The sequence below is a fragment of the Crinia signifera genome, chromosome 7 (genome assembly GCF_055691185.1).
Source record: "Crinia signifera chromosome 7, ASM5569118v1, whole genome shotgun sequence".
Taxonomy (NCBI): Eukaryota; Metazoa; Chordata; class Amphibia; order Anura; family Myobatrachidae; genus Crinia; species Crinia signifera.
Window position 1 is genome coordinate 162,459,104 of NC_139223.1, and position 72,089 is coordinate 162,531,192.

Here is a 72,089-nt window from a genome sequence, read left to right on the forward strand (position 1 = left end):
CTCCTGCCTGCACACCACCTCCTGCCTGCACACTACCCCCTGCCTGCACACTAACCCTGCCTGCACACCACCCCCTGCCTGCACACCACCCCTGCCTGCACACCTCCCCTGCCTGCATACCACCTCCTGCCTGCACACCACCTCCTGCCTGCACACCACCCCCTGCCTGCACACCACCCCCTGCCTGCATACCACCTTCTGCCTGCATCCCCCTCCTGCCTGAACACTATAAGTGGCAGGGATGGTGCGACACAGACACTATACATATACAGTAGATACTGCAGAACGTCTGTCCGCGTTGGAGCATCTGCATCACATCATGTGTCTGACGCAATATGGTGCATATATGGACAGTGAATGAGGACATATCTGTATAGTTCAGATCATACTTTCCTGTATAAAATACACTGGTTATTGATAATAGAAAGACACAAAACTCCAACAATAAGAACAATGCTCTGACGATGTTGCACAAAGCGCTGTTCCAGCTTAATGTTGAGTAGAAATCATGAAGTCTGGCTTCCGCCTTGTACAGAGCAGGGCAGATAAACACCTACAGTAACCGCTACGGTGAAGATAGAGGAAACAATTAGGGAGCCACATCTAAGTGACACTGGGGTCTGTCAGGGTAATGTTCTCTTCCTGCCAACATCAAGGCTGCTGTCTCTTCTGCACAAGTGATGAGCACATGAAGACTGGAGTCACATTTCGGCTCTTTCCATCATTGTCGCCGGAGCTGAGAGTCCCATCCTTGTGGCCGCCATGGTTCAGTGGGTGATCATGGCCGCAGGTCTCATCATGCTCGCGCAGCGCACAGGTGAGTGCCATATTACCTGAGGCTTGTTATGTAATTACCATCAAGATGTGACAACACAAAAGTATACACACGGTTCTTTCATATTTGGGTTGATAGCTACAGCTATTATTGTAATTTACTCAGTTCTGGTATTTGCCACCTAGCTCGTGCCATTGTGGTGCCTCCTGGCCAAGCTGGTGCCTTTGTGGTACCTCCCTACCGAGCTGATAGCTTTGTGGTGCCTCACTCCCTAGCTGCTGTTGGCTTATTAGTGCCGCATTTCCGAGCTGGTGACTTTGTGGTGCTGCCCTACATAGCTTGTGGTGGTGTGGTGCCTAACTACCTAGCTGCTGGTGTTGTGGTGTCTCTTTACCTAGCTGTTTACTTTTGTGGTGCTGCACTACAGAGCTGGGGGCTATGTGGTGCTGGTGCCTCCCTACCTAGTTACTGGAGGTGTGGAGCCTCCCACCCTATATGGTAGCCATGTAATGCCTCCCTAATTAGTGCTATGTGATGCCTCCCTACCTTTCTGGTGGTGTGGTGCCTCCCATCCTAGTTGGTGCTATGTGATGCCTCTCTACCTAGCTGCTGGTGGTGTGGTGCCTCATACTCTAGTTCAGGGGTGTCGAACTCAAATTCATCGGGGGCCGCATCAGCAGTTTGGTCACCCTCAAAGGGCCGGTTGTATCTGTAGGACTATGTGTCCACTCTTTATTATCATAAATTATTGTCACTGCATTCCATTATTGTATACTCAGCAGTAGCATTTCCCTCCTGCTATTGCTGTGAACTGCAGTGCATTAGGGCACACGCTGCCTGCACAGGGGGGGCAGCACTCAGTCTTAGGGCATATGTCCTGCTTATTATCATGGGACACAGCAATTAATGATGGGCTGCAATGTGCCACACACACATAGGCAGAGAGTTTGACACTTACCCGCTCTGATGCGTCCACTCCAGTCTGAGCTGCTCCACCACCAAGGACACAGCTGCGCTCTCACACAGGCACATTTCCCCCTCCCTCCTGTGAGTAGCGCTCCTCGCACTATCTATCCAGGAGTGGGGGGCAGCGTGCTCCTGGTCACTGTGCAGTGCACACTCAGCAGTAAGTGACCTGGAGAGCACAGCAGCAACAGCACCATTCACCACGACGGACCTGCTCTTTCCTCTCTCTGGCTCCTATACAGCAAGTGGGAGCCGGAGGAGGGGTTGACGACCGGCGGCACTGCGCTAGAGGGCAGACGTTCTCTGGCTTGTAGGCTGCCGCGCATTTGCTGAAGAGGCGGCTTTCTTGTTTAAAAAAAAAAAATCTAGAATAAAAGGTGAAGGCTGGCGGTGGCTGCATGGGCCACATGAAGAGGTCTGGCGGGCCAGATTTGGCCCGCGGGCCTTGTGTTTGACACCCCTGCTCTAGTTGGTGACTATGTAGTGCCTCCCTCCCTAATTGGTGGCTATGTGGTGATGGTGTGGTGCGTCCCTCTAGAGTTGGTGGCTATGTGGTGCCTCCCTTGCTAGGTGGTAAAGGTGTGGTGCCTCCCTCCAGAGTTAGTGGCTATGTGATGCCTCCCTCCCAAGCTGGTGGCAGTGTGGTGCCTCCGTGACACCATAGGTCACTTATACCCCTATACATCCTTTGTTGATACATAATATATACACACAGCATCGGTGTCTTCAGATGCAGGAAGAGGATCAGCCAGCAGCGGTGTATTTGGATGCAGGAAGCGGATCAGCCAGCAGCGGTGTCTTCGGATGCAGGAAGAGGATCAGCCAGCAGCTGTGTCTTTGGATGCAGGAAGAGGATCAGCCAGCAGCGGTGTCTTCAGATGCAGGAAGAGGATCAGCCAGCAGCGGTGTCTTCAGATGCAGGAAGAGGATCAGGCAGCTGTGGTGTCTTCAGATGCAGGAAGAGGATCAGGCAGCTGCGGTGTCTTCAGATGCAGGAAGAGGATCAGGCAGCAGCGGTGTCTTCAGATGCAGGAAGAGAATCAGCCAGCAGCGGTGTCTTCAGATGCAGGAAGAGGATCAGCCAGCAGCGGTGTATTCGGATGCAGGAAGCGAATCAGCCAGCAGCGGTGTCTTCGGATGCAGGAAGAGGATCAGCCAGCAGCTGTGTCTTCGGATGCAGGAAGAGGATCAGCCAGCAGCGGTGTCTTCAGATGCAGGAAGAGGATCAGCCAGCAGCGGTGTCTTCAGATGCAGGAAGAGGATCAGGCAGCTGTGGTGTCTTCAGATGCAGGAAGAGGATCAGGCAGCTGCGGTGTCTTCAGATGCAGGAAGAGGATCTGGCAGCAGCGGTGTCTTCAGATGCAGGAAGAGAATCAGCCAGCAGCGGTGTCTTCAGATGCAGGAAGAGGATCAGCCAGCAGCGGTGTCTTCAGATGCAGGAAGAGGATCAGCCAGCAGCGGTGTCTTCAGACGCAGGAAGAGGATCAGCCAGCAGCGGTGTCTTCAGACGCAGGAAGAGGATCAGCCAGCAGCGGTGTCTTCAGACGCAGGAAGCGGATCAGCCAGCAGCGGTGTCTTCAGACGCAGGAAGAGGATCAGCCAGCAGCTGTGTCTTCAGACGCAGGAAGAGGATCAGCCAGCAGCGGTGTCTTCAGATGCAGGAAGCGGATCAGCCAGCAGCGGTGTCTTCGGATGCAGGAAGATGATCAGCCAGCAGCGGTGTCTTCGGATGCAGGAATAGGATCAGCCAGCAGCGGTGTCTTCGGATGCAGAAAGGGGATCAGGCAGCAGCAGTGTCTTCGGATGCAGGAAGAGGATCAGCCAGCAGCGGTGTCTTCGGATGCAGGAAGAGAATCAGCCAGCTGATCCGGGCCGTTCCCCTTCTGCTACCCCCTGCCCCCCCCCCCTTCCCACCCCACCCCACCACTGGCGACTTCCGTTTGCCCCCAGGGTTTGCAGATGTTCACACTTGCCCATGCACAAACCTCCAACATCAGGGACAGGGCTGAATTTGGACCCAAAGATGCTGCCAGATTTACGAACGCCTTCTCGAGCTTGGCGCAACCTATGAGCCTGTAGTCCCCAGCGATGTGCCCGGTGCATGCCTCATACCTGTGGTTGTTGCGTCATATACAGATGTGTCATACGTTGTTGCAGCAGCGATGCGTACACACACAGCGGGCATACACTATGCGTACCCTCTGGCAATACACTGAATGGGAGCCGCCTAGCGTTGCGTAAGAAGTGGCATGCTGCAACTGGTATGCCTTTCGGTGCTGGTTCCCAAACTTTTTTGAATCACGGCACCCTAGAGCATCAAAATATTTTCAAGGCACCCCTAGGCCAAATGCTTCTTATCGAGAAATGCAGAAAAAATATAAAATTATGTACATTGTGTTTATATGTCACAGTTATGTGGTGAGGGGCAGGATTTACTCCTGTTTGTCCATATATATTATGGTTGGCAGCCACCAGCACTAGTTTTGCCTGTTACATTGACCATTAATAATATGAATTGATCCTGGTCTACCAACCCAAGGCACCCTGCAAGTTTCCTGAGGCACCCCAGGTTGCCTAGGCACACAGTTTGGGAACCACTGAACTAACTGTATTTCTAACAACAGAAACAGGAAGCCGCAGAGGAAGAGGCATGTGGCCAGGTGCCTGCGGCTGGGGCAGACAATACCCCCTTATCCAAAACACATTCTGTCATCTTCCATTCTGCTGTGGAACAGACTAAGGGGGTTATTCAGAGATGCAACAAAAATACTGTATGGATCTAAACGCAGGAAGCCGGCATTTGGGGAGTGTCAGGAAAAACGCAGGTGCGCCCAAGCGTTATCGGGGAGGGTGTGTGATCAGCCTTCCTCTGTCGCAGAGCTGTGGAAGGGACAGTGGGCCTTATTCTGATTTGGTCGGTGCAACGTACGTACGGTCCGTTTCACCGTACGTTTCCCGTAAGCGGACGGTGGGCGTAAGTCCGCCCACAAAACATCCGCATACGGACGGTCACAAACACCGACAAAGGGGAGTGGGGTACACTTGAGCGTACGCCACCGTACAGGGACGGATCCCCTCTTAGCCACCGATAACTGGCGTACAACCGAACGTACGCCATCGTATATGGACGGGTATCGTCCGTTTCCCCACCGACATCCTGCGTATATCTGAGCGTACACCACAGTGCACGGATGGGTCTCGCTTTTTTTCAATGGAAAACTCAGCGTGTGTCACCGATCGTGAGAGTGAGCATACGTCCGTGCAGGGTGGCATACCCTTCACATACATGCCACTGGAAATCTTGACTTTCAAATATAATTAAGACAATTAATTAATTATTCTAATTGTTATTCAATAATTGTTTGATATTAACTCAATTGTCTACCTTAATGAACACCCTAATAAAACAACATTTTAACCCTCATTTTTGTATATTTGTTATGTTATAATGTTGCATTTTAAGGTACTTATGTATTATCTGGACTCCCATGTTAAATGCACCCCATTTTTTCATACCCCTACTATCCAACTACGCATGGAGTTGATTTTATATAGTGTGGCGAGCGCAGCGAGCCACCGTGCCCGAAGCGTGGTGAGCGCAGCGAGCCCCGCGAGGGGACGCGGTCTCATAAGAAAAACGGGAGTCCAGATATTACATAAGTACCCATTTTAATCACTATCTACAGTATGTGTCCCCACATACTTAAAAAAAAGTTATGTTGGTGTTACAGTGAAAAAGTTGACACATGTCGACTTCTGTGAATTGAGTGTCCTGCTGTTTAAAGTATATAAAAACACTTACTGAATGGGTGTAGATGGTTATAAAATAACTACCTTGCCATATAGAAGCAGGTCGTGTCCCCCGTACACACGGGGGAGATATATTGCTCAGTTTCTCCTTTTCATCCACGACCAGAGATGGTAAAAACGGGAGCGCCCACCCGGTGATATATCGCCGGTGCACACTCCCATCGTGGGCAATATGGTCGTTTAGCGACCATATTTCCCACGATATTATACAAAATCGCCCCCATGTGTACGCACCTTTAGAATGAATGTTACCTACAATTAAACCAACCTTTACATGTAGAGAAGTGTAGAAAGATATGCTTCCAATGTGTTTGAGTGCTGTGTGTGGCTTGCAGGTAGTGAAATCATGGTTTTCACTTAATAGGCTGCAGCATTGCTTATTACATTCAGGTGTATGTGTTTGAGTAGTAATCAGCGTTAATTAGCAGACCCAGGCGTCCGCTCTCATGCGGTATCTCTAGGGGTGGTCTGGAGCTATCTTTGGCATCCGCCTGTTTTTGGCCCAAAATGCACGGTGTTTTCGCCGATCGAGCGGATGTAGCACCGTGCATTTTGTGTGCACACCCCCGTGTACGCCCATGTTTACGCCCCCATGCCGCCCACAATGACCGTGTTCTTGCGGACAGGTTTTTTCGCACAGAGAGACCTGTCCGTGAGCGGTGTGCGGTCGCCACACATGCGCATTGCGAAAGCTACGCAAACGCAGATGAAAAAAAACCCGATCCGCCCGTTTACGGTCCCACCGTAGCGAGCAGAATAAGGCCCAAAGTTACTCACATTTGCACAGACTGGGGAAACCATTGTGTTTGGATTTGCTGACAATTGCGAACAGCGATTCATGTGCAATTCTCTCGCAGACTTACACAGGCGGCTTTTCTTTCTGTTCTGTCAGTCACCTGCAAAGTTGCAGCTGGGCGATCAGATCTGATATATTCCAAACTATGGCCCTCCAGCTGTTGTGAAACTACAAGTCCCATCAGGCCTTGCCACCCTTTTGCTATTAGGGAATGCTTAAACTATGACAAGGCAAACGTATGATTTATAAAGGGGGGTTTCCAGGTATAAGGCCGTATGCACTAAGCTTCAACAGTGATACCATGGAGAGTGATAAGCAACCAGCCAATCAGCTCCTGCCTGACATTTTTCAAACACAGTCTGTGACTTGACAGGTGGGAGCTGATTGGCTGGCTGTTTATCACTCTCCATTGTACCACTTTTGAAGCTTAGTGCATCTGGCCCATAATCTTAAGGTGGCCATACACACGCAGGTTTATCTTCAGATCTGTCTGGTTTGAACAAAATCCTGGTTATGGATGAGAGCAAATGACAGTTGACCATTTGCTTGGTAATGCTGGAAAACTGCCAAAAACTGTCACTCAGATATTACCAGGTGTTTGTTCCAACCAGCCAGATCTGAAGCTAAATCTTACTAGTGTATGGGCACCTTAATTCATATATATCTAGTGTCCGTGTGTAACGGAAACACTACCATCTGCTGGCAGCGAGTGAAAGTACATCTCTCTTTCACACATACAGAAACACAGAGGCAATCACAAGGTAGCAGACTAGTTTTTGAAGCTTTTGTTTCGAGCAAGCTTAGCTAGTATATATGTATATATACAAACATCTTCTGGTGTGTACGTTCTCTTATGTTCCAGTGACACACGTACTATCAGTTATAAAGATATATAATACATTTTGCTTGGATGTGGGGGCACCGGACAAGGTCAATTCAATTGGAATAGTGCTGGATCATGTATGATATATGGATGGTGTAATGCAGGGGTGTCCAAACTTTTTGCAAAGAGGGCTAGATATGGTGACGTGAAATTGTGTGGGGGGCCGACCATTCAGCCTGACATTCTTTGAACCATTAATCACATCAGAATGGTCTCCCACTCTGCCTCCATTCACTGTATGTCCCCCAGCCTGCTCCCACTCACTGTATGTCCCCCAGCGTGCCCCTTTACTGTATATTCCCCACCTGACCCCACTTCTCCATATTTCCCCCACTCTGCCCCCATTCACTGTATGCCCCCACTCTGCCCCATTCACTGTATGCCCCCACTCTGCCCCATTCACTGTATGTCCCCCACTCTGCCCCATTCACTGTATGCCCCCCACTCTGCCCCATTCAGTGTATGCCCCCCACTCTGCCCCCATTCACTGTATGTCCCCCACTCTGCCCCATTCACTGTATGTCCCCCACTCTGCCCCATTCACTGTATGTCCCCCACTCTGCCCCATTCACTGTATGCCCCCCACTCTGCCCCATTCACTGTATGCCCCCCACTCTGCCCCATTCACTGTATGCCCCCCACTCTGCCCCCATTCACTGTATGCCCCCACTCTGCCCCCATTCACAGTATGTCCCCCAGCATGCCCCTCCTTCACTGTATATTTCCCTACCTGACCCCCTTTCTCTGTATTTCCCCCAGCCTGCCCCCATTCACTGTATGTCCCCCAGCGTGCCTCCCTTCATTGTATATTCCCCTGCAGGAGACAGATACTTGGGCTCCCGCTGCCGCCCTTCTCCACTCCGCATATTACGGGAGCAAGCTTCCCCTTTGCTGCTCCCCCCCCCCCCCGCACACTGCTGTTACTGTGATCGCGGTGGAGGGTGATATATAATTGCAGCAGCAGGAGTTGGACACATACTCATCTGAAAAACGGCAAACTCGTCTCACAGTGGCAAACAGGGCTGTGGTATGATTCACCGACAGTCGGGATCCCGACAGTCATTATCCCGACGTCGGGATCCCGACTGCCTGGTCTCAGACAGCGTGGCAAGCGCAACAAAGCCCCTTGCGGGCTTGCTGCGGGCACGGTGGCGAGCTACGCTCGCCACCTATTCTATTCTTCTCTATGGGGGTCGTGGACCCCCACGAGGAAAAATAGCCGACGGCCGTCGGGAACCCGGCCGTCAGTGTTTTAACAGTCGGGATCCCGACGTCGGGTTAATGACTGTTGGGATCCCGACTGTCGGGACCCCGTCCGGCAGCCGGCAAACAGCACCCCCTCACAAATGCAGACAGCAAGGTAAAGGCGCGCTCGCCGGGGTCCCACCTCTAGAGTCCTGTGCTGTGCGGCCCACGTCAGCCTCCAGCCACCTGCTTCTGGCTGGAGGCTGTGGGCCGCTTGAAGTGACATCACGGGCCACGATTGGCTCCCGGGCCGGACTTTGGACATGCCTGGTGTAATGGTTAGCATTACTGCCTCACAGCACTGAGGTCATGGGATCCATTCTTACCACAGCCCTAACTGTGTAGAGTTTGTATATTCTCCCCATATTCCCGTGGGTTTCCTCCGGGTACTCTGGTTTCCAATCCAATCCAAAAATATACTGGTAGGTTAATTGGCTTCTAACAAAATTAACCCTAGAATGTCTGTGTGTGTGTGTACACGTGGTAGATTGTAAGCTCCACTGGGGCAGGGACTGATGTGACTGTTCTAATATTCTCTGTAAAGCGCTGCGGAATATGTGTGCGCTATATATATTAATTGCATTGATCGGGACCTAAAAAATCGCGTCGACCCCGTATGGGTCAAATGCCCCCCCATTGTTAACGCAACCCCAGTATTGATGCCAACCCGAAGCGTGGCGAGCGCAGCGGTACGCGTCCTCCGACCTTTTCATACCACCACTATCCACGTCGTCGTGGACTGTATTTTATAAAGTGTGGCGAGCACAGCGAGCCACCGAGCCCGAAGCGTGGCAACGGACGCGCATTACTTCACAGGTATTACGCGTCCCCGCTCGCCACGCTTCGGGCCACACTTTATAAGTTCAACTCCACGCCGACGTGGGTAGTGGGGGTATGAAAAGGTCGGAGGACGCGTACCGCTGCCCCTCGCGGGCTCGCAGCGCTCGCCACGCTTCGGGTTGGCGTCAAAAGTGGGGTGGCGTTAACAATAATGGCATGCGATGGACGCGATCAACGCGATTTCATCCTTGCTGGCAATAAAGGCTCTTAATTGACAGGAAATCGCGTCCATCGTGTCCATCGCATACCTTAAGTTACCTTAACTTAAGGTATGCGATTAACCACGACGGGCGCCATGCGGCACTCTGGAACATAAGTGAACATAGAAACCAGTAGATGATTCAACATTTCATTTAATATATTGAAATCTTATCAGTATAGAAGAACACTTACAAAAACAAAATCACCTTATAACCACATCACCGTGAGAATGGCGCGAATCCTCCCTGCAGCAGGATGCCGGTCCTGTGGCGACACTCCATGTGCCGTAATGACGCATCCTTCCAGATGCCATATCTATCAGGTGTGAAGACACACCATTGGTTACCATAGTGATCATATATACATACAAATCATGGCAACCATATAAGCGAGTGACACTGAATTGATATTGAAAATAAAACTTCCGAATACATTAGGAGCAGGTAGCCGGATGTTTTTGCTTCTGCTGTTTCTAGAACCGTGCAGCCCGGTGCTTCCCCCTCCTGCTGCTTCTGGTTGCCTGTGGCTCCCCTCAGATTCTCACCAGTTCTGCCCTCCCTAGTCCCCACAGCCCTGCGAATCGCGGTAAAATTTAGTGAGTGGGTGGGGCCTAAACCTGAAGTGGGCGTAGTTACTCAGAACCCCCCCCCCCTGCGTGCGCTACTGTGCTGGGATGTGTAGTTTACCACAGCTGGGGGGTGACAGTTTGGCCATGTGGACAATACAGATGCAAGTATAAGTTCTTGTACAGAGAGACCCTTACCACCCTTACCACCAGAGCTTACACTTCACTATTGTTTTCTTGATGTTTCTATATTACTATATTACTTCTATTTTATTTAAAAAGTTGCAAATGTCTAATTGTTACTTTCCCATAACATCTAAATCTTTCTCTTATTTACATTTTAATTTCAGTAGTCACCACAAAACCACATAGTAAAAACTTGAACTTCCCTTTCAGATTGTTACTATTGTTTACTGCACCCAGGTTCCTGAATGGCGCATCCGTCTGATAATCTCTGCAGCGTGGGGGATAGAGGAGAACACAGCGCTGCCCCACTGACCACACATGCAGAAACCCAGGGCTTCCCAAACCAATTGCTGCCCCTCTGACAGGCCCAGAACAGGCTCCCGGGTGCATTGTCTCCATGGCTACCTCCAACAGGAAGTCACACCAGGAACCCAAGCACTCAGTTAGGCACCCAGACCATTTTTTATCCCTCTCTGGGGGTTATCATCCAAAGGTAGCCCTGAATATGCCCCCCATGCCCATGGTATGCCCAGCATATAGCGATCTGTGGTCGGCTCCCGGATCTGACCACGTTTTGCTTCTTAAACCCGTATCCTCTACCCCCTCTACCTTATGCACCTTTGCCATATCTTGCAATATCTTGTGTCTGGACCCCTTTTTGGGACCCTGGGAGCCCCACGGGGTTGGGATTCACTTCAGCTTTCTGTTAGGGGAGTAGAAGCCATGACAAATAGTTATATGGGATCCCCAGTGTGGAGTAAGCAGGGGCAAATTGGTCATAGCCTGGTAAGATTAGGCTAGCGCACCTGTCAGCCAGATGTGGCCCTGCCCAGAGCAGTGGCCCCACCCCTCGTGTCTCCCACACGAACAACTTTTTCTGGTCACAGAGTACCTGGAGCTGCAAATAGTCACCTAAGGGTGGGAAAAACTGGGAAGGAAAAGGCATGCGAGGCACAAACTGTGTGTGTGTGTGTGGGGGGGGGGAGGCATGGGAGGCACAGACAGGGGAGGAAAAGGCATGTGAGGCACAGACTGGGGAGGAAAGTGGCATGTGAGGCACAGACTGGGGAGGAAAGGGGCATGTGAGGCACAGACTGGGGAGGAAAGTGGCATGTGAGGCACAGACTCAGGAGGGAGAGGCATATGAGGCACAGACTGGGGAGGAAAGGGGTATGTGAGGCACAGAGTGGGAAGGAAAGGGGCATGTGAGGCACAGAGTGGGGAGGAAAGGGGTATGTGAGGCACAGAGTGGGGAGGAAAGGGGCATGTGAGGCACAGAGTGGGGAGGAAAGGGGCATGTGAGGCACAGACTAGGGAGGAAAGGGGCATGTGAGGCACAGACTGGGGAGGAAAGGGATATGTGAGGCACAGACTAGGGAGGAAAGTGACATGTGAGGCACAGACTAGGGAGGAAAGTGACATGTGAGGCACAGACTAGGGAGGAAAGTGGGTACTTGTTTCCTAGCACGGCCACACCGATTTACATCGGGGTGGTCGTGTCGGAAAAATCGGGTCGATCGCATCGCATGCGATTTGGTCGCATGCGATGCGATCGTCGCGACCGACCGATTTTGGACCCGATTTTTTTTTTTTAATTAAATGTAAATCGGGTCCCTGGGACCCGATTTTACATTGGATTCAATGTAAAATATTCCCAACCCCCCCAAATGTCACGGCGTACACCCCACCCCACGATAGACGCCAACCCGAAGCGTGGCGAGCGCAGCGAGCCCGCGAGGGGCGGCGGTGCGCGTCCTCCGACCTTTTCATTCCCCTACTATCCACGTCGGCGTGGAGTTGAGAATAGAATAGTGTGGCGAGCGCAGCGAGCCACCGAGCCCGAAGCGTGGCGAGCGCAGCGAGCCCCGCGAGGGGACGCGGATACCTTCACAGGTAAACGCGTCCCTTCGCAGACTTCACAGGTGTCCGCGTCGCCACGGACACCTGTGAAGCCCGCGAGGGGACGCGTATAACTGTGAAGGTATCCGCGTCCCCTCGCGGGGCTCGCTGCGCTCGCCACGCTTTGGGCTCGGTGGCTCGCTGCGCTCGCCACACTATTCTATTCTCAACTCCACGCCGACATGGATAGTAGGGGAATGAAAAGGTCGGAGGACGCGCACCGCCGCCCCTCGCGGGCTCGCTGCGCTCGCCACGCTTCGGGTTGGCGTCTATCGTGGGGTGACGACGGGGACATCTATAATGTGAAATGGGTCATATTGGCCCATTTCACATTTTTCACATTTTTTCACTATTTCAATGTCAAAAAATATTTTAACATTGAACCCGATGGAAAAATCGGGGGCATCGCGTCGTGACCATTGTTAATGGTCCCGACCGACGCGATGCCCCCGATATTTTACCTTTCCCGACACGATTTCAATGTTAAAATATTTTTTAACATTGAAGCCTATGGGGAAATCGCGGGCATCGCGTCGGTCGCGTCGGGACCATTGTTAACGGTCCCTGACCGACGCGATGCCCCCGATATTTTATCCTAGCCGGCTAAATGGACCTGATTTCAAAGGAAATCGGGTCCATCTTATGGATCGTGTACCTTAACTAAAGGTACATGATCCATAAGATATGTGGCCGTGCTAGGAAACAAGTACCGGAAAGTGACATGTGAGGCACATAGTGGGGAGGAAAGGGGCATGTGAGGCACAGACTAGGGAGGAAAGTGACATGTGAGGCACAGACTAGGGTGGAAAGGGGCATGTGAGGCACAGACTGGGGAGGAAAGGGATATGTGAGGCACAGACTGGGGAGGAAAGTGGCATGTGAGGCACAGACTAGGGAGGAAAGTGACATGTGAGGCACAGACTAGGGAGGAAAGTGACATGTGAGGCACAGACTAGGGAGGAAAGTGACATGTGAGGCACAGACTAGGGTGGAAAGGGATATGTGAGGCACAGAGTGGGGAGGAAAGGGGCATGTGAGGCACAGAATAGGGAGGAAAGTGACATGTGAGGCACAGACTAGGGTGGAAAGGGGCATGTGAGGCACAGACTGGGGAGGAAAGGGATATGTGAGGCACAGACTGGGGAGTAAAGTGGCATGTGAGGCACAGACTAGGGAGGAAAGTGACATGTGAGGCACAGACTAGGGAGGAAAGTGACATGTGAGGCACAGACTAGGGTGGAAAGGGATATGTGAGGCACAGAGTGGGGAGGAAAGGGGCATGTGAGGCACAGACTAGGGAGGAAAGTGACATGTGAGGCACAGACTAGGGTGGAAAGGGGCATGTGAGGCACAGACTGGGGAGGAAAGGGATATGTGAGGCACAGACTGGGGAGGAAAGTGGCATGTGAGGCACAGACTAGGGAGGAAAGTGACATGTGAGGCACAGACTAGGGACTAGGGAGGAAAGTGACATGTGAGGCACAGACTAGGGTGGAAAGGGATATGTGAGGCACAGAGTGGGGAGGAAAGAGTCATGTGAGGCACAGACTGTGGAGGAAAGGGATATGTGAGGCACAGAGTGGGGAGGAAAGGGGCATGTGAGGCACAGACTAGGGAGGAAAGGGGCATGTGAGGCACAGAGTGGGGAGGAAAGGGGCATGTGAGGCACAGAGTGGGGAGGAAAGTGGCATGTGAGGCACAGACTGGGGAGGAAAGGGGCATGTGAGGCACAGAGTGGGGAGGAAAGTGACATTTGAGGCACAGAGTGGGGAGGAAAGGGGTATGTGAGGCACAGAGTGGTGAGGAAAGGGCACGTGAGGCATAGACTGGGGAGGAAAGTGACATGTGAGGCACAGAGTGGGGAGGAAAAGGCACGTGAGGCACAGAGTGGGGAGGAAAGGGGCATGTGATGGCACAGAGTGGGGAGGAAAGCGGCATGTGAGGCACAGACTGGGGAGGAAAGTGACATGTGAGGCACAGACTAGGGAGGAAAGTGACATGTGAGGCACAGACTGGGGAGGAAAGGGGCATGTGAGGCACAGAGTGGGGAGGAAAGTGACATTTGAGGCACAGAGTGGGGAGGAAAGGGGTATGTGAGGCACAGAGTGGGGAGGAAAGCACACGTGAGGCATAGACTGGGGAGGAAAGTGACATGTGAGGCACAGAGTGGGGAGGAAAAGGCACGTGAGGCACAGACTGGGGAGGAAAGTGGGCTGTGAGACATAGACTGGAGGGGCAAAGGCATGTGAGGCACAGACTGGGAAGTGGGGTCGGAGCTTGGTTGAGACTATGGGGGCAGTTAGTGTGTGTGGGGGAGGGGGTGAATTCTCTCCCTGGGCTGCACTTGGACCTTATTCAGATCTGATCCTAGTACCAATTTGTTCTCAAAATGGCAGAAACCATGTGCACTGCAGGGGGGCAGATGTAACATGTGCAGAGAGAGTTAGATTTATTTTGTTTCTGTGCATGGTAAATACTGGCTGCATTATTTTTACACTGCAATTCAGATTTAAATTTCAACACACCCCACCCAAATGTAACACTCTCTGCACCTGTTACATCTGCCCCACCTGCAGTGCACATGGTTATGTGAACAAATTTGTACTGCGATCAGATCTGAATAAGGGCCTCAAACTAGAACCAGCCCTGTGTGACGTACACGTCCAGCATCGGCTACATTAGCATCGGCTATATTGTCTATATGTCGCTGTGATCGTTCTCCTCCCATGTGCTCATGTACTGTACACATCAGAGGGCTGCATACAACCATGTGTGTATACAATGTCACATCATACCCTATACATACTGGTGGTTATTCTGGTCCATTCGCACAGACCGTTTGTTTGCACGGGGAGCGATGTTTGATGTATGCGCAGCAGCATTTCCGCACATGTGCATACACTGGGTGAAGGCGGCCATGGCGAACAGACTGAGGATGGCGGCGGAGGATAGTCGCGCCCATGGGAACACCCAGTGTTTCCATGGAAATCAGCCTCTGACGTGGGTGCCGGAGGCGGGCAGCTGACATCACCGGATGTCAGGTGACCGCCCACTTCCTGCCGAATGTCCACGCAGATCTACGGTTACCTGAGAGCAACCTTACATGTGCGTCTGCCTTCCACATCATTTCGATGATCGGCGACCATCAAAGGATGGGGGTGTTCCCCCACAGCTTGCGAATGGATGTTTATGTAAAACATCCATTTGCAGCCCCTGCAAACGTACATGGCATGCGAGGGGGGGCGTACTGGCATTCGGCAGACGGTGTCTGGTGGACTTGCAAGGCTGCAAATATGTAGCCTTGCGAATCAACCAGAATAACTCCGACTGTGTACATATCATTACTGCCATAACCGGCCCAAACTCTCCTGTTCCAGATTCTTGGCCGGGGAGAACACGACTCCTATGCTTTACACACGACAGCATCAACTTAACGTTTTACCGAAACTTTGCTGACCCAAATAAGGAAGAATTCAAAGTGTCCTTGATCAGAGGGATGAATAAATCAGGGATTGTCTGTAACGGTTCCTTCAACCACACCCAGATTCCCGTTGAATACAAGAAGTGCAGAATGATTCCTAACGCCAGCAGCGTCACCTTCCACCTATGGGGCCTCACGGAGAGCAGCTCCGACATTTACTTCTTCCGCAAAGAGGACATGTATCCCCCTCCGTACTCACAGGAAGAGGATGAGGGGATGATCATTCAGAAAGGTAACAAAAGGAGCTATGGCAGATACCCAGCAGCTGTTCTGTAATAGAATATGTCTATGTTCCGCGCTAGCATGATATCAGAATCTCTTTTGGAGAAGGGGTTTTAAAATATACAAATATAAGAGCGCTGAATAGAGTAAAAAAATTATAGAAAAATAAGTTTCCCACAGCCCAATCCCGGGAATGTAAGAGAAAGACACCCATAACCCAATCCCGGGAATGTAAGAGAAAGCCACCCATAACCCAATCCCGGGAATGTAAGAGAAAGCCACCCATAACCCAACCCAAGGAATGTAAGAGAAAGTCACCCATAACCCAAACTGGGAATGTAAGAGAAAGCCACCCATAACCCAACCCAAGGAATGTAAGAGAAAGCCACCCATAACCCAACCCCAGGAATGTAAGAGAAAGCCACCCATAACCCAACCCCGGGAATGTAAGAGAAAGCCACCCATAACCCAATCCAAGGAATGTAAGAGAAAGCCACCCATAACCCAACCCCAGGAATGTAAGAGAAAGCCACCCATAACCCAACCCCAGGAATGTAAGAGAAAGCCACCGATAACCCAACCCCGAGAATGTAAGAGAAAGCCACCCATAACCCAAACTGGGAATGTAAGAGAAAGCCATCCATAACCCAACCCCAGGAATGTAAGAGAAAGCCACCCATAACCCAACCCCAGAAATGTAAGAGAAAGCCACCCATAACCCAACCCAAGGAATGTAAGAGAAAGCCATCCATAACCCAACCCAAGGAATGTAAGAGAAAGCCACCCATAACCCAACCCCGGGAATGTAAGAGAAAGCCACCCATAACCCAACCCAAGGAATGTAAGAGAAAGCCACCCATAACCCAACCCAAGGAATGTAAGAGAAAGCCACCCATAACCCAACCCAAGGAATGTAAAAGAAAGCCACCCATAATCCAACCCCGGGAATGTAAGAGAAAGCCACCCATAACCCAACCCCGAGAATGTAAGAGAAAGACACCCATAACCCAAACCCAGAATGTAAGAGAAAGACAACCATAACCCAACCCCGGGAATGTAAGAGAAAGCCACTCATAACCCAACCCCAGGAATGTAAGAGAAAGTCACCCATAACCCAATCCCGGGAATGTAAGAGAAAGCCACCCATAACCCAACCCCGAGAATGTAAGAGAAAGCCAACCACAACTTAACCCCGGGAATTTAAGAGAAAGTCACCCATAACCCAACCCCGGGAATGTAAGAGAAAGCCACCCATAACCCAACCCCGGGAATGTAAGAGAAAGCCACCCATAACCCAACCCCGGGAATGTAAGAGAAAGCCACCCATAACCCAACCCCAGGAATGTAAGAGAAAGCCACCCATAACCCAACCCCAGGAATGTAAGAGAAAGCCACCCATAACCCAACCCCGGGAATGTAAGAGAAAGCCACCCGTAACCCAACCCCAGGAATGTAAGAGAAAGCCACCCATAACCCAAACTAGGAATGTAAGAGAAAGCCACCCATAACCCAACCCCAGGAATGTAAGAGAAAGCCACCCATAACCCAACCCCAGGAATGTAAGAGAAAGCCACCCATAACCCAACCCAAGGAATGTAAGAGAAAGCCACCCATAACCCAACCCCGGGAATGTAAGAGAAAGCCACCCATAACCCAACCCAAGGAATGTAAAAGAAAGCCACCCATAACCCAACCCCGGGAATGTAAGAGAAAGCCACCCATAAACCAACCCAAGGAATGTAAGAGAAAGCCACCCATAACCCAACCCAAGGAATGTAAGAGAAAGCCACCCATAACCCAACCCCGGGAATGTAAGAGAAAGCCACCCATAACCCACTCCCGGGAATGTAAGAGAAAGCCACCCATATCCCAACCCAAGGAATGTAAGAGAAAGCCACCCATAACCCAACCCCAGGAATGTAAGAGAAAGCCACCCATAACCCAACCCCGAGAATGTAAGAGAAAGCCAACTACAAATTAACCCCGGGAATGTAAGAGAAAGCCAACCATAACCCAACCCCGGGAATGTAAGAGAAAGCCAACCATAACCCAACCCCAGGAATGTAAGAGAAAGCCACCCATAACCCAACCCAAGGAATGTAAAAGAAAGCCACCCATAACCCAACCCCGGGAATGTAAGAGAAAGCCACCCATAAACCAACCCAAGGAATGTAAGAGAAAGCCACCCATAACCCAACCCAAGGAATGTAAGAGAAAGCCACCCATAACCCAACCCCGGGAATGTAAGAGAAAGCCACCCATAATCCAACCCCGGGAATGTAAGAGAAAGCCACCCATAACCCAACCCCGAGAATGTAAGAGAAAGACACCCATAACCCAAACCCAGAATGTAAGAGAAAGACAACCATAACCCAACCCCGGGAATGTAAGAGAAAGCCACTCATAACCCAACCCCAGGAATGTAAGAGAAAGTCACCCATAACCCAACCCCGGGAATGTAAGAGAAAGCCACCCATAACCCAACCCCGGGAATGTAAGAGAAAGCCACCCATAACCCAACCCCGGGAATGTAAGAGAAAGCCACCCGTAACCCAACCCCAGGAATGTAAGAGAAAGCCACCCGTAACCCAACCCCAGGAATGTAAGAGAAAGCCACCCGTAACCCAAACTAGGAATGTAAGAGAAAGTCACCCATAACCCAACCCCGGGAATGTAAGAGAAAGCCACCCATAACCCAACCCCGGGAATGTAAGAGAAAGCCACCCATAATCCAACCCCGGGAATGTAAGAGAAAGCCACCCATAACCCAACCCCGGGAATGTAAGAGAAAGCCACCCATAACCCAAACCCAGAATGTAAGAGAAAGACAACCATAACCCAACCCCGGGAATGTAAGAGAAAGCCACTCATAACCCAACCCCAGGAATGTAAGAGAAAGTCACCCATAACCCAATCCCGGGAATGTAAGAGAAAGCCACCCATAACCCAACCCCGAGAATGTAAGAGAAAGCCAACCACAACTTAACCCCGGGAATTTAAGAGAAAGTCACCCATAACTTAACCCCGGGAATTTAAGAGAAAGTCACCCATAACCCAACCCCGGGAATGTAAGAGAAAGCCACCCATAACCCAACCCCGGGAATGTAAGAGAAAGCCACCCATAACCCAACCCCGGGAATGTAAGAGAAAGCCACCCATAACCCAACCCCGGGAATGTAAGAGAAAGCCACCCATAACCCAACCCCAGGAATGTAAGAGAAAGCCACCCATAACCCAACCCCGGGAATGTAAGAGAAAGCCACCCGTAACCCAACCCCAGGAATGTAAGAGAAAGCCACCCGTAACCCAACCCCAGGAATGTAAGAGAAAGCCACCCGTAACCCAAACTAGGAATGTAAGAGAAAGCCACCCATAACCCAACCCCAGGAATGTAAGAGAAAGCCACCCATAACCCAACCCCGGGAATGTAAGAGAAAGCCACCCATAACCCAACCCAAGGAATGTAAGAGAAAGCCACCCATAACCCAACCCCGGGAATGTAAGAGAAAGCCACCCATAACCCAACCCAAGGAATGTAAAAGAAAGCCACCCATAACCCAACCCCGGGAATGTAAGAGAAAGCCACCCATAAACCAACCCAAGGAATGTAAGAGAAAGCCACCCGTAACCCAACCCCAGGAATGTAAGAGAAAGCCACCCATAACCCAAACTAGGAATGTAAGAGAAAGCCACCCATAACCCAACCCCAGGAATGTAAGAGAAAGCCACCCATAACCCAACCCCAGGAATGTAAGAGAAAGCCACCCATAACCCAACCCAAGGAATGTAAGAGAAAGCCACCCATAACCCAACCCCGGGAATGTAAGAGAAAGCCACCCATAACCCAACCCAAGGAATGTAAAAGAAAGCCACCCATAACCCAACCCCGGGAATGTAAGAGAAAGCCACCCATAAACCAACCCAAGGAATGTAAGAGAAAGCCACCCATAACCCAACCCAAGGAATGTAAGAGAAAGCCACCCATAACCCAACCCCGGGAATGTAAGAGAAAGCCACCCATAACCCACTCCCGGGAATGTAAGAGAAAGCCACCCATATCCCAACCCAAGGAATGTAAGAGAAAGCCACCCATAACCCAACCCCAGGAATGTAAGAGAAAGCCACCCATAACCCAACCCCGAGAATGTAAGAGAAAGCCAACTACAAATTAACCCCGGGAATGTAAGAGAAAGCCAACCATAACCCAACCCCGGGAATGTAAGAGAAAGCCAACCATAACCCAACCCCAGGAATGTAAGAGAAAGCCACCCATAACCCAACCCCGAGAATGTAAGAGAAAGCCACCCATAACCCAACCCCGGGAATGTAAGAGAAAGCCACCTATAACCCAAACTGGGAATGTAAGAGAAAGCCACCCATAACCCAACCCAAGGAATGTAAGAGAAAGTCACCCATAACCCAACCCCGAGAATGTAAGAGAAAGCCAACCAAAACTTAACCCCGGAAATGTAAGAGAAAGCCACCCATAACCCAACCCCAGGAATGTAAGAGAAAGCCACCCATAACCCAACCCCAGGAATGTAAGAGAAAGCCACCCATAACCCAACCCCGAGAATGTAAGAGAAAGCCAACCACAACTTAACCCCGGGAATGTAAGAGAAAGTCACCCATAACCCAACCCCGGGAACGTAAGAGAAAGCCACCCATAACCCAACCCCGGGAATGTAAGAGAAAGCCACCCATAATCCAACCCCGGGAATGTAAGAGAAAGCCACCCATAACCCAACCCCGAGAATGTAAGAGAAAGACACCCATAACCCAAACCCAGAATGTAAGAGAAAGACAACCATAACCCAACCCCGGGAATGTAAGAGAAAGCCACTCATAACCCAACCCCAGGAATGTAAGAAAAAGTCACCCATAACCCAATCCCGGGAATGTAAGAGAAAGCCACCCATAACCCAACCCCGAGAATGTAAGAGAAAGCCAACCACAACTTAACCCCGGGAATTTAAGAGAAAGTCACCCATAACCCAACCCCGGGAATGTAAGAGAAAGCCACCCATAACCCAACCCTGGGAATGTAAGAGAATGCCACCCATAACCCAACCCCGGGAATGTAAGAGAAAGCCACCCATAACCCAACCCCAGGAATGTAAGAGAAAGCCACCCATAACCCAACCCCAGGAATGTAAGAGAAAGCCACCCATAACCCAACCCCGGGAATGTAAGAGAAAGCCACCCGTAACCCAACCCCAGGAATGTAAGAGAAAGCCACCCGTAACCCAACCCCAGGAATGTAAGAGAAAGCCACCCATAACCCAAACTAGGAATGTAAGAGAAAGCCACCCATAACCCAACCCCAGGAATGTAAGAGAAAGCCACCCATAACCCAACCCCAGGAATGTAAGAGAAAGCCACCCATAACCCAACCCAAGGAATGTAAGAGAAAGCCACCCATAACCCAACCCCGGGAATGTAAGAGAAAGCCACCCATAACCCAACCCAAGGAATGTAAAAGAAAGCCACCCATAACCCAACCCCGGGAATGTAAGAGAAAGCCACCCATAAACCAACCCAAGGAATGTAAGAGAAAGCCACCCATAACCCAACCCAAGGAATGTAAGAGAAAGCCACCCATAACCCAACCCCGGGAATGTAAGAGAAAGCCACCCATAACCCACTCCCGGGAATGTAAGAGAAAGCCACCCATATCCCAACCCAAGGAATGTAAGAGAAAGCCACCCATAACCCAACCCCAGGAATGTAAGAGAAAGCCACCCATAACCCAACCCCGAGAATGTAAGAGAAAGCCAGCTACAAATTAACCCCGGGAATGTAAGAGAAAGCCAACCATAACCCAACCCCGGGAATGTAAGAGAAAGCCAACCATAACCCAACCCCAGGAATGTAAGAGAAAGCCACCCATAACCCAACCCCGAGAATGTAAGAGAAAGCCACCCATAACCCAACCCCGGGAATGTAAGAGAAAGCCACCTATAACCCAAACTGGGAATGTAAGAGAAAGCCACCCATAACCCAACCCAAGGAATGTAAGAGAAAGTCACCCATAACCCAACCCCGAGAATGTAAGAGAAAGCCAACCAAAACTTAACCCCGGAAATGTAAGAGAAAGCCACCCATAACCCAACCCCAGGAATGTAAGAGAAAGCCACCCATAACCCAACCCCGAGAATGTAAGAGAAAGCCAACCACAACTTAACCCCGGGAATGTAAGAGAAAGTCACCCATAACCCAACCCCGGGAATGTAAGAGAAAGCCACCCATAACCCAACCCCGGGAATGTAAGAGAAAGCCACCCATAACCCAACCCCGGGAATGTAAGAGAAAGTCACCCATAACCCAACCCCAGGAGTGTAAGAGAAAGCCACCCATAACCCAACCCCAGGAGTGTAAGAGAAAGCCACCCATAACCCAACCCCGGGAATGTAAGAGGAAGCGACAAGGAATAGGTGAACACATGACAAAGGGCGTCATGGTGTAGGTTGACATCGACAAAATGTTGACACAAGCGAAAGTTTGAGGTGGGAATGGTTGACCCAGGAAAAGGTCAATAATGAGTTTTTCCATATTTTGGGTGTCCTTATGGAAATCTGCTGATATGGGCACTGTATCAGCGTAATGCGCCCCCACAAATGGCTTTCTGCGCTCGGCACACTATTATAATCTAACTTGGATCATGAAGTTGGAACAAGTCGGTTAAAAGAAATCATGAAAAACTCATGTCAACTTTTTCATGTGTAGACCATTAACCTGCCAACATTTTGCTTGTGTCGACCTTTTGTCAATGTTGACCTAGACCATGTCGAAATTTTTCATGTGTTGTCCTATCGCCTGTCGATTCAATAGTGGTCGACATAATTTGTGTCGAATAATCAACTGTATACCATATATCACAGAGGGGACCGGTATTATCATTCGGCTTCTAATCTGTTTTACATATCGCTCACAGGATATCCTGTATGCAAATCAGCAGAGAAAGAAGAGGTTCCGCCGAGGCTCCCCCTGTGCCAGACGTCCCCCCTCAGCCTGCAGGTGGCGCTGGGAGTTTGCGGATTGTACAGTGTCATAATCACTGTGGCGTTCTTCTATATATGGGTAAGAAAGTTCTGTCTCCATGGGGCAATCTGTGATGTGGGCGATGTACAGATAGTGCTTCTCCCCTCTAGGTCGTCCTAAATCCAGCCCTAGTCCCTAGATATGTGTGTCCACGAGTTCTGGATGTCAGGACCGAAACTAGGGTTTCCGGCGCCCGGGGCAAGGCGGTCATTTGGTCGCCCCCCCACTGACTGGGGGGGGGGGGCAAATGACTGCCTTGCCCCTGGCACCGGAGGCTGAGCAGACCCTGCGCCCACATACCGTTGTGCAGCGGGGTCCCGGGATGGGCAGCGGGGTCCAGGGACAGGCAGCAGGGGTTCCGGACCAGGCAGCAGGGGGACGGGCAGCGGGGTCCAGGGACAGGCAGCGGGGGTTCCGGACCAGGCAGCAGGGGGATGGGCAGCGGGGTCCAGGGACAGGCAGCAGGGGGTTCCGGACCAGGCAGCGGGGGTTCCGGACCAGGCAGCGTGGATTCCAGTCCAGGCAGCAGGGGGACGGGCAGCGGGGTCCAGGGACGGGCAGCGCCGCGGCGGCTTTATTCCTTGTAGTGAGCTACGCTTCTTGCCTGGCGGCGGGAAGCGCTGCTGATTTTGACTTGCCGGACGCTAATTGGCTGAGAGAATTCAGCCAATCAGCGTCCGGCAAGACTTTTCAAAATCTACTTCCTGCCGGGCAAATAGCGTAGCTTGCTTCCAGCTGCCGCTACGCCCGTCGCCCGGATGCCCGCTGCCTGTTCTCGAACCCCCGCTGCCAGGCTCGACAGCGCCCCCCACATGCAGTGCCCGGTGCGCATGATCCCCCAGCCCCCCCCCTAGTTACGGCCCTGTGGATGTGGTACCACATAGGAGAAGAAAAAAGATGGGACAGCGCTGTACTGAATAATCAAATATTTATTACAATTTATATAATATCGTGGCCAACGATAAGACAGACAAGACTCACAAACTTTAGCAGTTAGTGATTGCATGCAGAGATAGAACGGATTCTCCTCTGTGATAGTCTATTAGTATTGTTAGTTTGTAAATATCACAAGTTACAGTGGCGTAACTAGAAAAGTAGCTCCCCCCTGCCAAAAAAATTCTGCCGCCCCCCCCTGCGATAAATGCCCCCCCTGCGATAAATCCCCCCCCCCCCCACGGTACCTGCACTGCGCGGTTCAGGAACATGCCGGCATCTGCCGCCAGCTTCTCCACGTTGACCTCCATGTTGGCGGTGTGACTCACAGGCGGGTGATGGTGACTGCTCGGCAGGGCGGGGAGCTTGCCGCTTGTTTGTGTGGTCTTATCCGCAGGACGGATTCGGACGGAGCTTCCTGCCTGCCCTGCAGCTGTGCGGTGATCGGTGGGCGACTGCTCTCCCTTGGGCGCACACTCTCTGAGCGTACTGGAGGAGTTTGGAGCCGGGCAGCCACTGGAGATAGCAGGGTGTCTGTCTGGCGCACGGGCTGGGGAGAGACGGATCCCCACCTCCCCGCAGCTCCGGGCTGTCACACAGGCAGTGAGACTGGAGAACCGTGACCCTGCGCCCCGGAGGTGCCGGCTCCCCCCCGCCACCGCTAGGGCTGCGGAGCGGTAGCTACGCCACTGACAAGTTAGTATTTCCTATTAAATGTGCACATTTCCAGCTTGTTTGATCCTTAAGTGCATCCAGATATAACAGGTGGGATCCGGCTAACGGTCTCCAATGATGATCTCCGACCGCTGGTGCAGTCTTACTTTGCGGTCTTGTCAGAGAGCAATCAAATGGTCCTGTCTCATGCGCAGCCAGCCGTGCCCCATGTCCTGTACGCGTTTCTCCGCCTTTTACCAGTTCAGCAGCTTCCTCAGGAGGTGTGTGATCATTAGCAGCACTGTTCCGCTTTTTATCGTTGGCCACGATATTATATAAATTTTAATAAATATTTGATTATTCAGTACAGCGCTGTCCCATCTTTTTTCTTTTCTGCTTGGTTGGGTTAAAAAGGAAACAGCTGCAGTACAGAATATCATACAATCAGCGTTCAATATCATAGCAAGTTTTTGTTTGGTCTGTACCACATAGGAGACCAGGGTGCCACTAATATATATCAGGAACGTCCAAAAGGTGAATGTGCTACATTATACCAAGAAAGACACTAAGATACCATATCCCGCAGTCCCACAGCCCTGTCCTATAGCGTCCTGACAGTCCAGATACCATATCCCGCAGTCCCACAGCCCGGACCTATAGCGTCCTGACAGTCCAGATACCATATTCCTCAGTCCCACAGCCCAGTCCTATAGCGTCCTGACAGTCCAGATACCATATCCCGCAGTCCCACAGCCCGGTCCTATAGCGTCCTGACAGTCCAGATACCATATCCCGCAGTCCCACAGCCCGGACCTATAGCGTCCTGACAGTCCAGATACCATATTCCTCAGTCCCACAGCCCGGTCCTATAGCATCCTGACAGTCCAGATACCATATCCCGCAGTCCCACAGCCCGGTCCTATAGCATCCTGACAGTCCAGATACCATATCCCGCAGTCCCACAGCCCGGTCCTATAGCATCCTGACAGTCTAGATACCATATCCCGCAGTCTCACAGCCCAGTCCTATAGCGTCCTGACAGTCCAGATACATATCCCGCAGTCCCACAGCCCGGACCTATAGCGTCCTGACAGTCCTGACAGAGCAACATATGATGTAATGATAAATGTGAAACTAGAGGAGGAGGATGGAAACCTTGTATTTCAAGTTCTAGCTGCGTCTGCCCCGTCCAATGCCCAAATAATACAATATATTTATTATATACCAAAAAAAGCCAAATAAAAATAACACGTGGATTGAAAATGGAACAGTTACGCCCAAGATGCAGTCCAGAATGTTTAGTCCGGTCATGTGGGAAGAAATTCCTGCAGTGGTCAGCATTGGGTGGCACGCGGTAACCCACGGTGGAACTCTCATTAGGATTAGGAGGGGAGGCACTAGCAGGGAGGGTGAGGCTGCTGAGGGGGGATATTCCACTCCTTCGAGAGGCCTGTGTTGGTATTCTGACCACGGTATCCCCACCGACGGTCATCTGTATGGTAACAGCCATATGACATGAGGCTGTAAAGTGTATTCCATCCTTTCTCTTGGGTGTGAAAAAGCAATCCCGTATATTAGATAGAACGAGGGCTGCATAGGCTCGAGGGAATTTGTAGGTTGTAGATAAAGTTATTGAGGAAAGTAAGGTGCTGTGAGGAAAAACCTCAGGTAGTGAGTGGTAGGTGGATGGGCCAATCAGGTAGCTTAGGGGCGTCAGCTTAGAGAGGGGTATATTAGGGAACGTTAGGAGGAAGTACTTCCTCTTTGAGTCTGGATCCCCACCCTCCCTTCCCTTTCAATCTTGTGCTACCTGGCCTTCGGACCATTCACCCAATTTGCATCAATAGCTTTAATTATAAAATCAGCGAAAAGGCGCTCTCGACCAGCAGTCAGGTGAGGTGTCAGGCGGTCGCCTTGCGGTATTGCCTCCCTTTGCCAGGACGGTGGGCGAGTCCCGACTCAGCGGGGGGACGTTGGACACTTCCTGGAGGTGTCCGCACCATACCATAGAAGGGGCAGTAAGTCCGTCACGGCGCAGGCTGTACCTTATGTAAGAGGTGTTTTGTTGGATTGGGGCGTTTCAGTCGCTACCATTGACATACACCGTTGACTGGTCCTGGTCTCAAGTGCTTTATTGGCCATCCCTTTAGACAAATAAGGGTCATACAACTTCAATAAATATTATGACCAGTTTAAACTTATGCTGTTACATAGAAACATAGAAACATAGAATTTGACGGGCAGATAAGAACCATTTGGCCCATCTAGTCTGCCCTTTTTTTTACCCGCCAGGTAATCTCAACCCTTTTTAATCCTTATTTCTTTGTAAGGATATTCATATGCCTATCCCAAGCATGTTTCAATTGTACTACTGTCTTAGCCTCTACCACCTCTGATGAGAGGCTATTCCACTTATCCACTACCCTTTCTGTGAAGTAATTCTTTCTAACATTTCCCCTGAACCTACCTCCCTCCAGTTTCAGTGCATGTCCTCATATTCTATTACTTCTTTTCCTTTGAAGAAAATTTCCCTCCTGTACTATGTTAAAACCCTTGATATATTTGAAGATTTCTATCATGTCCCCCCTTTCCCTTCTCTGCTCCAAACTATACATGTTAAGATCTTTTAGTCTATCCAGGTAAGTTTTGTGATGTAGGCCATGCACCATTTTAGTTGCCCTTCTTTGTACACTCTCCAATGTATTTATATCCTTCTGAAGATATGGTCTCCAGAACTGGACACAGTATTCCAGATGAGGTCGTACCAATGACCTATAAAGTGGCATTATTACGTCTTTTTTTCTGCTACTGATTCCTCTCCCTATGCAACCAAGCATCTGACTAGCCTTCCTCATTGCTTTGCTACATTGCTTTCCTGCCTTTAAGTCACTTGAAATAGTGACTCCTAGATCTCTTTCCTCCTCAATAGTTTCCATTATAGTGACATTTATACTATATTTAGTCTTTGGGTTTTTGAGACCCAAGTGCATAATTTTGCATTTTTTAGCATTAAACTGTAGTTGCCATGCTCTTGACCAATTCTCAAGTTTACTTAGATCATCAGTCATTTGATTTACCCCTCCTGGTGTGTCTACTCTGTTGCATATATTTGTGTCATCTGCAAAAAGGCATACTTTCGCTTCAATACCATTTGCAATGTCATTAACAAAGATATTAAAGAGCACTGGTCCAAGTACAGATCCCTGGGGGTACTCCACTGGTAACATGTCCCTCCATAGAATGCACTCCATTTACTACAACTGTCTGTTTCCTATCCTGCAACCAGGTTCTTATCCATTTAATTGTTTTATAATCCAATCCCACACTGTCAAGTTTATTTAGCAGCCTGCGATGTGGGACAGTGTCAAAAGCCTTACTAAAGTCTAGATATGCCACATCTACAGCCCCCCTTCATCTAGTATTTTGGTCACGGAGTCAAAAAAGTAAATGAGACTTGTTTGGCATGATCTCCCTGCAGTAAAACCATGCTGTTTTGGATCCTGTAAGTTGTTTAATTTAAGATATTCCACTATTCTTTCTTTTAATAGTGTTTCCATTAATTTCCCTACTACTGATGTAAGGCTCACTGGTCTGTAGTTACCTGCTTCTTCTTTGCTTCCACTTTTGTGCAGTGGAACTACATTTGCTCTTCTCCAGTCCTCTGGAGCTGCACCTGTATCTAGTGACTGGTTGCTGTCCGAGTCGTTATTTTAAGTTAAGGTGTGAGTTATTTCTAGGCAGTTAAGTTAAGGTATAGGCCAAGCGACATAATTTGTTAGGCGCCCTATAGGAAAAGCCCCTCGTTATTATGGTCATTGGGGTATATAGACAATGTGACTCATATATTTCTAATGAGATTACCCAGGAAATGCAGGAATTCTAGGAACAATGTGAGTGAGTTGGAGCCAAATATCCGATGCTGTAGTACAGGGGTTACCCCCTGGGGTTCACAGCAGGTCCTGTACTGAGGGTGTCTGTCTGTGGGAGCAGGTGGGATAATTACTGACCCAGACATCCTGAAAACATGGCCTACCGTATGTTAGGAAGTACATGTATGACCAAGTGCTTGTTTCTCTAGCACACAGGAGCGAAACAGCCATTATCCATCTGTAACCACATGATACAGAATACTATGATGTTACTATGTTTCCACGCTGTATAATAGTAATGACGATGATGATGATGACTGTGCAATGATTTCACAGGGAGAGAGAAGAAGAATCCTGAGAATCCAACAGAGTGACTATATCAATGTCTCCCGGTGACCAGAATGTTACATCCCGTGTACGCCAGCACACACTGAGCGCTACCTGCGCACACCGCCTGCGCCATCGGCACGCTATGTTCGGAGCTACTGCAGCACAGCAGCTACTGGGATCTCTGGGTTTCTTCAGTGATTTACCATATATCGGATTGATGATTATTTCCTGTGTGTCATGTAGAGAAGACATTGTAGCAGCTTAGGGTTTCTGGCTTTTAATTTAATGGTTAAAATGAAATTGTTCTGACAAATGAAATAACAAGAATCCACATTCAGCGCCATCCACGTTCTGCAGTAATACAGAAATACAAGCACGTAACATGACCATTACATAACATGACCAGCACGTAACATGACCAGCACGTAACAGGACCATTACATAACGTGACCAGCACGTAACAGGACCATTACATAACAGGACCAGCACGTAACATGACCAGCACGTAACAGGACCAGCACGTAACAGGACCAGCACGTAACAGGACCAGCACGTAACAGGACCAGCACGTAACAGGACCAGCATGTAACATGACCAGCACGTAACAGGACCAGCACGTAACATGACCAGCACGTAACAGGACCAGCACGTAACAGGACCAGCACGTAACATGACCATTACATAACAGGACCAGCACGTAACATGACCATTACATAACATGACCAGCACGTAACATGACCAGCACGTAACATGACCAGCACATAACAGGACCATTACATAACATGACCAGCAAGTAACATGACCAGCACGTAACATGACCAGCACGTAACATGACCATTACATAATATGACCAGCACGTAACATGACCAGCACGTAACAGGACCAGCACGTAACAGGACCAGCACGTAACAGGACTAGCACGTAACAGGACCGTTACATAACATGACCAGCACGTAACATGACCTGCATGTAACATGACCAGCACGTAACATGACCAGCACGTAACAGGACCAGCACGTAACAGGACCAGCACGTAACAGGACCGTTACATAACATGACCAGCACGTAACATGACCAGCACGTAACATGACCAGCACGTAACATGACCATTACATAACATGACCAGCACGTAACATGACCAGCACATAACATGACCAGCACGTAACAGGACCATTACATAACATGACCAGCACGTAACATGACCAGCACGTAACATGACCAATACATAACATGACCAGCGCGTAACATGACCAGCACGTAACATGACCAGCACGTAACAGGACCATTACATAACATGACCAGCACGTAACATGACCAGCAAGTAACATGACCATTACATAATATGACCAGCACGTAACATGACCAGCACGTAACATGACCATTACATAATATGACCAGCACGTAACATGACCAGCACGTAACAGGACCGTTACATAACATGACCAGCACGTAACATGACCTGCACGTAACAGGACCAGCACGTAACATGACCAGCACGTAACATGACCATTACATAATATGACCAGCACGTAACATGACCAGCACGTAACATGACCATTACATAATATGACCAGCACGTAACATGACCAGCATGTAACAGGACCAGCACGTAACATCACCACTACATAACATCACCACTACATAACATGACCAGCACGTAACAGGACCAGCAAGTAACATGACCAGCACGTAACATGACCAGCACGTAACATGACCATTACATAATATGACCAGCACGTAACATGACCAGCACGTAACAGGACCAGCACGTAACAGGACCAGCACGTAACAGGACCAGCACGTAACAGGACCAGCACGTAACAGGACCAGCACGTAACATGACCATTACATAATATGACCAGCACGTAACATGACCAGCACGTAACAGGACCAGCACGTAACAGGACCAGCACGTAACAGGACCAGCACGTAACAGGACCAGCACGTAACAGGACCAGCACGTAACATGACCATTACATAATATGACCAGCACGTAACATGACCAGCACGTAACAGGACCAGCACATAACAGGACCAGCACGTAACAGGACCAGCACGTAACATGACCAGCGAATTCGCAGCCTTGCGAGTACCACCAAACCCCGCCAGAATGCCGGGCCGTCCGCCCCCCCCCACAGCGTGTGTTCACAGGCTGTGAATGGGTGTTTAACATAAGCACCCATTCCCATGCTGCGGGGAACACCCACATGTTTGTATGGTCGCCGACCATCGACAGATGTGGAAGGTGCGTGCATATAACAGTCACTTACATCTGCGTGCATGCTGGGACGGAAATGGGCGGGCAGCTAACATCCGGTGATGTCAGCTGACATGCCGCCCCCCCCCCCCCCCGCACTTGTGTCACGGCATGAAACGCCTGGAGATCCCCTAATGGTAATGGGGCTGCCCAGCGCCCCTCTCCGCCCCCTGCCCACAATGTTGGGTGCATGCACATGCGCAGAACGAAAACATCGGTCCCCGTGCAAACATCAGAAAGCCCCCATAGCCGCGCCACCTTAGGGCCATCTCATTCTATGGGCTTCGTGGACAGTTGCGCAAGGGTCCCATGATCCTATGGGGTCTGGCCTGCTCCGACTGGTAACCCCCCTTTCTAGCTGGCAGACATGAAATCTACTGTAGATATACAGTGTCTAGATAGACATAGAACCTGCACAAGGTAGACAATGACAAAAGGTCGACACGCACTGAAAACTAAATATACATTTAATAAATAATACTGACATACAACAATGAAAAGTAAAAAGAGAATTCTTTTGAATAAAAATTTTTTTAAAATTGGGGATGAGTTCCTGCTGGTATGATTGTTCCATGCCGAGGATTAATGCCAAACCCATTGTACTAATGATGTGTGTAATTACCAGGTAAGATGGAGGAAGTCTCCTTGCTGGAGAGTAAATGTACGGAATAGTCCCTGTGATTGGAGTGGAGGATCCAGGAAGTGTGGACAGGGGCATAACTATATGTTCGTAGGCCCCATAGCAAAAGTTTGTAAGGGCCCCCTATACATGTATGTAAAACGTATTACTTAGACGGTAAAGATGGGCCCCCTTCAGCTTTGGGCCCCATAGCAGCTGCACCCCTATGGTAGTTACGCCCTTGAGTGTGGATAACTGCAGACTTTGTGGTGTACTGAATACCTGGCTTGTCGCTGCAGAGTGCTGTGAGGTTGTAGGATCTAATTGATGGACGTGGAACTGGTCTGGATTGGAATGAATGGAAACCTGCTTCTCCTAAAGCTGCAGGCTGGAGCAATAAGGGGATGTGGCTCAATGCGTCTCTATCAGGAGCTGCTCTATATATCCCACTGGGTGCATCCCACAATCTATCCAACCGCACTGCATGCATCTCACAATCTATCCAACTGCACTGCATGCATCTCACAATCTATCCAACTGCACTGTATGCATCCCACAATCTATCCAACCGCACTGTATGCATTTCACAATCTATCCAACCGCACTGTATGCATCTCACAATCTATCCAACCGCACTGTATGCATTTCACAATCTATCCAACCGCACTGTATGCATCTCACAATCTATCCAACCGCACTGTATGCATCTCACAATCTATCCAACCAACCGCACTGTATGCATCCCACAATCTATCCATCCGCACTGTATGCAACCCACAATCTATCCAACCGCACTGTATGCATCTCACAATCTATCCAACCGCACTGTATGCATCCCACAATCTATCCAACCGCACTGTATGCATCTCACAATCTATACAACCGCACTGTATGCATCCCTCAATCTATCCAACCGCACTGTATGCATCCCACAATCTATCCAACCGCACTGTATGCAACCCACACTATATCCCGCACTGTATGCATCCCACAATCTATCCAACCGTACTGTATGCATCCCACAATCTATCCAACCGCACTGTATGCATCTCACAATCTATCCAACCGCACTGTATGCATCCCACAATCTATCCAACGGCACTGTATGCATCCCACAATCTATCCAACCGCACTGTATGCATCCCACAATCTATCCAACGGCACTGTATGCATCCCACAATCTATCCAACGGCACTGTATGCATCCCACAATCTATCCAACCGCACTGTATGCAACCCTCAATGATTGAGGGTTGCATACAGTGCGGTTGGATAGATTGTGGGATGCATACAGTGCGGTTGGATAGATTGAGTCAATCTATCCAACCGCACTGTATGCATCCCACAATCTATCCAACCGCACTGTATGCATCCCACAATCTATCCAACCGCACTGTATGAATCCCACAATCTATCCAACCGCACTGTGTGCATCTCACAATCTATCCAACCGCACTGTATGCATCTCACAATCTATCCAACCGCACTGTATGCATCTCACAATCTATCCAACCGCACTGTATGCATCCCACAATCTATCCAACCGCACTGTATGCATCTCACAATCTATCCAACCGCACTGCATGCATCCCACAATCTATCCAACCGCACTGTATGCAACCCACACTATATCCCGCACTGTATGCATCCCTCAATCTATCCAACCGCACTGTATGCATACCACAATCTATCCAACCGCACTGTATGCATCCCACAATCTATCCAACCGCACTGTATGCATCCCTCAATCTATCCAACCGCACTGTATACATCTCACAATCTATCCAACCGCACTGTATGATCCCACAATCTAGCCAACCGCACTGTATCTGACACACTGTATCCTGCACTGTATCTGACTCACACTGTATCCTTACTGCTGCAGTGCGGTGTAAACCTTTGTGCTGCTGAAGTGCCAGATTAAGTTATAAATGGGCCTGGAGCTGAATGATCAAGGGCCTATTATGCGCAATAATTGGGGTTGCAGCCAGCACCTAATAATGTGGGGGGCGTGACCAGTGTTCTGTTTGGGTGGTCTTCTCATGGGTGTGTCTCTATTTGTGGAAATACTTTCAACTTATTATATATGCCTGGAAAAGGCATGGGGCTGGCATAGGAAAAATGCAGGGAGATATATTGGCGGGTGCACTCCAAAGGTGCACCCGCAGGACGCCGATGTCCTAAGATACTTGCGAGGTGAGGCGGCACTCCAGTCATAAATAAAATACTGAAAGCCATACCCCTTATACAAATCATGCAACACAATAGTAACCCCCTTATACTGTACTTGCTTCTTACACATTATGCCACATGGCAGGGCTATAACTAGGGGGGGGCTAGGGGGTCACGCGCACCGGATGCTGGAGGGTGGGGGCGCTAGTGTGAGGTCCTGGGGATGGGCAGTGGGGGTCCAGGGACTGGTGGGTTAACACTGGCTCCTAGCCGGGTCCCGGGGACGGGCAGCGGGGGTCCGGGGACTGGTGGGTTAACTCCGGCTCCTACTAGCGCTGCCGGGCGGTGGGCGGGAAGCAGGTTTTGAAAAGAATTCAGCCAATCAGCGTCCGGCAAGTCTTTTCAAAGTCATCGGCGCTTCCTGCCGCCAGGCAGATAGCGCTAGGAGACGGAGTGAGTGAAGGCTGCTGCTACACCAGTCTCTGGACGCTGCCTACCCCTGCTGGCTGCACACAGGTATGTTGGCAGCAGGGGTCCAGGGACTGGTGTAGCGGCAGCTTTCACATACACAGCCGTGCGCTATTTGCCTGGCGGCTTTCACATACACAGCCGCTCGCCTGGCGGCGGGAAGCGCTGATGATTTTGAAAAGACTTGCCGGACGCTGATTGGTTGAAATCAGAAAATCAGCGTCCGGCAAGTCTTTTCAAAATCTGCTTCCCGCCCACCGTCCGGCAGCGCTAGGAGCCGGAGTTAACCTTCTCCAGTCCCCAGACCCCCACTGCCTGTCCCCAAGGCAGTAATTTGGTGTGTTTTTTTTTCGGGGGGGGGGGGGGGGGGGGGGGGACACACACCAAGTGACTGCCAGCCTGGGCGCCCAAACACCTAGTTTCGGCCCTGCACATGGAATGAGCAATAATTCACACTATGGCACACGGATTGAGTCAAAATTCACATTATGCCACACAGATTAAGGCAACATTCACATTTTGACACATGGATTGAGCCAAAATTCACACTATACAAAACAGATTGAGCAATAATGCACAATATGCTTCATAAACAGGGGCATTGCACACCAAAGGCTCGCATTAAAAATTACACCATAATGCCCATTACATGTTAAGCCACACACCATACGTATTATGCCAAACACCATAATGCCTATTAAAAATGAGGTACTTGTTTCCAAGCACGGCACCCATCACATACCATGCCATAAGGTATGCGATGATATGCAATGCGTTTTTCCCAGGGTGCCAAAAAATGCTGAACCGTGCGTTGCGGCACAATATTGTGGTGTCCTATGCGTGTAAGTATTAGCAGCCGGCAGCCACTGGCATTAGCAATAAAAACACATTTTTGTATAATATTCCTGTAGTCACAGCACAAAAAAAAAATATATATATATTTTTTTTTATTGTAAGCATTTGGGTTTAACCAGCGATCCCTGAGGCACCATACAGTATTTTACACCTTCTAAGAAAACATCTGGATGCAATATTTTTTTAGACAGGTCAAAACATGCAAATTTTACCACAATTTACATGTTAATACAAGTGTGATTTTTTTTGTCCCCCAAAAATCGCACATGTCTAAATGTCGCCCCCGTTTACATGTCGCCCCTGATGCTGATTCTAGTGTGCAGGAAATCTCGAACATGAGCCAACAGCACCACCTTGTGGCCAATGCAGCATACTGCTCAAGCAACGCACCTTCGGTATATCTGTTTAGACGTTAATAATACTGTACATTTTCTAAGGGACGAGTCTAAATGACTTGATTTTCATTGTTTTTATCAAATTTTAAAGATATCTAGAAACACTTAAGGATTTGTGCACAGCTCTAATAAGCAGGGACCCGATCACGGAGCTCACTGAGGCTGGAGGAATTATGGGCCTCATACAGAGATGGGCGCAGTGCACATCACTCCTGTGTTTTTGTATTACCTTTTCCAAGACGGTGACATGCTGCGGCTCAGGCGGCACCGCATATAATGACTGTGCCACCCATCTGTGGCATTACACTGCTCACCGTTGAAGCCTGGGGCTGGTTTTACTCGTGGGGGAGGGACCCTATGCTCATTTTTTAGGGTTGGGATCATTTGGTCTACAGCATTATGGTCGACAGTCAATGGGTCGACACCATTAGGTCGACATGGGAAAAGGTCGACATGGGAAAAGGTCAACATGGTTGTAGGTCGAAAGGTCATTAGTTTGACAGGTCATTAGTTCGACATTGTGTAGGTCGACAGTCAAAAGGTCGACATGGGGTTTTTCACTGTTTTTTTTACCTGAATGTCAACACAGTCAACATGGACACAGTTTAAAGTGCACCACATCCCCTCGCATCTCTTGCTGCGCTCGCTATGCGTCGGGCACGGTGCCTCCCTACACTCGGCACACTATTTTATTCTCCCACCACACCCTAGTAGATGGTAGGGCATGAAATACCGCCTGTCGGCACATGTCGGCTCAAAAAACAGTGAAAATCCCCATATCGACCTTTTGACTGTCGACCCAGATAATGTCGAACTAATGACCTGTCGAACTAATGACCTGTCGAACTAATGACCTTTCGACCTTTCCCATGTTGACCTTTCCCCATGTCAACCTTTCCCCATGTCGACCTAATGACTGTCGACCATAATGTTGTAGACCAAATGACCGCATCCCATTTTTTTAACTTTAAACCGCATCAGTGGCGTAAGTTCATCCCAGTTGCCCGGAGGCAAGATTAATATTAGTGCCCCCCAAATAGCTCAATCAGGACGGTGTCCATCGAATCCCATCGCATCTTAAGGTGCAAAACTTGCCCCCTTTCAGCAACCAATGTCGCATGACATCTTGAGATGGCACATCGGGTGCTGGAAGAGGGTGGGCAGAGGGCGGCAGAGTAGCGCAGTGCTAGAAGTAGCGCTAGTGGGTGGCGGGGGTCATCGGTGGCGGCAGATTTGTTTACAACACTGGGCAGCCCTCTGATTGGCTAAGCTCTCAGCTTGTATAATCAGAGCTATAGTACTGATCCGCAGAGCCCCTATTTAGGATAAATGGTCCGGGATGCCGAACTGTTTGGGGTCCTGGTGTGACTTCTACCAAATTACAAAATGCTACAGATACAGAAAAAAGGCAAAGCCCCCCCCCCCCCCCCCCCCAAAGATTGCTTTTCAGAGAAAGTCTGAGGATTACGGCTACAGGGAAACTCCCCAACACAGGACACCAGGCAGCCTCCTCCTGGGTCTGTTGGAAGGGGTATGACGCTCCGACAGTTGGGATCTGACGGTTAGTATACTAACATCGGAGTACCGACTGCTGGTACTCCGACAGGGGGGTACAGGTTCTATTCTCTCCCTATGGGGGTCGTAGACCCCAGGAACGAGAATAGCCCGTCAGTTGGGATTCTGATGTTGGCACCCATTAAAAGAATTGTCACAAAAACCGCCATTTATACCATCTATATGTAAGCACCCACCCCTGTACAAATGTGGTACCCTGCAATTGGGGTACCCCACTTTTGGGCCACAGAATCATTGGTGGCCAATGCTGCCCTTTTTCAATTGTTTGTGGCCTGCAGCACGGACCACGGGGGTTGCTAGGCAACCACCCCGCAGCAGCTTTGACAAGCAAGTAACATATAGGGCCGTAGGACCCAGCAGGATTACCTGCCCTCTGGAGGGTGGTAACAGAGGAGCCCTGCACTGATTGGTGTCCCAAGGGCTCCAAGAAAGGAAGGAGGAGTTTTCTGCTGTGCGCGAAGGTTGGCGTGGAGAGTGAGCAGCGTGCCGGGAGAGAGAGGGAGACGGCTGCTGTGCAGGAGGCAGGCACATGGCGGCAGTGAATAGGAGAGCCCGGCGCCGAGTAAGCAGCACGTGGACCAGGGCCTGGTGTGTGAGGGGGCGAGACGCAGGCTAAACTGAGCGGAGCTGAGAGGTAGATCCCCAAAGCGGAAGTGGGTGCAGCGCTGCAACGGAGCAGCCAGAAGTGCGGCCCTGACCAGGCAGTGCAGGCGAGAGGGAGGTCAAGCGGGTCACCTGTACCGGGCCCCAAGCTTGTGAGGGGCCCCACGGTTCTGAGGGCCTCAGGTACTGTAAGCGTGGCAGTGCAGTGCCTAGCAATGGTTTATAAAGGCACCCGCCTGGATTCCTGTAGGGTACTTGCCTGGAAGCCCCCTCCGGTATTAGTGAATGTTAATTATGTTTCTGACTCCGCCCAGCGTAATAGACACACTCACAGATTGAGTGACAGATGTAGCTAAATATATAAGAGATGGTATACAGTATTCGCTCCTAGGACAAAACCGGAACACAATTGATTCCATACGTACAGTATATGTCCCCCGTATTCTGCCTCGCTGTCACCAGCTGTTTGGGTGACTGAATACATATATATATATATATATATATTATTTGTTCCTTTGCCAGACATTTCCCTTTCTGTTCAGGTTACAATGTGAGCATATAAAGGTTGTGCTGAGTTACACAGATCTGTAAACCCTACATGAATAGCCAGCAATAAAAGTACAGTCATACGGTGGCACACAATAATGCCCCCGGCACTCATTGGGTAGGCACATTTCATTGTATGGGGTATGCGGATATATAAGAGGCTCAGTCAGACCACGGGAATCCTGGACATTTCCAATCGCTGGCTGTAACCATGGGCAAGGTAACAGGAGCCTTCACTCTGTATTACACTTACTCTGTATATTAGTTACACTCTGTATTACACTTACTCTGTATATTAGTTACTCTGTGTATTACACTTACTCTGTATTACACTTACTCTGTATATTAGTTACTCTGTATATTAGTTACTCTGTATTACACTTACTCTGTATATTAGTTACTCTGTATATTAGTTACTCTGTGTATTACACTTACTGTGTATTACACTTACTCTGAATATTAGTTACTCTGTATATTAGTTACTCTGTGTATTACACTTACTCTGTATATTAGTTACTCTGTATTACACTTACTCTGTATATTAGTTACTCTGTATATTACACTTACTCTGTATATTAGTTACTCTGTATATTACACTTACTCTGTATATTAGTTACTCTGTATATTAGTTACTCTGTATTACACTTACTCTGTATATCAGTTACACTGTCTATTACACTTACTCTGTATATTAGTTACTCTGTATATTAGTTACACTGTATATTAGTTACTCTGTATATTAGTTACTCTGTATATTAGTTACTCTGTATATTACACTTACTCTGTATATTAGTTACACTCTGTATTACACTTACTCTGTATTACACTTACTCTGTATATTAGTTACTCTGTATATTAGTTACTCTGTATTACACTTACTCTGTATTACACTTACTCTGTATATTAGTCACTCTGTATATTAGTTACTCTGTATATTAGTTACTCTGTATTACACTTACTCTGTATATTAGTTACTCTGTATATTAGTTACTCTGTATTACACTTACTCTGTATATTAGTTACTCTGTATATTAGTTACTCTGTATTACAATTACTCTGTATTACACTTACTCTGTATATTAGTTACTCTGTATATTAGTTACTCTGTATATTAGTTACTCTGTATTACACTTACTCTGTATATTAGTTACTCTGTATATTAGTTACTCTGTATATTAGTTACTCTGTATTACACTTACTCTGTATATTAGTTACTCTGTATTACACTTACTCTGTATATTAGTTACTCTGTATATTAGTTACTCTGTATTACACTTACTCTGTATATTAGTTACTCTGTATATTAGTTACTCTGTATTACACTTACTCTGTATTACACTTACTCTGTATATCAGTTACACTGTCTATTACACTTACTCTGTATATTAGTTACTCTGTATATTAGTTACACTGTATATTAGTTACTCTGTATATTAGTTACTCTGTATATTAGTTACTCTGTATATTACACTTACTCTGTATATTAGTTACACTCTGTATATTAGTTACTCTGTATTACACTTACTCTGTATTACACTTACTCTGTATATTAGTTACTCTGTATATTAGTTACTCTGTATTACACTTACTCTGTATTACACTTACTCTGTATATTAGTCACTCTGTATATTAGTTACTCTGTATATTAGTTACTCTGTATTACACTTACTCTGTATATTAGTTACTCTGTATATTAGTTACTCTGTATTACACTTACTCTGTATATTAGTTACTCTGTATATTAGTTACTCTGTATTACAATTACTCTGTATTACACTTACTCTGTATATTAGTTACTCTGTATATTAGTTACTCTGTATATTAGTTACTCTGTATTACACTTACTCTGTATATTAGTTACTCTGTATATTAGTTACTCTGTATATTAGTTACTCTGTATTACACTTACTCTGTATATTAGTTACTCTGTATTACACTTACTCTGTATATTAGTTACTCTGTATATTAGTTACTCTGTATTACACTTACTCTGTATATTAGTTACTCTGTATATTAGTTACTCTGTATTACAATTACTCTGTATTACACTTACTCTGTATATTAGTTACTATGTATATTAGTTACTCTGTATATTAGTTACTCTGTATTACACTTACTCTGTATATTAGTTACTCTGTATAATAGTTACTCTTTATTACACTTACTCTGTATATTAGTTACTCTGTATATTAGTTACTCTGTATTACACTTACTCTGTATATTAGTTACATTGTGTATTACACTTACTCTGTATATTAGTTACACTCTGTATACAGGTTGAATATCCCTTATCCAAAATGCTCGGCACCAGAAGAATTTTGGATAACAGATTAGTATTTTGGAATATTTTTATATTTAAATGAGGTATCTTGTATTTATGTTGTAGAAACGAACACATCAAACACATGAAGTACACACAAATATAACATCATACATTAGAGTACACTCTACAGTATATTACGGTACATTAATATTCTATATGTACTGGATGGCATAGATACAGTATATAGGGTTTGTGACACCGCATAGCGCTACCCTTGCACGTTTACACAATATATATCTTTCACTTGCCCAATTGAGTGTTGTATTGACGTAACACTTGGGGACTCTTACCAGCTGCTGAACCTTGTCATCTTGTGCTGTTTTTGGATACACCCATCTTTTTGCATGTGCTGGATGGGAGCAAATGTAATTTGTAATTCAGTAAATTTGCTCCGAAAATCCGGAAACAGACAAAACCTGTCGCTCAGACAAAGTAACGCAGTTGTATCTGTTTGATGTAAATCATTTCACTGAATGTTTTTGACCATTTTCCTGGGTTTGTGAGCAAATTGATCATTGTCCTCTGCTCCCATCCAGAACCAGATTTGTATTCCATCCAACCAACTAGTTGGATGGTTGGAGGAAAGTTGGTCTGATGTGTGGCCAGAATTACTCTGTATATTACACTTACACTCTGTACATTAAAATTGGAAAGTTGTCACAGCGCTAACAATTACACTTTAATACTAACAATCTCCCTCGGGTCCACTTTTTCAATAATGATGCAAGACTCAAATATAGAATTACTACCGTGTTTCCCCGATAACAAGACCTACCTCGATAATTCTACAGAACGGTTCCTACCCTAAAAATAAGACCTACAGTAGCTAATCCCCATTTGCCCGGTTCCTGCACTACACTACAATGTTCCCAGCTCCGCCCACACCAACTGAAGTGGATGCCGCTGTTAAAGATTCGGAAGCTAGTCTGCTACCTTGTGATTGCCTATGTGTTTGTGCATGTGTAAGAGAGAAAGAGATGTAGTTTGACTCGCTGCCAACAGATGGGTGTTTCGGAGACACATTATCAGACACTAGACATATATATATATATATTCCTCTTGCAGCCGGTAGAGAGATCGTAGATCAGAGGTATGGTTAGTAACCGCCCGGACATACGCTGCATAATACAGTTATTCATTATATTATATAAGTTAGCGCACCCATCCCCTTGCATGGTACCGAGGGGATTTGGCGCTGAGGGGCGGGCGTATGGCGTTTCAGCGCTCAGTGAGCAGTGATTTTCGCTGGTTAGCGAACCAACATGAATTACTCCCAATGTTTTGTTTAATGACAAATGAGTGAGAACTGAAATAACCAATGCCTGATTTATGTCTGTTCTTTACTAGATCACATCTCTCTCTCCCTCTGTGTATACACTCTCAGTGCACCCACATTACCTGCCTGCGCAATACAGCGTCATCCCACCATGCATTGGGGTTTATTTACTAAGATGTTAGTAACCAAACAGATTCCACTTGCTATGGGCAACATCCCAAATATAACTCGCTGCACATGTTACATCTGCCCCACCTGCAGTGCAGCACGGTTTTGTCCAATAAAGAAGGTGTTTGCTTTTGCAAACCAACCTGAATCACCCCCATAGTTTCAAACTGTTGTTTTCTTTCTTTCTTTCTTTCTTTCTTTCTTACTTTCTTTCTTGATACAAAAATGCAGTTTCCAATTAGTTATTTAATGAACAGCTAATGGTCATTTCATTTATATAATTACAGATAATTTTTTACGAAGACCGGAACTTCCAAGGAAAGTCCCACGAATGTTCTGGGGACAGCGCGGATATACATTCATTCCTGGCCCGCTGCAACTCCATCCGGGTACTGAGCGGCTGCTGGGTGATATATGAACGCTCCAACTACATGGGGCACCAGTATTACCTGAAGCGGGGAGAGTACCCGGACTACCAGAGCTGGCTGGGGCTCAATGACTCCGTTAGATCTTGTCATTCAATTCCACAAGTAAGTTCTCCTGTAACTGATTTAATGAGCCATTCGCAGTTTCACTGTACCTACACACTGTACCTACACTCTGTACCTACACTCTGTACCTACTGTACACTCTGTACCTACACTCTGTACCTACACACTGTACCTACACTCTGTACCTACACACTGTACCTACACACTGTACCTACACACTGTACCTACACACTGCTCCTTATTCTGGTTGTCTCGCAAAGCTGCAAATTTCTCAGCCTTACGAATCCCCCAGACGCCACCAGTTCATCCTATATTATGTATTAGAGTACCACCCTACATTAAATATTACGGTATATTATATGTTACAGTACATCACACATTATATATTACTGTACACTAAATATTACAGTACATCATACATTATATATTATGGTAGATAATACATTATATATTATTGTACATTATATACCTGTATTACAGTACATCCTACATTATACATTGCAGTACACCCTACATTATATATTACTGTACATTATATTACATTATATATATTACAGTACATCATACTAAATTAATTACAGCACATCATAATTATATTTTACAGTACATCATTCATTATATATTACAGTGCATCATACATTAAATATTACAGTACATCATACATTGTATATTATGGTACATAAGATATTATATTTTACCGTACATTATATACCTGTATTACAGTACACCCTACATTATATATTACTGTACATTAAATATTACAGTACAGCATACCACATTAAATATTACAGCATATCATACATGATTTGTTACAGTACATCATTCATTATATATTACAGTGCATCATACATTATATATCATACATTATATATTATAGTACACTCTACATTATATATTATGGTACATTATATGTTACAGTACGCCACACATTATATATTACAGTACGTTACAAATTACAGATTACAGTATATCCTACTTATATTATATTATATATATATTATGGTACATTAAATATTGCAGAACATCATACATTATACAGTACGTTACAGTACATCATACATTCTATATTACAGTACATCCTACGTTATATATTATGTTACATCCTACATTATATATTACGGTACATTATATGTTACAGTACAGTACAGTACATCCTACATTATATATTACAGTACATTATATATTACAGTATTTCCTGCTTTGTGATACAATGCTCCCTTTGCAGCACCACGGCACATATAGGATCAGACTGTACATTATATATTACAGTACAGTATATATTACAGTACAGTATATATATATATATATATATATATATATATATAACAGTACATTGTATATAACAGTACATTGTACAATATATATTACAGTACATTATATATTACAGTACATCGTACATTATATATTACAATACAGTATATATTACAGTACATTATATATTACAGTACATCGTACATTATATATTACAGTACATTATATATAACAGTATTTCATGCTTTGTGATACAATGCTCCCTTTGCAGCACCACGGCACGTATAGGATCAGACTGTACATTAGTATATTACAGTACATCGTACATTATATATTACAATACAGTATATATTACAGTACATTATATATTACAGTACATCATACATTATATATTACAGTACATTATATATTACAGTACTTCCTGCTTGGTGATATAATGCTCCCTTTGCAGCACCACAGCACCTATAGGATCAGACTGTACATAATATATTACAGTACAGTATATATTACAGTACATCCTACATTATATATTACAGTACAGTATATATAACAGTACATCGTACATTATATATTACAGTACATTATATATTACAGTACATCCTACATTCTATATTACAGTACAGTATATATTACAGTACATCCTACATTATATATTACAGTACATTATAGTATATATTCCAGTATTTCCTGCTTGGTGATACAATGCTCCCTTTGCAGCATCACAGCACATATAGGATCAGACTGTACATTATATATTACAGTACAGTATATATTACAGTACATTATATATCATAGTACATTATATATTACAGTACAGTATATATTACAGTATATATTCCAGTATTTCCTGCTTGGTGATACAATGCTCCCTTTGCAGCATCACGGCACATATAGGATCAGACTGTACATTATATATTACAGTACAGTATATATTACAGTACAGTTAATATTACAGTACAGTATTTATTACAGTACAGTATATATTACAGTACATCCTACATTATATATTACAGTACATTATATATTACAGTACATCCTACATTATATATTACAATACAGTATATATTACAGTACATTATATATTACAGTACATTATATATTACAGTACAGTATATATTACAGTATTTCCTGCTTGGTGATACAATGCTTGCAGCATCATGGCACATATAGGATCAGACTGTACAGTATATTTTACAGTACAGCATATGTTACAGTACAGTACATATTACAGTATATATTACAGTACAGTATATATTACAGTACATCCTACATTATATATTACAGTACATTATATATTACAGTACATCCTACATTATATATTACAATACAGTATATATTACAGTACATTATATATCATAGTACATTATATATTACAGTACAGTATATATTACAGTATTTCCTGCTTGGTGATACAATGCTCCCTTTGCAGCATCACGGCACATATAGGATGAGACTGTACATTATATATTACAGTACAGTATATATTACAGTACAGAGATAAGTTGCAGAAAAACTGCTTAGAGCGCTGACCAAGGCTGTTCTCTCAGGGTGAGCAGCTGCAATGAGGGACTAGTCAGGTCCCCACATGAAAATATGAAGAAAAAGAGATATTGCAGCGCTCATAAATTTTAATGAGTCAACCAATACATATAAGGAAAAATTTAATAGGCAAATATTACATACTAGGTGATTCATCGCGCCCTACGGGCGCTCTTCACACCGTCGTAAGGGGCTGCGCCCCCTTAATTTGTGAACGTTTGTATATGAGAAATATGGTTAGAATTGTATGAAAGATGCCCTGTATTGCAACTTAGGTGTCCGCGAATCGCGGGAGGGGGGGTCGCGGAGGGTGCCGCGAATTGCAGGAGGGGGGTCACGGGGGGTGCCGCGAATTGCAGGAGGGGGGGTTGTGGGGGGGTGGATGCTGCGAATCGCGGGAGGGGAGGGATTGCAGAGAATCGCGGGAGGGGGGTCGCGGGGTGGGTTGCCGCAAATCGCGGGAGGGGGGTTACGGGGGCGGGGGTTGCGGCGAATCATGGTAGGGGGTGTCGCGGGGGGTGTGCCGTGAATCACGGGAGGGGGGGTCACGGGGTGGGGTGCCGAGAATCGCGGGGGGGTGGGTGTGTGCCGTGAATCGTGGGAGTGGGGGTTGCGGGGGGGGGGGGTGGGGGGGGTGTGACGCGAATCGCCACAAGAAAAAATCAACACAGAAAGGTCAACACATGTAAATGTTGACATAAGTGTGGCACTTCATTGGTGTCCATGTCGACACATGAGAATGAATATGAAAACATTCAAAAAATGAAAAAAAAACTTCAAAAACTCATGTCAACCTTTTTCATTGTCGACCATAGCCATGTCAGTGTTTTCCATGTGCAATTTAATTCTGGAGCTGCCGCGAATCGCGGGGGGGTGCCGCGAATTGCGGGAGGGGGGGTCGCGGGGGTGGGTGCCGCGAATTGCGGGAGGGGGGGGTTACGGGGCGGGGGTTGCGGCGAATCACGGGAGGGGGGGTCACGGGGTGGGGTGCAGAGAATCGCGTGGGAGGTGTGTGTGTGTGTGCCGTGAATCGCGGGAGTGGGGGTTGTGGGGGGGGGGGGGTGACGCAAATCGCCACAAGAAAAAATCAACACAGAAAGGTCAACACATGTAAATGTTGACATAAGTGTGGCACTTCATTGGTGTCCATGTCGACACATGAGAATGAATATGAAAATATTCCAAAAAAAACCTTCAAAAACTCATGTCAACCTTTTTCATTGTCGACCATAGCCATGTCAGTGTTTTCCATGTGCAATTTAATTCTGGAGCTGCCGCGAATCACGGGGGGTGCCGCGAATTGCGGGAGGGGGGGGGGGTCGCGGGGTTGGGTGCCGCGAATCGCGGGAGGGCGGGGTTCACAGGGGTTCCGGTGGGGGGTTGCCGCGAATTGCGGGAGGTGGGGGGTCACGGGGGGTGCCACGAATCGCGGGAGGGGGGGTTGCTGGGGGGTGTGACGCGAATCGCCACAAGAAAAAATCAACACAGAAAGGTCAACACATGTAAATGTTGACATAAGTGTGCCACTTCATTGGTGTCCATGTTGACACATGACAATGAATATGAAAACATTCAAAAAATGAAATAAATCTTCAAAAACTCATGTCAACCTTTTTCATTGTCGACCATAGCCGTGCCAGTGTTTTGCATGTGCCATTTAATCCTGGGGCTGCCGCGAATCGCGGGGGGGTGCCGCGATTTGCGGGAGGGGGGGGGGTTGCGGGGGGTGGGTGCCGCGAAACGCGGGAGAGCGGGGTTCATGGGGGTTCCGGTGGGGGGTTGCCGCGAATTGCGGGAGGGGGGGGGTCGCGGGGGGGTGCCGCGAATCGCCGGAGGGGGGGTTGCGGGGGGTGTGACGCGAATCGCCACAAGAAAAAAATCAACACAGAAAGGTGAACACATGTAAATGTTGACATAAGTGTGGCACTTCATTGGTGTCCATGACGACACATGAGAATGAATATGAAAATATTCAAAAAATTACAAAAAAACTTCAAAAACTCATGTCAACCTCTTTCATTGTCGACCATAGCCATGTCAGTGTTTTCCATGTGCAATTTAATTCTGGAGCTGCCGCGAATCACGGGGGGGTGCCGCGAATTGCAGGAGGGGGGGTCGCGGGGGTGGGTGCCGCGAATCGCGGGAGGGCGGGGTTCACAGGGGTTCCGGTGGGGGGTTGCCGCGAATTGCGGGAGGTGGGGGGTCACGGGGGGTGCCGCGAATCGCGGGAGGGGGGTTGCGGGGGGGGTGACGCGAATCGCCACAAGAAAAAATCAACACAGAAAGGTCAACACATGTAAATGTTGACATAAGTGTGCCACTTCATTGGTGTCCATGTCGACACATGACAATGAATATGAAAAATTAAAAATAAATCTTCAAAAACTCATGTCAACCTTTTTCATTGTCGACCATAGCCATGTCAGTGTTTTGCATGTGCCATTTAATCCTGGGGCTGCTGCGAATTGCGGGGGGGGGGGGGGGTGCCGCGAATCGCGGAAGGGGGGTCGCAGGGGGGGTGCCGCCAATCGTGCAAGGGGGGGTCGCGGAAGGGTTCTTTTTGCCGCGAATCGTGGGAGGGAGGTCGCGGGGGGGGTGTTTTTTTTCGCGAATCGGGGGGGGGGGGGCACACGGGGGAGGGTTTGCCGCGATTCGCGGGAGGGGGGGGTCGCGGGGTGGTGGTTATGCTGCGAATTGCGGGAGGGGTCGTGGGGGGGTTCTTTTTGCAGCGAATCGCGGGAGGAGGGGTCGCGGGGGTGTTTTTGCTGCGAATCGCGGTAGGGGGGGTTGCGGGGGAGCGGGTGTTTTTGCCGCGAATCGCGGGAGGGGGGGCGCGCGGGGGGGAGGTTTTGCTGCAAATCGCGGGAGGGGGGCGCTCATCTGGTGGCTGTGGAGTAGCAGTGCTGGGCAACATGGGAAGGCAGTGGGTGTCTGGCACTGTCTGTGGGCTCACTGGTAAGGTTCTCTGTCACATACCTCCCAACATGACCCTCTCCAGGAGGGACACAATGCTCTGTTTCTAGACTTCCCCTTAATGTATGATTGCCATCACCTGTTTTAAACAGGTTAATTTCTCAGAAAGGTGTTCAGCACAGATGAAGGCAATCACACATTAAGAGGAAAGTCCAGGAACAGAGCGTTATAGACACAGACACCCACTTTGAGTGACAGATGTAGCCAAATATATAGGAGATAATACATATAATAAAAATATATAAAAAATAGTTTGATAAAAACAAAATAGATTGCTTGATATCAAAAGGACCAATAGTATAACCTGCTCTGGTGTATCTCAACCTGGGTGGAATAGGGGGATGTAGGGTAGCTGGAGTCCAATAAGGGTTCCCGATGGATCGCTGGAGGTGTCCCAGTCTACGAGAGACTTTGCTGTTGTTAAGGATCCTCTCCAAAAGTGCGTATTCCTTAAGCGTGGGGTAGGTACTCCAATTGATAACGCCAGTTTGTAAATCCCAGTCCAAGAGCTTTTTAAAGTGCACTGTGCCAGGTATTCAAGTATTCCAGGAGATTTTAAAGTCCAGAAGATTAAGCAGGTGGTGGATGGAATGTCCACTGCAGGTCCTATTAGATCTCCAACGCGTTTCGCTGTCACTAGGGGCAGCTTTTTCAAGGTGTACAGTACAGTATTACAGTACAGTATATATTACAGTACATCCTACATTATATATTACAGTACAGTATATATTACAGTATTTCCTGCTTAGTGATACAATACTCCCTTTGCAGCACCACGGCACGTATAGGATCAGACTGTACATTAGTATATATTACCGTACATCCTACATTATATATTACAGTACAGTATATGTTACATTACATCATATATTACAGTACAGTATATATTACAGTATTTCCTGTTTTGTGATACAATACTCCCTTTGCAGCACCACGGCACGTATAGGATCAGACTGTACATTAGTATATATTACAGTACATCCTACATTATATATTACAGTACAGTATATATTACATTACAGTATATATTACAGTACAGTATATATTACAGTATTTCCTGCTTTGTGATACAATACTCCCTTTGCAGCACCACGGCACCTATAGGATCAGACTGTACGAGAGAGAAGACTTCCGCGGTCAGATGAAGGAGTACGTGAGCGACTGCTCTAACATCCATGAAAGCTTTGGCGTACATGACGTTCTGTCCTGCAACGTGCTGGAGGGATACTGGATCCTCTATGAGCAGCCCGGCTTCCGGGGAAACCAGTACTTCCTGCGACCCGACGAGTACAGGAGATACAGCAACTGGGGAGCCTCCAATTCCAGAGTGGGGTCACTGAAGAGAATCATGGATTTCTATTAGGTGGAACCTTCTGCAACAAGGGAAATACATTGTTATTTACATACAATAAATGGTACCTGTGAGTTCCCCGCGCCTCTGCTTTTATTACTGACGGGTTCATTTATTAAGATGGGAGTTCTATTGAAGATGGTAATTGGTCTCATTATGAATAACGCGATTAGATTATAGCCATAACATTATACACTATTACACAGCATACTCGTTAAACGCTGTCAAAATGACGGCTTCAGCAATGTACTTTCACTTTGAGCTGTGACCGTTTTCTTTCACTTTGAGCTGTGACAGTTTTTAGACCACGAACTCTCCGTCCCACCCCCAGTCCCTATCTGCTCCTACCTCCAGTCCTTGTCTTCACAGCTCCCTCTCTCCATATGCAGCAAGTTTGAAACAGATCGGTGTCCCGACAAAAATTGCTTTCACTTTCTCTTATGACATTTTAGCACACAAAGGAGTAATAAGCACTACCGGCATCTAATCTTATATTGCTCTGGAAAGCCACCATTTCTAACCCTGGTTGGTAGAGTCATCTAGAAATATTCCTCTTAAACATTCCAGTATACATCAGATGACGATATAATTCAATAACTGTATAATGAGAGGCTGATAAACACTGTTATATCGTCCCCTGGCCGGATTAGGGTTTCCTGCCTCCCATATGAACAGAAGGTTGGTGCTCCACAGTCCCATTGCCTTGACAAAGACTGATCCTGGTGAAACGCGTTGGTTACAGGGGAGCATTTGGCTGTAAATCTGACTTTGGATAGGGAATGCGAGTTGGGACTTCCATCCAGGTTCATCACAAGGATCCTGTAGTATTACTAAGGTTCCATCTGGTAGGAGACCATGTGTAACAATATGTTGGGATACTTTATGACGTATGTCTAATCCCATAATATTTTATAATATATTTTAAGTGAAGTTGCAATAAATAAATGTGATCACCCACATATTGTGCAGTGTGGGGGTATCTGCACCCCTGGGTCTGTCCTGAGATCAGGTAGCATTAGGTCTATGTATGTACAGTGCGTTATTGCTGTTCTATGTACAAATGGCGTCAGACCTGCAATATGTATATCACAGTCTGACCGATACTTATGTATTACATTGTAGCACAGATATCATTGTACGTTACTGTCCGATACATTATTCCTTTCACAGCGAACAAAGAAATGGGCTCCGTAACTCACAGACGCCGACATAGTGACGCAATGACCGTCACGCAGAGAGATGCCGACATAGGACCTTATTCTGGTCCGTTAGCAGCTGGCGTTCGTTCGCATGGGGACTGATGTTATGCAAACAGACTTTGCCGGGTGCACGCACCCAAGATTGCGGGCAGTAGATAGTGTTCCCATGGAAATCGCCCTGTGAGGTGGGCACCGGGGATGGGCAGCTGACATCACCGGATGTCAGCTGCCCACCCACTTCCTTCCGATTGACAACGCAGATAAGGTTACCTCAGATGTGCGTGTGCCTTCGACATCATTCCATGGTCGGCGACCATCGAATGATGTGGGTGTTCCCCCACTGCCTGCAATGGATGTCTATGTAAAACATCCAGAGAGAGAGACGCCATGTGGGACCCCTACAAAACCACATGACCATTCCGAGGTCCCAGCAAGGCGTGAGCCTATCAAATCCTGTCTATCATTTCTACGAGACAATGATAGATAGAATCTTAATGGTTGCTATCGGCAACATACCCTCTATTCAATTTTAGAAGCTTTGACCCCTGGAAGTCTTGTCCGACATGGCGACCTGACTGGTACTCAGTGCGTTACCTCATAGATGAACATGGGGCAGGCAGACGGGGTAAATGTACTAAGGACGGAGTTCTATTGAAGACGTGATGTTGCCCGTAGCAACCAATGAGAAACTACTTCTTATTTATGTAGCACCTGCTAGAAGATAATAGATACAATCTGATTGGTTGCTATGAGAAACATCCCATCTTCAACAGAACTCCCATCTTAGTAAATGCAGGAGGGCATCAGTTGGCACCCCTAACCCTGTCTGGCCATGTTTGCTAGCGGGCAGCTGGAAGGCGATGGGCGATACCAATGACGAATGACACAACGCAGCTGCTGAAATGCACAAAGCTGGACAAGGGTTTAACAAAGGTCATTTATAATTCGTTATATGGGTGACATTATAACGATAACAATTCCAGAGCAGGAGGTTCTGTATCAAACACCATAGACGCTGCTTCACCGAGGAAACAAAAAGGTCATAGGTCATAGGGAACGGCGCATTGTGCGGCTTACACAATGTAACGACGCAATAGGTATATATGGCAGTGTGTCTGCTGATAAAGTCTCCGCGACAGTTATTGTGCTATTAAAAATATATATTTTGTGAATGATGGTTCTTCCATTGGACCCGGAACTATTCATTGTCCAGTTAATAGTCACGTGTGATTGTTTGGGCCACGTTTCAGTAGCTGAGCCGTGTCCTGTCCAAACGTGGCGAAGTCCTGCGCCCTCACACCTCCACCAGCAGCGCCAGGGCCGGGACGGCGTACAGGAGGAGAGCAGCTGGCTGAGGCGTTGCTGTATTTGGGAAATACTTGTCACTGACGTACTCTATGATCGTCATGACGGCGACCATGGTCTCCTCGCACGTTGGCTGGATCTGGTCCTCCGGCAGCACGAATTTGTACGTGCCATTGTCTCGGAGCTCCATTGTGAAGGAGAAGTTGATGCCCAGATCATGGACCCAGTCCTGGGAGGTTCCGGAGGCTTCGTCTGAAGGATGAGATACAGATCATCACCACCGGTGTTACTTGAACCATTATTTCTCAATATATAACGTTTTCTAATGATAAGAAATAACTATTGTTAAATGAATATTTCTAAATCTAAATTTTTAACTATAAAAACATCACAACAGCCCGGGTATGGGTGAAAACCGGACCAGGACAAAACCCCCGGACCGCCGGACCGGACATCAAACTCTGCATTTTGTAGCTTGTAGCCTCCGGTCCGGGGGGTGTCCTGTCCGGGGTTGTCCTGTACGGGGGGGCTGCCTGTCACCAGGTAGAGGAGGAGGGGTAGAATAAAGCCTCCCTGTTTGGTCCGAGCATGTAGCAAAACCGGACGGTCCGGACCACATAGGGAGGCTGTAATCTCCCCTTCCCCATATCCCTGGTGATAGCTATCACAGGGACCCCCCGGACAAGACACCCCCGGACAGGACACCCCCGGACCGGACTCTACAAGCTCCGGACTGCAGATTTTGATGTCCTGTCCGTAGGTCCGGAGTGCAGTCCGGTCCGGTTTTTACATAGTCCCCAACAGCCCAGTGCATACGGCCACGGTATCTGTCATTAGCAGTGTGGCTTTCTGATCGCAGGGATCTGCAAATAAAACCGCGCAGCAGTCTGAATAACCCCCTATGTCCCAAGATTAGCTGACCAGAAGTAGCGCCATCTTTCCTGCAAAACATTTCCATGCGATACAAGATGGCAAATGTTTAAACTTACACAGGAGGTTGGCGAAGCTGCCCGCTTTATAGACTGTGCCGTGCGTCTTCTTCATCTCTGCCGCCGCCTTCTGAGCAACTCTGATCTGTGACAGAAACATATATATTGTATAACCGACCCAGGCAGGAGGACTGAATGGTGTTCTGGGGTCATAGAGCCTGATACACACGTGGGAGGAGCGGCACCAATGCAGTAGTCCAGGAGGGTACGGCTGCCTCTTAGGACCCAGCAGCGGGTCAACTGCGACACCATTGGTCGGCTATGTGTGGAGTGTATAATATATACAGTACGCATGGCCTGGTGCAAGTAGTGTATAATATATACAGCATGCCTGGCCTGGTGCAGGGAGCGTATAATATATACAGCATGCATGGCCTGGTGCAAGTAGTGTATAATATATACAGTATGCATGGCCTGGTGCAAGTAGTGTATAATATATACAGTACGCATGGCCTGGTGCAAGTAGTGTATAATATATACAGTATGCATGGCCTGGTGCAAGTAGCGTATAATATATACAGTGTGCAAGTAGTGCATAATATATACAGTATGCATGGCCTGGTGCAAGTAGCGTATAATATATACAGCATGCATGGTCTGGTGCAAGTAGTATATAATATATACAGTACGCATTGGCCCGGTGCAAGAAGGGTATAATATATACAGTGTGCAAGTAGTGTATAATATATATAGTATGCATGGCCTGGTGCAAGTAGCGTATAATATATACAGTGTGCAAGTAGTGTATAATATATACAGTATGCATGGCCTGGTGCATGTAGTGTATAATATATACAGTATGCATGGCCTGGTGCAAGTAGTGTATAATATATACAGCATGCCTGGCCTGGTGCAAGTAGTCTATACTATATACAGCATGCCTGGCCTGGTGCAAGTAGTGTATAATATATACAGCATGCCTGGCCTGGTGCAAGTAGCGTATAATATATACAGCATGCATGGCCTGGTGCAAGTAGCGTAAAATATATACAGCATGCATGGTCTGGTGCAAGTAGTGTATAATATATACAGTATGCATGGCCTGGTGCAAGTAGCGTATAATATATACAGTACGCATGGCCTGGTGCAAGTAGCATATAATATATACAGTATGCATGGCCTGGTGCAAGGAGCGTATAATATATACAGTATGCATGGCCTGGTGCAAGGAGCGTATAATATACACAGTATGCATGGCCTGGTGCAAGTAGCGTATAATATATACAGCATGCATGGCCTGGTGCAAGTAGCGTAAAATATATACAGTATGCATGGCCTGGTGCAAGTAGTGTATAATATATACAGTATGCATGGCCTGGTGCAAGTAGCGTATAATATATACAGTACGCATGGCCTGGTGCAAGTAGCATATAATATATACAGTATGCATGGCCTGGTGCAAGGAGCGTATAATATATACAGCATGCATGGCCTGGTGCAAGTAGCGTATAATATACAGTATGCATGGCCTGGTGCAAGTAGCGTATAATATACAGTATGCATGGCCTGGTGCAAGTAGCGTATAATATATACAGTATGCATGGCCTGGTGCAAGTAGTGTATAATATATACAGTATGCATGGCCTGGTGCAAGGAGCGTATAATATATACAGTATGCATGGCCTGGTGCAAGGAGCGTATAATATATACAGTATGCATGGCCTGGTGCAAGGAGCGTATAATATACACAGTATGCATGGCCTGGTGCAAGTAGTGTATAATATATACAGCATGCCTGGCCTGGTGCAAGTAGAGTATAATATATACAGTATGCATGGCCTGGTGCAAGTAGTGTATAATATATACAGTATGCATGGCCTGGTGCAAGGAGCGTATAATATATACAGTATGCATGGCCTGGTGCAAGGAGCGTATAATATACACAGTATGCATGGCCTGGTGCAAGTAGTGTATAATATATACAGCATGCCTGGCCTGCTGCAAGTAGCGTATAATATACAGTATGCATGGCCTGGTGCAAGTAGCGTATAATATACAGTATGCATGGCCTGGTGCAAGTAGCGTATAATATATACAGTATGCATGGCCTGGTGCAAGTAGCGTATAATATACAGTATGCATGGCCTGGTGCAAGTAGTGTATAATATATACAGCATGCCTGGCCTGGTGCAATTACCGTCTCATTGTAGCTCTTGGGTAGTTCATGTGTGTAACCATATGCCGTCAGGATGTACTGACTATACGAGTGCATTGTCAGATAGCAAATTATATCCGATTTCCTGCTCGCCACAAAGTCCACCACTGCCCTCGTCTCCGGTTCTGACACGGGGGAAATTCCACAGTATAAGTTACTGGTGCAGTTGGTGGAAGATCCTGAAGCTGCAGATATAAAAGTGACGGAGACAGAATGAGGGAGAATTGTAACCACAGCAGCAGCCATGCACACCTAGTGTAAAGCTGGCCATACATCTACAGAATTATTGTCAGATCTGGCTGGTTGGAACAAAAACCTGGTAATGGATGAGAGCAAATGACAGTTGACCATTTGCTTTGAAATGCTGGAAAACTGCCAAAACCTGGCAGTATAGTGTGGCGAGTGCAGCGAGCCACCGAGCCACCGAGCCTGAAGCGTGGCGAGCGCAGCGAGCCCTGTGAGGGGACGCGTAATACATGTAAAGTCTTACGTGTCCCCTCGCTGCGCTCGCCACGCTTTGGGCTCGGTGGCTCGCTGCGCTCGACACACTATATAAAATCAACTCCACACCGACATGGATAGTGGGGGTATGAAAAGGTCAGAGGACGCGTACCGCCGCCCCATGCGGGCTCGCTGCGCTCGCCACGCTTCGGGTTGGCGTTGATAGTGGGGGTGAGGTGGGGGTGCATTTAACATTGTAAGCACCCATTAGGGTGCTTATACAATTAAAAATCTTATAGGGGGGCCAATTGACCTTGAAAGCACCCATATACAATTTAAAATCTCATCTCATCGTATGCCTCAAGGTGCCCACACACGCACCGTTCCCGGCGTGTGCGTTGTGGGCTTAACTAGCACACATAGCATCGCATCGTGTGCCTTGTGCATACGATGTGCATGCGATGCTATGCTAGAAAAAGCTAGTACAAAAAGTATGTGCAGCACATACTTTTTGTACTGTACGATGAGGTGTCGCGGGAGCGCGCACCCCATCGTACAGCATCGCACCGCCGGGATCGGTGCGTGTGTGGGCACCTATATACAATGGTATACAATTTTAAATTGTATAAGATCCCATAAGATGGAAATCGTGGGAGCCGTGATAATACACAAGTACCAAATATAGTATGTGGTGTGCCATGCGAACGTAAAAAACTTATGTAGACCCTTTCAGCCATGTCAATTTTGACCTTTTGCTTGTGTCGACCGTCTGTCAATGTTGACCATTTAAAGGTGTCGACCTAGCAACTGTCAACCATAAGTGGTCAACCTAGAGACCCATTTTAAAGGGTGTAAATATCAAGCAGTGTTAAGAGAAGGAGACTGTAGCCATTATTGGGGAAAGATAAAGTAGCAGCTCCTAAATGCCATGTTACAAGCTGTGTATGAAAAATGAGAGGAGCTTATTGGCTGCTGCGTTATCACCGCTCACTTTATCTCTCCCAAGGCTTAGTACATTGGGCCTGATTGACAGTTTATCACTGATGTGGATTGTAGCGTACATGGGCAAGGTCAAACAGCGACAGAAATTGTACGTGTATTGTAATCGCAACCCCCTCGCAATATATTCTTGTACACTGTCAGGCACTGCGAGAGGCTCATGCTGACGGTGCGTATGTCTAAGGCAACAGCGAACAGGAAAAGTAACTATCAACAAACGGCGCTCCAACCAATCAGCTCCCAACGGTCACTTTTCAGACACATGACACATTACGCAGCTAATAAATAGATAAAACTCAGTTATGAACGTGCCCTGTACTATTACATATTAGCATACTTACTGCACCATTTAGTGTCAAAGTTGCGGTTAAGGTCCACCCCATAACACGTGTCATTTTGGTGCCTAGAGCGGGATTTTCTCCACAGCCGATCCTAATCGGGAAGAATGAATGTTATTACCAGATACAGCGATTATAGAGCGTTTGTGTCATGTGACCTGGACCTTTGTCTACAGTATCTGTACATTTATTGGAAGCAGTCAAAATGGCGGCTTAGTCCCTATCTGCTCCTACTTCCAATCACAGCCACCTCTCTCCATATCCAAGTACAGTATGAAACATTTAATTTCGGTTGAATGGCTTCTCGTGGTTACTGGCGGTACTTCACCTCAGAAAGGTGAAGAGAATTTAGATTTTATATATATATATATATATATATATATATATATATACACACACATATATATATATATATATATATATATATATATATATATACACACACACACACACACACACACACACATATACCGGTATATGTATATACACACACACACACACACACACATATATATAATACCAATAACCAAGTCTTTTTCAATTCATGTGAGTGGTCACTTTGAATACACCTTTCTGCGGCGCAGCCTTTCCTCCACAGTAGAGGCTATCTCCAACCTCAAGAATTTTGGCACATGTAGAAAAAGAAGTGGGAGGAGGCGCGCTTGTGAGTATAAAATATAACAATTTTACTAATGCATAAAAGCTCACGTACACAGAAGTTTAAAACAATCAGCTTATTGTCACCAGCGTCCAAAGTAGGTACAATCAAGGCTTCCCCAGCACTGCGGCTTCTATCTCTGAAGTATAAACAGGACAGCGTGGATACAATGCACATCAGCTCAGTCTCGCCAAGGGGTAGGACCACCGGTTCAACGTCAGACAGGAACACCCTCAATGCGTTTCGTCACGATGGACTTCGTCAGGACGAAGTCCATCGTATATATATATATATATATATATATATACACACACACACACACACACACACACACACCACATGAAAAGCCTATTTGTCCCTCTGTAGGAAACCTCACAGGCTCAGCGCTGCCTCTGATTAAAAACCCTCCCATGATGAGGCCACCGCTGCTGTCCTCCATGGGCCTGAGAAGCATGTGATGAGCTCCACCAATCAGAGCTCAGCACAAGCCTCTCAGCCTCTGACCTCCTATACAAAGTCTCATGGGACTGGCACTGCACACTTGTGTAGTTAGTGTGCCTTGGCCCCCCATGCTCAGCACCATTAATCATGGTCACATTGGCAGATAGAGGAAGCTGCAGCACTACCCCACTCCCATGCACAAAACCTTTAGCTAAAAAAATATAATAAATAAAAAAATATATGCCAACCACAGGGGGGCCCTAGATAGAGGGAGGCCGAGGGGTACTGACCCCGAGCCCCCCTTTTAATCCAGTCCTGGCCTGAGTGCATCCTTTCATTGTTACATTATGGGGGCGTCACCTGCTTACCTCACCTCTATGGGGGGGAACTCAAGTGTTGAGCGCACTGACCATCACTAGATGGCGCTAAATGGAGCAATTCAAGTGTTGCTCAGGTGCACACAGCCGCCGTCTTACCATTACTGTTATTTTATTCTGTTTGGTGAGCTGGAAACTAGTTTACGGTTGAATTAGGGTTTCAGCAAGTAATTCTTTGTGGGAAATAAAGTGAAGATGAATTTACTGTAGGCCAGAGGTTCCCATACTGGGCATTCAGCAGACCGACGGTCTATACAAATATAGGTTACACAAGAAGGGAAACCAATTTATACATGTTTTAAGACAAAGTAGCACAAAACGTTCCACCGCGAGCAGTACTCTGTAACGCCACTTACTGTGGTCCAGGAATAGATGTAACCATCGATGTTCAGCACAGGCAGCACGTACAGATCTATGTTCCTGAGAATCTTCTGCATACGGGAATCTTTCCGATGGTTCTGTACAAACTGATGCAGGTGGGAAAAGGTTTGGGAACGATCTATGTCAGGTGACTTTTACAGGTTTCAGCGACATTGCTAAGAACACGGCGGTTATTTACATACGTACCAAACCCTCTGCCCCCATTTATCAGTATTCATAAATCCCAAAATAAAGAGGTAAGAAAATTGTGGCGTCTAATAGAAAGAGGAGAAGGTTCCTAGGATACCGAGGGGGTGACAGGGGGGCAGGGCTGAGTGCCAAGGGAGTGGAGAGGGTATCAAGGGGACATGGCAGAGGGTCACAGGGAAGGCCACCATATTGGAGTATAGAGGGTGTATGGGGCGTGGAGTTGCTGGAGGACCCCCTCATATGGGAGTATAGAGGGTGTATGGGGCACGGAGTTGCCGGAGGGATCCCATATGGGAGTATAGAGGGTGTATGGGGCACGGAGTTGCCGGAGGGATCCCATATGGGAGTATAGAGGGTGTATGGGGCACGGAGCTACCAGGGGGGCCCCACATGGAAGTATAGAGGGTGTATGGGGCACGGAGTTGCCGGAGGGATCCCATATGGGAGTATAGAGGGTGTATGGGGCACGGAGCTACCAGGGGGGCACCACATGGAAGTATAGAGGGTGTATGGGGCACGGAGTTGCCGGAGGGATCCCATATGGGAGTATAGAGGGTGTATGGGGCACGGAGCTACCAGGGGGCCCCACATGGAAGTATAGAGGGTTTAATGGGGCGCAGAGTTGCTAGGGAGCCCCATATGGGAGTATAGAGGGTATATGGGGCGCAGAGTTGCTGGAGGGATCCCACATGGGAGTATAGAGGGTCTATGGGACGTGGAGTTGCCAGGGGGCCCCCATATGGGAGTATAGAGGGTGTATGAGGGGCTTCGGAATGATTTACCTACAATAAAAATCCAGACGGTCAAAATACTGACAGCAATTGACTGACTGTGAAAATACCGACATGGTCAAAATACCGACATGGTCAAAATACCGACAGGTCAAAAAGTAGACACATGTTTTTCATATTGTTTTGGGTCTGTATGTTGACATAGGTCTACATGAACCCCATGCTTCGGGCACGGTGCTTCAGTGCGCTCGGCACACTATTATATTCCCCCTCTATGTCCACTGGGATGGTAAAGTATGAACAAGTCCTATTTTGACCTTGTCGGTATTTTGACCATCGGGATTTTGATTGTAGGTAAATTGACCGCATCCCCTATGAAGGTGGAGTTACCAGGGGGCCCCCATATGGGAGTATAGAGGGTGTATGGGGTGCGGAGTTGCCAGGGGGCCCCCATATGGGATTATAGAGGGTGTATGGGGCAGGGAGCTGCCAGAGGGCCCCCAGTCGCTAAGCCTTGGAGGGAGATAAAGTGGAAAGAGATAAAGTATCAGACCTTCACAGCCTGTCACATGGCAGCGAGGAGCTGATTGCCTGCTACTTTATCACTCTCCAGGGCTTAGTACAGAGGTCTCTGTGGCGGTTATTACAGAATATAGCGTTCACCTCTTTCACAAACCACTGGCAGAAAGTCGGAGCGATCCACTCCCGGGCGTGGATCCCACAATCCATCCAGATCATTTTCTTAGGACCATTGGAAGGTTTGCTGATCTGTCAGAGAGGTCAAACAGGGACACATTAAATAATAACCCAGCAGGGTCAAAGGTCAACAGGGTCAGACGGACAACACAAGAAAGGTCAACAGGGTCAGATGGACAACATGGGAAAGTCAAAAAGTTGACAGGGTTCAAAATGAGGACATGAAAAAGGTAGCCACATGAAAAACGTAGACAACTGTCGACATGGACCCCCATTTAGTGTAAGTCGTACCCCCACATGGTGAGCGAAGGGGACGGCACACTATGATATTCTCCCTCTATGCCAACATGGATGTGACGTAAGAACAAGCCCATTAAAAAAAAAAAAAAACTTCATGAAAAACCCAGGTTGACCTTAACATGTGTCTTCCTTTTGACCCTGATGACATTTGACCCTGCCAACCTATTGCAAGCCGACCTTTCGGGGGTAAACCTATGGACTATCTATCTAAACACTATCATCTGGAACCACCCAGAAAAGCCCATTTCCAGATCATGTATAATAATAGGGCAGGTATAACCATTGGTGGGGTGAGGCCCACCCCCCGAATGTCATGACCTATAGGAGTTCCTGCCCACATTACTTTGATGAGGAGTAATTAAATGTGTTCAAGGGAAGAATTAGTTCTGGTCACATTCATTACTAATACACAAGTAAAATATAGATATATATTATGTATTATATAACCATGAAGTACAATAATGATAGAATCATAAACGTATACCTCTCAAGGGTTAGTCAGCAGCTGATGGAGACCTCTTCCGCTTACGAGCTTATTTGAGGACTCTGACATCGGCAGAAGATTAGTCCCAATGGCTTTCCCGCTCGCTGGTGCGGGGTTCCGTTGATGCAGAGATTGCTCAGGCTTCAGATGGAAGGTTCATGGAGTGGTGATATTGAAGCTTGGTCAGTGATTAGGTCTGTGGGACAGGACTGTTCATCTCCTTGAGTTTGCCATGAAGGTCCATAGGTCTGGTCTCGGTGTTCACTGTTACTGCTGTTCTTGTTATCCAAATAAGAGGAAGAATGGGGTACACTGAGGTGTTTCACTGGGTAGGTCCTAGCTTTTTCAAAGCCAAGATCCACCCAGCGAAACGCGTGTCGTCAAATTAGCGGTCGTAATAGGAACGGGGCACCATCAGCTGCTGACCATCACTTGAGACGAGATGCATCTCTGATTTTATCATTATTGTAATCCATGGTTTTGAAAGTGGATATATATATATATTATTTGTGTAGCAGTAATAAATGTGACATAGAGTTTTCTCTGAGTCTATCACAAAATGGAGGACGTCCTTGCTGACATTAATACAAGCGGCAGGTCTTGGACCTCTAAGACGCCACCTCCACACGTTCACTTGAGGTTATGGAAAGTGGGTATTGGTGTGTGGGAGGTAGTAGGGGCAGTAAGCTGACATTTTTCCTAGGGGGCCGATCCCCTTGTACCGGTGCTGACATCAGTATTTATATACGCTGACCCACCTTCAGGTAGTGCATTGGTCTGCGCTCATAGGTGTAGCCCAGATAGTGCTGCGTCACCAGGTCACTGTGGCTGTCTGACACCAGGTTCATCCAACTGTAAATCTGCAAAGGAGACACTATTTATTTACTAGTTTCTTTAAGCAAATTACTAATTAATTGTCTATTACTAGCTCACTCATATACACAAGCATGCAAAATATATATATACAAAAGGCAAACTATTCCTCACCTCTATGAGGTGACTACTAGAGGCCACTCGATGGACTAAATTACTCATGTGTGCAAAAAATAATAATGTCATAATAGAAAGTGAAAGCAATTTTTGCGGGGAAACTGATTTGTCTCAAACATGTTGTATATGGAGAGAGGGAGCTGTGAAGACAGAGATTGGAGGTAGGAGCAGATAGGGACTTGGGGTGGAAAGTAAAAGTAAAAACCGTCACAGTGCAAAGTGAAATTACACTGCAGAAGCCCTCATTTGGACGGGCATTTAATTAGTTTGTATAATGTGTGGGGAGAGTTCTTGTAGTCAGTGCCTGGTGATGCACCCAATTCCCTTGTAACTGGGCAGATGTCATCTTTGAGTTTCTATTATATTTTTGGGTGGGGGGCTTACAGCTATGAGATTACTGGTATACGTAATTAGGGGGTGATACCAGCAGATGGTGTATGATAAGGTGTAAGCAAGGAATTGGGTAATAGGATAAGTCAGGGATAAATAGGCTTATGATGGAAAGGGGATAACTTATATTATTTCATTACCTATTACTATAATATTTTATGTTGCACTTTACGATCGGGAACAATGAGACTGGGTAATAACAGATAGAGAGGTAGGAGGGACCTGCTCACATGATTACAATCTGAGGGAACAAAAGACTTTAGTACATGGTGGTAAATGCTGCTTATTGCAGATTAGTCCAGACAGTTTGGAAAGCTAAAATGTTCTTGGTGGATTATATGGTTAATTCACACAGCAGTGTTGTCCTAACTTGTGGCCTCCCTGCTCCCCGCAATGCCAGGACTGCCTGCCCCATTATTAATCAAGCTCTGCTGGGGTCAGTGGACTGTGAGAGTTTAGAGAACACATGTAAGTATTGTGAGAGCTGTGTAGAGAACAAGTAGTTGGGAGTTTATGTGGGGTCTCATGAGTATGATAAGCTGCCTGATGAGGGAACGTTGGAAGGTTTGGAGGCTAGAAGAACATCTTGTTCTGCAAGGGAGGGCCTTCCAGAGAGTGGGCGGAGCCTGAATACAGCCCTGTAATTGTGAGTGTGCGGTGGTGAGACACAGTTCTTGCGCAGAGCGGAGGTGGTGAGTTAGGAGATATTCTGTGATAAATGAAGAGATCTATGCTAGGGTAGATTTTTGATATACTTATATTAAAGTAGAAGTATATTAATATGTAAACCCTGTAGTCTTGCTGCTGTTTGTGTCCCTGGGATAGATAGATTAGATAGGTAGCTCATGTATTTAGTATAACCCAGTCTTACATCTTCCATCGGATGGTATTTGTTGTACTCATAACTGGTTATCGATCTCCTTCTTCTTCTTCTCCCCACATTGCCCATAAACTGGGTTATGTTCTCCAACAAAATCCTGCAAACAAGATGACAGAGAACACATTATATTAATAATATTACACTTGTTACATGTTATTTGTGACGTAGCTTTTCTGTTCCCAGTGGGACTATTGTATCGGACGTATAGTGAGGTCAGGGACACCATAGTATAACAATCATCTATTCACAATATCATTAACAAACAAGAAATACTTCCTCAATGCAATGGTTAAGGAAAGTCATCAACCTAACATAGGGGCCAATTCAGGATCACTCGTAGCGATCCATATTTGGCCCCAGCTCCAATGGTCGTTTCCTCATGCATACAAAGGCTTGCATAAATAGAGACCATATTGGAGCCCATGGCAGTACCCGCTCCTTGAATAGAGTATGGCCTATCATACATTATGTGGTTATGCATGAGCACATTCTCAAGTAGTTATAACACAAGAAGGGTAGAACTACCAACAACCTCACTCAACTTCATAAGAGATTTGTCCGCTAATATGACCAGGTGGCGTGGAATAATAGTATACCATGAAGACACGTCCAAGTAAGGTATCATCAGACAAATCATCTAATACTGTAACTTAATCACCTGTATCCTTACAGATGGAGCAGGTCTTATTACAGCTGCTCCTGGCGATGCTATTACCATCCGCCGCCACTCGCCATCCGCCAGAAGGAGGCACATGCGCATGAGACACTCACGCACCCCATTCTGACGGTACCCGCAGCCGCCCTTCGTCGCCTCCCCACTGCTCCCTCAAAACAACGCACACCCCCCTAACCCTGGCCATCTCCCTGAAGTGGAAACGGGCAGGGATTCTGCCACCCGCTGTTGAGTGTAGGGGACGTGCGTGCGTGTGAGACGCTCGTGCGGCCCATCGGATGCAGCACCTCTTTATTTGAATTTATATAACAAACGTGAGCAACACTGGCATTTTTAAGTAATATTTTACACATCGCTCAGAGAGATGTTGGCACTAGGGTGGCCAATCCCGGGATCGGGATCGGCGGGATCCCGGGATTTGGCCTAAAAAACGCCGGGATTTGAATCCCGGGATTGGATCTTCCAATCCCGGGATTTCGGGATTATATGCGCATGCGCATATCTAATGCCGGGCAGCGTCTGAGCGAGTGCTCAGACGCTACCCAGGAGGTCCTGATCCCCAGACTGCAGTCTGGAGCTGGTATGGGCAGTCCGACCTGCGCAGCGTGACCTCTGACCATCACGCTGCGCAGGCCGGACTGCCCATACCCGCTCCAGAATCATCTCTGACCTGGACCGGACCTGGCAGCGTCGGCCGCCTGCCCTCCGGCGGCTCTGCTGCTGCTGCTACCGCCGCTGATGCCTCCTGCTCCCGGCCGCCGCTGACGCCTCCTGCCCTGTCTGCCCTGCTCCCGGCCGCCTACCGCCGCTGACGCCTCCTGCCCGGTCTGCCCTGCTCCCGGCCGCCTACCGCCGCTGACGCCTCCTGCCCTGTCTGCCCTGCTCCGTTGTGAGTAAATGAATGTGCGCGGCGGCTGTAGCGGGGGGGACTGGGCTTATTTGGAGCATTTGTTTTGCCTGAACTGAATTAGAGATGCCAATCCCGGGATCCCGGGAATCCCGGGATTGAGCATTTTTCAATCCCGATTCCCGGGATTGAAAAAATGCCCCGGGATTGGCATCCCTAGTTGGCACTGAAAGGGTTAAGGAGAGAAACGTGTCGCTCGTGGTTCTGGGATTCTCGGCCTCTTCCCTAAGCTCAGTTCATAAAAAGAGATAAAGGATTTAGGGAGGATATTTCATATACCTGTAATGACTCCTCCGCCGACTATACCAGCCGTCCTGTACACTCCCGTTATACATACATAAGTATCTAGTGCCTGGGTTTATATACAGAGAAATTCCCTCAGTGCTCTTTACTTCTGAATTGCTTTATCACCCCTTCCTAATACGGGAGGCGGTGGCGTTTCCGCATCAGCTATTATATTGCAGTTAAAGAGCTGACGAGCAAATTGAAACCAACGGAATAAATGTTTATTTATGTAGAATCTTCTTCAAAGAGAAAGATTTCCGTAGCTCGCTATTAACACTTTCCTCGTCATCATCTTCATCATCGCTGGAGCCGCTGATATATCGCTGTATACCAGGAATGTCTATACTCCAGGGCGAATGCCGTTCATTTCTTATTTTTTTTTAATTTATGTAATAATTCAGCTCATAAACGCCACCCAGAACTGAGGCGCAGAAACGTGTTATTATTATAATGAGTGGCGCTTGTTAAATGGAAAATGCTCCCTGTAACATAAGCTGTCCCCTGATACCCCGTGTAATGGGCACGGCAAATATTCTGCCTGGGGGATCCCGCCTGCCTCGTGTCTCTCCAGTTATAGGGCGAGATATCAATCAGATATATCAAATACATCTCATTTATTACATATCCCTCATCCCAAACAACTCTCCTCCCATCCGCTTAGTAAGTGCCTGATTCAGACCTAATTCTTCATCTGTGAGTAGATAGCCGCTGCCCAGATAAAAGACAACCTGTCCCGTGCGAATCTCTGAGAGAATTACAGGAATAATTGCAGATCGCTGTACACCCGCAAATCCATAGGCAACTTCCAAACCATCGCTGGGCACGCTGACTGAGGCCAGCACTGACATCACAGACCCTCCCTGGGCACGCTGACCGAGGCCTGCACTGACATCACAGACCCTCCCTGGGCACGCTGACCGAGTCCGGCACTGACATCACAGACCCTCCCTGGGCACGCTGACTGAGGCCGGCTCTGACATCACAGACCCTCCCTGGGCACGCTGACTGAGGCCGGCACTGACATCACAGACCCTCCCTGGGCACGCTGACCGAGGCCTGCACTGACATCACAGACCCTCCCTGGGCACGCTGACTGAGGCCGGCTGACATCACAGACCCTCCCTGGGCACGCTGCCTGAGGCCGGCACTGATATCACAGACCCTCCCTGGACACACTGACTGAGGCCGGCTCTGACATCACAGACCCTCCCTGGGCACGCTGACTGAGGCCATGCTGACATCACAGACCCTCCCTGGGCACGCTGACTGAGGCCGGCACTGACATCACAGACCTCCCTTGACACGCATGAGTTTTTTGCACACTCCGGTTATTACAACCCACAAATGCCGACTTCCTTCCATCGCTCGATCTGCATATCAGGGCCTTTTATTAGACACGTATGAGGGGTTACAGCACTTCTCCCTGTGCTAACGGAGTGCGCTGAATTTGACAGATATGGATCTTTGCGCCAGGCCGAGCGCAATGCGGCCACATCTGGTATACTTTTTGTGTGGCGAACTGAATGCGCATTGAGAGGTGTAAACGCACTTACTGATACGATACAGAGCAGTGACGCAGATCATCTCTCACAGACTGAAGAGCGATGTGGGGGATCCTGACGTGCACCACACCCCCCGCCGTGATGTCCTCTGGCTGCAGCGGCTTCCAAAGGTCCAGCTGTAAAAGGCATAATATTAATAAATCACACAGAATACAGTGTGGGAAATGAGCGCAGTGCACAGTAAGTGGCGCTGGCGGATTATGGGCCTAATTCGGCAGAGTGATTATTATATGACTGTGCAAGCGTACGCATCGCACATGCATGAGGTAAATTTCCAACTGAAAACGCAAACGGATGACAGTCATATTGTAGCTGCCACTTGGTGGCGGAAACCTGCAATTTTCTGGGTGTGTTGGAACACAGACACGCCCTGATGTTCTTTCTGGGTGTGTTGGAACACAGACACGCCCTGATGTTCTTTCTGGGTGTGTTGGAACACAGACACGCCCTGATGTTCTTTTTGGGTGTGTTGGAACACAGACACGCCCTGATGTTCTTTCTGGGTGTGTTGGAACACAGACACGCCCTGATGTTCTTTCTGGGTGTGTTGGAACACAGACACGCCCTAATTTTTTTTCTGGGTGTGTTGGAACACAGACACGCCCTGATGTTTTTTCTGGGTGTGTTGGAACACAGACACGCCCTGATGCTTTTGGGGTGGGTGTCAGCGCTGACCTCTTCCAGACTGTCTCAGTCGCAGATTGAATTCTTTAAATTTGGGTAAGTTGAGCCCCCAATCGCTGTTCTATATATACAGGCGGTCACGCCTATACACTGGGGATAGGTGGACTGGATTCTGACAAAAACTTATCAGCATTTGGATTTTAAGGGATAATCGGAGCCCACATTACGGGAATATGGGTAACACATACAAACAGTACACATGGATCCTGGCGCCACCCGCCCCTGCACCCACCATCTGGAACCAGTATTTTTGATGCTTTATTGTCATATCTGATATCCCCCCATCAGTAGCGGAATCTGCATCATGCTCTACATCAGACATCAGCACATCTGGACCGAAGCCTTGTCAGTCAGCCAGACAAGAGTCATTATTTTTGTTTCATAAAAACAGTGCTGAAATGTGGGTATTAGGGTACGGAAGAACCTCCGTCTGTTTTCATTAGTACTGACCTGCGATGACTGACACATCTGCTGTAAGCAATCAGCTTCTTCCTTGTTCTGTGGGATGATTTGCAAAACCTGGTCCCTAAAAAGGTAAGTCATTAGTGAACATATGAAACATATACAGTACTTATTAATATATCTGTGCACATGCGCACGCGGCCATGCAAACAGGCCTGAATAAGGTCCAAAGTGGAGATAAAAAATCAGCCAATCAGCTCCGAGCTGTCAAGTTACAGGCTGTGTTTAAAAAAAAAATAACAGGAGCTGGTTGGCTGGTACTTTATCTCTTTCTGATTTATCTCTGCAAGACTAAGTACATTTGCCACTTAATGAGAATCATTTAGTGCCATAGTATAAATAAGTATATATATATATATATATATATATATTTCGTGATCTCCCGGCACTCCTGCTCCCCCGTGGGGCTCACTTGCTCCGGTGCCCCTCTTAAGGCACAATGCTGTAGCCAATAGACAATCCAATATGAAAGATGGCACTCGGAGGCTTGTAATATGGTGAACAGAAAAAAGTGCTTTTAATCCAGCGTTAGCGACGTTTCGGGGACTATGTATCCTGATGAAGGGGACATAGTCCCCAAACGTCGCTAACGCTGGATTAAAAGCACTTTTTTCTGTTCACCATATTACAAGCCTCCGAGTGCCATCTTTCATATTGGATTATATATATATATATATATATATATATATATATACATATATATATATATATATATATATATATATATATATATATATACACACACACACACACACACACACACACAGCATACAGTATATAGGGGCACGTCCCCAGCCCCAGCTAGTGATGGATGAGCCCTATATGATAATGACCTGCTTATTTAATAATTCTAACGACCTTGAGAATTTCCACTCTGTTCCTTTTCATCTCCCCTCACATCTTAGATTCTCAGGCCCCGTAATCTCTGCTGGAATTGATTTTCAGTTTCAAAAAGAGAAGAGTCCTTAACCCTCTAAGGGAACAATTAAAGTGCTTAATACGGCACTAGAGTTTAGTGAGAATTCAGAGGCGAATGCCGGCGAGAATACGGTTTAAGTGGTGTCTGCAAATTAAAACTTTTATACGATCTGTAGACAGGTTCTGTAAGTTATGGGTGCCCTGTATTCATAATGACTGCCTGCCGCATCAATGAGACCGCGTCTTCGCACCGCGCGGCTCTAACAACAGCTGGAAGCAGTTATAGAAAAGATTGAACTAATCTTACGTTATTAGAAATACACCAAGCCTAGGCTCATGTTCTCCACTTTACACAAGCTTCCTATTGGCTGATGCAAGCCTACATTTCCACAATAGGTGAATACAGGAAAACACTTGTCTACATTATAGACATGGAGACGTATTGGTGACAAAACGTATTGTGATGAAAGAAGATGACAGTACAGACAGTATCGGCATCTTTACCAAATAATATCAACTGCAGCCCATGACCAACATGCCTATGCCTAGATGGACCCCAACTGCCAGCCCATGACCAACAGCTCAATGCCTAGATGGGAGCCAACTGCAGCTCATGACCAACACATCAATGCCTAGATGGAGGCCAACTGCAAGCCCATGACCAACACCTCAATGCTTAGATGGGTGCCCACTGCAATCCCATGACCAACACGTCAATGCCTAGATGGTTGCCCACGGCAAGCCCATGACCAACACGTCAATGCCTAGATGGAGGCCAACTGCAAGCCCATGACCAACACCTCAATGCCTAGATGGAAGCCAACTGCAGCCCATGGCAAACATGTCAATGCCTAGATCGGAGCCAACTGCAAGTCTATGACCTACAGCTCAATGCCTAGATGGAGATCAACTTCCAGCCCATGACCAACATGTCAATGCCTAGATGGGAGCTAACTGCTAGCCCATGACCAATATGTTAATGCCTAGATGGAGGCCAAATGCAAGCCTGTTAATATCAACTCATAATATCAACTGCAGCCCATGATCCACACCTCAATACCTAGATGGGAATCGCCTGCAAGCCCATGACCAACAAGTCAGTACTGGTAACAATTGCCATCTGAAGATGGAATACAGAAGGTTCCCTCTCCCAAGCGCAGGAAACCTTGGATTTTCATAGCTTAATAAATTGTCCCTGTACCATTGTATGGGGATCTCAGGCCACATTCGGAGGAGTTATCCATGATATCTCCTGTACAGATGTAGCCAAGCTCATCGGTGCAGTGATCCGGCCACTCACGCTTGATAGTCGAGCCAAATTCGCACCCTCGGTGCCGGATCGCCACACTGATATGTTTCTGCTCTATACGTTTCTATGAGCCACGGGAGCAAGTTTGAGGCACGCATGTGGCGACAGGGTCCCGCGAATCACCACGGGAACTGCATGTGGCAATTGGCACAGCAACATCTACATCTGTATAAGCTTTTTATTGAATAGTCCAGATATTTAATTTCTACTACTTTTGTAGAAGTCAGTGGTAGCCAACCCTAGCCCTCGAGAGCTACCAACAGTTCACATTTTCCAGACAACCTAGCTGCTGCACAGCTGCACTCATTAATCACTGACACATTTTAAAAGATACACAGATGGAGCTAATTAGCTCACTTGTGATTCTGTGAGGAGACCTGCAAAACATGCACTGTTGGTAGCTCTCGAGGACTAGGGTTGGCTACCCCAGAGTTTGGGGATATGTAAGAAAAGAGACCTTGCAACCAGGAATTCTCTATTATAAACCAGCAACTCAGGGACACCCCGAAGTTTGTTGAACCATTGCTTTGAAATGTATTCTGTCACTGCCAAGTAGTATATTCTGGCAGGCTTATATAATGCCTTCTGTCCTCCTTCTCCCAGACACAATGGGCGGTATTCAATGAGCTGAATCGTTTGTCACAGCGATTCAGTTTTTTCATTCGCCAGCCAATCGCCGGTTTTTTGCTGCCAATCGCCATGCATGGGGATTCGTGTGGAGTCGCCGAGTCACCCTATTCAACGTGGCTGAGAATCGCCGGCCCTAACGGCGATTCTCAGCCAACCCTGCGTTTCCCAAAACAGCGTCAGTAATGTTGTCAGTGTTTAAAAAAATGCAGTGAAATGCAAGAGAAATGCAAATTACCCTGAATAAACGCTTCCAATACTGCAGACGCCAAAATCGGGGTAATCTGCACAAAGGGCAAACGAAGGAGTGAGGTGGGGAGGAGAATCATGGGTAAGTGAGGTGCACCATGGGTAAGAACAGTGCTTTGTGGGAGAAAAAAAAAATACCTCAAAAAATTAAATATATATTTGTATAGCACTTCTACGACCATCACATCACACAAGGGCAGCAAATAATAATACATTACACTTGCACAGTTAAATAGAACACTTAAAACCAATTATTTGACATGTTCCTATCAAAGTTCACCAGAAAAAAATGACGAGGGACACTCGGTGAGGAACGGCGATATGTAACAAGAAAAAGGAATCGCCAACTTCACATTGAATACACTTTTGGCGATTCCCCTCGACTACCGTCGATTCCCCATGCAAAATCCTATAGACTAAAAACGGCGATTTTTAGAGAATTACATTTGGCGATTGGTGCTTCATTCACCGGTCCTCAACGGCGATTATAGGTCATTGAATAGGGTGATTCGCTTATACAGCTCATAAAATCGCCGGCACACATGAAAAAAACACAGAATCGCCATAAAACTTGGCGATTCTGGCTCATTGAATACCGCCCAATGTATTCTCTATAGCCAGACACATGCGTGTGAGGGAACTTCAGAGTCATACTCAGGGGTCCATGGTCAGATGAATCTCTTATGCCAAGGACAGTGCTGGTGAAAGTGTTCACTGACAATGACAGTGCAGGGAGTTCTGGGGAAGGGGGTTTGTATATTCAATTTCACGTACATCCCATGACCCATCCCAGTAGGGGCAGCTAGTGATGCCAGTGTGCTCCCCCCAGGTAAGGTGTGCCCCCCTTATTCTGGCTATGGTCCAATGGTGTATTATACAGTATGTATATACATCAGGGCTGCCTACCTGGCCC

The 72,089-nt window shown here is 47.3% G+C and overlaps 3 protein-coding genes across 6 annotated transcripts in view; 2 read left to right on the forward strand and 1 right to left on the reverse strand.

Moving 5' to 3' along the window:
• Positions 1-518: 518 nt before the first annotated feature.
• CD28 (CD28 molecule) lies at positions 519-29,113 on the forward strand. The gene is made up of 4 exons (XM_083152074.1): positions 519-817; positions 15,544-15,879; positions 22,804-22,949; positions 28,703-29,113. Exons 1-4 carry the CDS (start codon positions 763-765, stop codon positions 28,760-28,762), a joined length of 597 nt encoding a protein of 198 aa, XP_083008200.1. The 5' UTR covers positions 519-762; the 3' UTR covers positions 28,763-29,113.
• Positions 29,114-37,360: 8,247 nt separating this feature from the next.
• LOC146019581 (gamma-crystallin 2-like) lies at positions 37,361-49,581 on the forward strand. Its single transcript, XM_083152075.1, has 3 exons — positions 37,361-37,598; positions 42,240-42,482; positions 49,294-49,581. The coding sequence occupies exons 1-3, from the start codon at positions 37,566-37,568 to the stop codon at positions 49,567-49,569; spliced, it is 552 nt and encodes a 183-aa protein (XP_083008201.1). The 5' UTR covers positions 37,361-37,565; the 3' UTR covers positions 49,570-49,581.
• A 2,098-nt stretch (positions 49,582-51,679) lies between these two features.
• The window catches only part of CPO (carboxypeptidase O), a 104,130-nt gene continuing 83,720 nt past the window's right edge, over positions 51,680-72,089 (reverse strand). For all 4 annotated transcript variants that reach the window (XM_083154215.1, XM_083154213.1, XM_083154216.1 and 1 more), the window contains exons 3-12: positions 68,062-68,137; positions 66,919-67,043; positions 63,492-63,597; positions 61,999-62,100; positions 60,424-60,528; positions 58,816-58,926; positions 56,987-57,077; positions 55,188-55,390; positions 53,051-53,135; positions 51,680-52,313 (exon numbers count right to left, since the gene is read on the reverse strand). In XM_083154215.1, the coding sequence (XP_083010341.1) occupies positions 52,051-52,313; positions 53,051-53,135; positions 55,188-55,390; positions 56,987-57,077; positions 58,816-58,926; positions 60,424-60,528; positions 61,999-62,100; positions 63,492-63,597; positions 66,919-67,043; positions 68,062-68,137 (1,267 nt within the window). In that variant the 3' untranslated portion in view covers positions 51,680-52,050. The remainder of the gene's footprint in view (positions 52,314-53,050; positions 53,136-55,187; positions 55,391-56,986; positions 57,078-58,815; positions 58,927-60,423; positions 60,529-61,998; positions 62,101-63,491; positions 63,598-66,918; positions 67,044-68,061; positions 68,138-72,089) is intronic.

Bases quoted from the DNA above. Each gene is read 5' to 3' on its own strand.
- LOC146019581 (XM_083152075.1), top strand. From the start codon at position 37,566: ATGGCGGCAGTGAATAGGAGAGCCCGGCGCCGA. The intron at 37,599-42,239 runs GTAAGCAGCACG...ATATAATTACAG, and splicing joins ATAGGAGAGCCCGGCGCCGA to ATAATTTTTTACGAAGACCG. The intron at 42,483-49,293 runs GTAAGTTCTCCT...CTCCCTTTGCAG, and splicing joins CTTGTCATTCAATTCCACAA to CACCACGGCACCTATAGGAT.
- CD28 (XM_083152074.1), top strand. From the start codon at position 763: ATGGTTCAGTGGGTGATCATGGCCGCAGGTCTCATCATGCTCGCGCAG. The intron at 818-15,543 runs GTGAGTGCCATA...CTCCTGTTCCAG, and splicing joins CATGCTCGCGCAGCGCACAG to ATTCTTGGCCGGGGAGAACA. The intron at 22,950-28,702 runs GTAAGAAAGTTC...ATGATTTCACAG, and splicing joins TGGCGTTCTTCTATATATGG to GGAGAGAGAAGAAGAATCCT.